The following is a 72,089-nucleotide window of genomic DNA, read 5'->3' on the forward strand; positions in this document are numbered from 1 at the left end:
CCCATGTTGTGCTCCATGGACAGGAGTGCTCCAGCAGCTCTGACTCACGTGTTTGAAACTTGGTATGCGCCTGCCCACGGAACGCCTTTGTTTGTCTCTCTCAGTTGATCGTGCGGTCAGTAACACGAGGAAAATCCTCGAGTATAATTATTAAGGTACAGACATCTAACTTGTAGCAAAGCGGCTTCTGACTGACTCCTGTTATTGAAAAGTTCGTGGAGGGGCAGGGGGTGGTTTGCTGGAGGTTGTGCTGTGAGCTGCCTCAGACATTAAGGGAGACCTGAGGATTTGTGACCCAACTCTGGATGGAGCATGGGGACCGTAGTTTCAGCATCTGGGTCTGTAACATGAACAGCAAATGGGGCAGATGCCGCAGCGAGGTGAAGCTCTGAAACCATGGAATGAGTGTGTGTGGGGAAAGGGATGTGCTGTATCTGTCCGTGTTTTAGCCTGGACAAGGACATACTCTCACTCTCCCCGTTACATACACTGATGGACACTCTCCCTATCCGCTCCACACACACTCTCCCTTATTCTCTCTCACATGCGCACACGCACATTCCACTCTGTCACACACACGCATGCACGCACAGCCTCTGTCTCTAACTCCCGCACTCACACACACAATATCCCTCACTCTCTCTCACGTACACACAGAGTCTCTCTCTCTCTCTCCCCTTCACACAGACACGCCCCTCTCTCCCACGTACGCACACAAACACGTATGCATATATAAGCTTGAGGGGATAATTTGCATTTGACCATTTGTATTTGCAGATGCATTGTATTTTGTTCCAAAAACATGCCATTTGTATTCAGTCAGTCAATGTGATATTTTATGAACTCCTACTTTGTAAATAAAACCAGTCTGACTCCAGGTGAAGACAGACAGCGTCCAAACAAGTTCTCACGCTTAGAATACATTGTTTGACCGCAAGTGTTACTTCATTTACTTGAAGGTATCTCCAGGCAGTGACTTGAAATAAATTCTGCAATTTGCATCTTAATCAATCAAACTTGAACTTCCATTCTAACTGATTAAGTATTTAAGAACCATCTTAGGTGTGTACAATTTATGTGGATAAGTTGTATAACCCTTTTATCTTTTCCTTAAACCTTCTGTGTTTCAGGTTTTCCTCTCTCTCTAACACCTGATGAAGGATCAGCACAGTGAAACCTTGTGTTTCCAAATAAACCCATTGGGATCTAACCTGGTGTCGGTTTGATTTTTGACCTTGTCCAACATAGTCCAAAACCAGCGACTCCATATCATGGTTTTTACCGGTTAGCTAATCCTCTCCCCCAACAAGTAAATTGTTCCTAACCTCATGTGCTCTTGTCGTGCAAAATAATCTTTTGCAAGGCACGTTATGCACTGATGTCTGGAATTCCAGGTATAATACATCTATAGGATCCCCATTATCCACCTTCCTTGTTACGTTTATGTTTTAAAGAAAGTTAGTCAGATCATTCAAACATGATTTATCCTTCATAAAACTATGTTGACTGTGCTGGATTGTGGCTTGACTTTGGAAATTTTCTGTTATTAATTCCTTCTGAACGGAGTCTAAAAATTTGTCTTCAATCCCAATAGTTTTCTCGTTACTTTTCATTCCCGAGTGAAGCTGATTAATCTGTAAAAGATCTGCTCCAATTGCTGTGTAAGAGGCATGAGTAGCTGATTGGACTCATTATGTTCCTACTTTACACACTCTCTGGGCTCAATGTCCTCCTGGCGTTCCTACATTATAGTCTCAGTGGACTTGCATGTTCTGCTCCTGTCTCTGACGAAGCGCTCAAGATCTTAATGTCCACCTCCTGTTGCTCAATGATATATCTGGGGTCTTATGGAATCTCCCTGTTCAAATGTCACTTTTCATGGGCTAAAATATGCAGACAAGTTGTGTTGCCCACACTGGGTAGCTCAGTGGTTAGCACTGCTGCCTCACTGCACCAGTGATCCCAGTTCAATTTCCGTCTCCAGTGTCCTCCCACAATCCCAAGATGTGCAGGTAAGGTGGATTGGCCACGCTAAACTATCCAAAATGTCCGGGGATGTGGAGGCTAGGTGTATCAGCCATGGAAAATGCCAGGTTATAAAGATTGGGTGGGGTAGGTGGTGGGGATTGAATGGGATGATCTTTGGATGATCAGTGTGGAGTCGATGGGTCAAATGGCCTGCTTCCACACTGCAGGGATTCTATAATTAACACCTTTGTTGCAGAAATCAGTTCTGGGAACAATCTTTGCGTTCATTCCAACATCCTTTCCTCAGTGTGGAGATTAAATCTGTGTGCACTACTCCAGATGTGATCTCACTAAGACCCTGTACAGCAGCAGGAACACTTTATCAGCCTGCTGTAAGGTTTCCACCCAGGTTAGAGCACTCTCAGCTGTTTGGGGGAATACACAGCATAGCTGAATGTTCATTGTCCTTCTTTCCTCCACCAGCATAACGCGACATCTGGTGATAATGTCACAACGACACGTGAGAAGAACAGGTACGGTGTGGCGAGATGATATCAATGTTGAGATATGCCTCTCCAAACATTTCGCCTGAATCTACCATTAACCTCGCCAGACCACATGCCACTCAGAATCTGGTAAGGTGGAGCTTAGAAACAGCAAGGAGAAGCAAACATTGATGAGAGTTACATATCAAAGTCAAAATTGTGATAGAAATGTTTATGGTCCAAAACAGGAAATTAGACATACAAGTTTGTGGATACTGCAGTAATAATGGACAGCTTCGAGTTAAATCTTAAAAGTTGTTAATCTAAGTGAATGTTAATGCTGGGAAAATGGATTACGTAAGCGTCTATGAGATGTGTTGCTTTAATGATATGTTGCGCACCAAGTAGAGATCAGGCTGTTCTGGAATTGGTGATGTGTGATCAGAAGATCTAATTGAAGACTTTGTTGTAAAGAAGCTGTTGGGAATAGTGATCTTTATATTTTGAATTTAAATGACATCTGAACACAAAGCAGTTGTTTCCTTATATTACTGATACATACCTGGGTCATGCAAGCCATTAAGATACAAGGATAAAGTTGGCTTCAGTGAATTTGAAAAGTACATTAAAATGATTTAATGAAAGGCAGGCAATGTCTGTTATTTATACAAACACTGTAAGGTCTGCAAGGACATTCTCGAGATTAATCCCTCAGATGTTAAGATTGTCTGATGAGGGTACTCCGTCTGTGTTCCAGAGAGTTTCAAAGAATGAGAGGTGATCGAAATGAAACTTTAAAAAAATCACACAGAGAGGAGTGACGAACATGGGCATTGATAAGTGAGAGCAATATTAGCGAGAATCCCAAGATGTTCCACAAGAACATCAAGCAGAACAGAATAGCCAGGGTATAATTAGGGCCCATTAGACATCAAGGGGGAAATCTGTGTGTGAAGCTGGAGAAGATTGACAGATTGTGACATGAGAGCTTCGCATCCGATTTACCTGGGAGAAAAAAGAGGCAGGTGCATATTTCAAGAAGACCGGACTGGAAAGCTCTTGAGCAGTTTGATATAAGATGCGAGCAGGAAATAATGGTTTTGGTTGGAGTAAAATTGGACTAGTCTCCAGGTCTGGAAGAGATGTATCACAAGTTGCAGTAGGAGACAAGGGAGGAAATGCCTTGACTCAATCGTTTAAGTTGAATCTGGTCACAGAGGAGTTGCCAGAGTAATGGAGAGCACCCTTTACAGAAAGGATTGATGCAGGTAGACCAATAAACAATAGATCAGTGAGTATCAGATATGTTCCAGGGAAACTATTGGGGAAAACAGGGAAAGAGACAATTGATCTTCATTGAGAGAGACAATGTTTGATCAAGGATCATCAGCATGAAGTTATTAGAGGGTAGTCAAGCCGAATGAATTTAATTGATTTTTTTCGAGGAGGTCGCTTGTATGTTTTCGTTTTCAGCAACACCTTTGACAAAGCCTCACATGATAAAGAAAGTGCAATCTCATGGTATCAACGGTAACTTGGTAAATTACATTCAAATGGTCTTAGAGGCAGGAGAAAGAGGATGGTGGGAGAAGGATGTTTGTGTGTCTGGCGACCAGTGTCCCTGGTGTACCCCAGGGATCAGTGCTGTGTCCCTTATTCTTTGTGGTATTCATAAATGATGTAGATGTGAATGTGGAGAGGGCGGCGAGTGTTTGATTAGTACGTGTATCTTTGACACAACAATTGGCCAGTTGTTTGACAGTGAGGGGGAAGGCCTTATGTTACAGGAAGATACAGATGGAATGGTCAGATTTACAGATCAAAGGCAGATGGAATGTAACCCTGATAAATATGAGGTGATGCACTTTGGTTGAAGGAAGAAGACAGGAGAGTAATCAATGAATGACAGCACACTAAGTAGCTCAGAGGGTGTGCTTCTCCACACATCCCTGAATGTGACTGAACATAGTAATAAGTCAGTTCAGAAGGCATTGAGAGTAGTAAATAACCTTTACTCATCGGGACATAGATTATAAGAGCTACACAGGACTTTGGTTCGGCCAAGATAGAACACTGTGTGGAGTTCTGGGAGCCAACTTACAGGAAGGATGTGCTTGTACTGGAGGGCGTGCAGAGGAGATTCACCAGGATGTTCCCTGGATGGAGCATATCAGCTATGGAGAGACCCTGGATAAGCTCGGGTTGTTTAGTTTGGGGCAGAGAAGGCTGAGGGGGACGTGATTCAGAAGGATAAGATTATGAGGAGCATGGACAGGGTGGATAGATTGCAGCTGTTCCTTTTAGTCAATGGGGAAAAAAACAGGGGAACACACTTCTAAAGAGAAAAGCTTGAGGACTAGCGAGGATTTGCAGATTGTTTTTCACCCAGAGGGGGTTGGGGTCTGGAATGTACTTCCTGCGAGGGGAGTTGTTATGGTAATCACAAAACAGCTAAATAGGACTTGGACGAGCTCTTGACGTGTTATAACATGCCATGCTACAGGTTTCATGTAGGAGAGTGGGACTACTGTAGACTGTGCTGTATTTCTAAAGGTACAAAGACTATGTGCCTATGCTTGTATGGTGTGGACATGAATTGATGTGTTTCTGCAAAGAATATTAACAATATTTATTAAGGTGAGCTGTCAATGGAAAAGGTAAGAGAAAACAAGTGCAGCTTCGTTGCAGTCTGAACCCAGAGGAAGGAGAATAGAGAACAGAGCAATAGCAGAACTATGAAGCAATTACTTCAGTTATGTCTTCACAGAAGAAAACAAATCAAATCTTCCCAGCAAGACTGTAAAGCCTAAGTCTCGAGAGAAAATGAATGAAATTAATAAATAAATTCTTTGGGAGAAATTATTGGGACTAAAAGTTTTGTTGAATTTAAAATAGAGATGGAAGGTGAGAAGGTAAAGTCCAATAACAGGGCCCTGTGCTTAAATAAAGTAGACAACAATAGGATGAGGGAACAGTTGGCTAATGTTAACTGGAAGCAAATACTTTACGGTGGAACTGTATATGAACAGTGGATGGCTTTCAAAGCAATTTCTCCAAGTGCTCCGCCGCAGCATATAACAGTGAAATAGAAAGGACTGTAGGAGAAAGGGCAAGCTGCCAAGGATATCTCAGTAAATAAGGGAGGCTATCAAATTTAAATAAATGGCATGAATAATGGCAAAGACTAGTGCGAAACTAGAAGATTGGGAAAACGTTAGAGGTCAAAAGAGCAACAAAAAAACTATCAAGAAATATAAGATAGATTATGACAGTAAACTACCACAGAATATAAAGACAGATAGCAAAAGATTCTATAATATATAAAACGAAAAGAGTGGCTCAGGTGAGCATTGATCTTTTAGAGGGTGAGAAAAGGGTTTCAGTTATGGGATATGATGAAATGGCCGAGGAATGGAACAGATATTTATTCTGCCTCCACAGTGAATGACACGAATAACATGCCAGTAATTGTCAAAGAAGGAAGGTAGGTGAGGACCTGGAAATAACCATTCCCACGAGAGAGATAGTGTTGGGAAAGGTAATGGATCTAAAGTAAGTCTCTTGGACCTGATGCAATGCATGCCAGGGTACGAACAGAATCGTGAGAGAAATAGCAACTGCATTTGTGGAAACATTTCTAAATTCACTGGACTCTGATGCAGTTCCAGCATATTGGGAAACAGGAAATCAGACACCACTGTTTAAAAACGGAAGTAGGAAAAAAGTGGCGAATTATAGACTGGTTAGCCTAACATGTACAGTGGGGAAAATACGTCAATCTGTAATCAAGGAATAAATAGCATGCATCTAGATAGAAATTGTCCCGTTGGACAGACACAACATTAGTTCATGAAAGACAGTTTATGCTTAACTAATTTACTAGAAATCTATGAAGACATTATGACCAGGGAGACACAGTAGATGTGGTGTACCACGATTTACAAAAGACATTCGACACAGTGCCGCCAAAAAAGTTGCTGCATCAGGTAAAGATGCATGGCATTATGGTTAATGCATTAGCGTGGATAGAGGATTGGTTAACTAACACGAAGCAATGAGTGGGAATAAATGAGTGATTTTCTGGTTACTGATCAGTGACTAGTGGTGTGCCTCTGGGAACAGTGCTGGGACCGCAATTATTCACAGCTTACATTGACGTTTTGGAGTTGGGGACCACGTGTAGTGGCTCAACGGTAGCAGATTATAAAATAAGTGGCAGAGCAAAGTGTGCAGGGGACTGATAAACCTTACAACGGGACATAAATATTATAAGTGAGTGGGCAAAGATCTGGAAGATGGAGTCATCCATTTTGGTAGGAATACCAGATAAAAAAGACTATTAATTTTATGGTTACAAAAAATGCAGCATGCCTCTGTGGAGAGGGACCAGGATGTTCTTGTGCATGAATCACAGAGGTTGGCCTGCAGGTGCAACAAATAATTAACAAGGCAAATGGAATTGTGTCTTTCATTGCGAAAAGGATTGAGTTTAAACACAGGGAGGTTGTGTTGCAGCTATACAGGGTGCTGGGGAGGTCACACCTGCAATACTGTGTGCAGTTTTGGTCTCCCTACTTGCGAAAGGATGTCTTGGCTACAATGGATGCATTGGTTCGCTAGTTTGGTTCTGGAGGTGAGGGGGTTGGCTTATGAGAAGAGACGGAGTGGACTGGAATTATATATTGATTGGAATTTGAAACAACGAGGGAGGACCTGGTAGAAACATATATGATTATGATTGGAATAGATACGATAGAAATAGAGAGGATGTTTCCAGTAGCAGATGAAACTTGGACAAGAGGACAAAATCTCAAATTTTGGTGGAACAGATTTAGGACTGAATTGAGAAGGAACTTCTTGACCAAGAAGGTTGTGAATCTGTGGAATTCCGGCCCACTGAAATAGTTGAGGCTTTATCTTTGAATGTTTTTGAAGCTCAGATAGATAATTCTTTGACCATTAAAGGAACAATGGGTTATGGAGAACGGATGGGTAAGTGGAGCTGAGGCCATGAAAGGATCAGCCTTGATCATATTGATGCTCATAGATTTTATGTAATGGGTCAACATGAAATGGGAATCATTTGAGAAAATGACTTGTTGATACAAACAGAGAAGCAATGGATGCAATGCATTCAGATTTTCAGAAAGATCTTAGTACAGACTCTGGCCTAGTATGCAAAATCAAATGTTACAGGATTGGGGCTAAAATATCAACATGGTTTTAGAATAGGAGAGCTGACAGGAAGCAGTGAACATGAATAAAGCAATATGTTTTGAAGTAGAAGGAACATGGTGTGTCGCAAGGATCAGTGCTTGGGCCTCAGCTGTTCCAAATGCATGTCAAACATTTAGTTGAGGGAACCAAATGCAATATTCCAAAACTGCTGCAAAAACTAAATGAAGTCGGATTGTGCGTGGGTGAGGAGGATGCAGAAAAGCTACAAGGTGATTGAAACAAGTGGAGTGAATGGACAAATACGTGGCAGATGGAGAGCAGTGGGGGTCGATGTGACGGTGTGTATTTTGGTGGGAACAATAGAACAGCAACCTATCATTTGAAAAGGGATTCGTTGAAACATGTTGATCTTTAAAGGGATGTATGTTCTGTCTTTGTTTCTTCTGTGCAGCTCTCCAAGGTCCATGCAGCGCAATGAGTTCTGAACCCAGAAGGCAATACTGGGAATGGTATTAGCACACTGACCAGTGAACACAGACCCAAGAGGAGAGCTGTACCATTGAAAAGGACCTGGATCTCCTTGTACACCAGTCACTGACAGCAATATTGCAGGAGGGAAAGCAGTTAGGAAGATAAATGTTGTGTTGACCTTCATTTCAGGGAGATTTAAGTCCAGGAGTAAGGGTGTCTTACTGCAGCTGTACAGGGCCTTGGTGAGACCCCATCTCGAACATTGTGCAGTATTCTGTGCAGTTTTGGTCTCCGTACCTCATAAAGAACAAACCTAACATTGATGGAGAGCAGTGAAGGATGACCAGACTGATCTCTAGGATCACTGGCTTGTGGTGCGGCAGATCTTGCATTGACTGGATTGGGCCTGTCATCCATGTGCTTTAGGAAAACGAATGGAGATTTCAATGAAATATATAAAACCCAGATAGGGCGAGACAAGTTGGAAGCAGGGATGGTAATTCCCCTGGCTGGGACGTCTAAAACAAGTAGCCACAGTATTAGGTGCAGGCAGGTCAATCTGCATTGAGATGACAATAAATGTCTGCACTCACAGACTGATGAACCTGGGGACTTCTCTCTCACATAAGGCTGTGGAAGCCAGGACACTGAATATAAATAAGGATTTCTGGACACTAAAGGGATCAGGAGACAGCTGGATTACAGCTGTCAGAGAATCTCAGATGTTAGGAAGGAGATCTCTGCAGTGTCAACAGGACTGTGTTTCCCATTCCCCTTTCCAATACCGAGCTTTCTGTCGGTTTTATCCTTCCAAGCCTCAGAGCAGTTTGATACATTTGAATGTTTTGCTTGTCTGTTTTAGAGACCATTGAAGAGTTTATCACATGTCAGGTGTCTGGAGTCACCTGTCGGCCAGACCAGGAAAGCATGGGAGATTCACTTCCTGAAATTACATTGGGGAAGTAAATTGATGTTTACAATTGACATTGGCTTCAAGGTCACTGTTACTGACACCAAATTTTAAATCTTGATATTTTATTAATTGTTTTAACTTTCACCAGCTGCCAGAGCATCAGCCTGGTCTGGATTAGTAATCTAGTGACATTTCCCCAACAGCACCATGTCCATATGGGGACCTATCAGATACCACACTGAGCAGTTTATTTATGTGCTGCTTGACAGCTCTGTCAGAAAAAAAACTCACTAATTTGACTTTTGTGAAGACACTGAGGGTTTGATAATTAGTCAGATTATAACTATTTCTTTCTTTGAGAACTGGACATAGAAGAGTAATTTTCCGCTTTGCCAGGGAGATGTCAGAGTTGTCAGCTTGGTGGAAATGGTCGAATGAGGGATTATCCCAGTCAAAAAGTTACAGATTGTGTTTGAATATAATGCTGCTTCAGCTGCTGCTAGTGCTGTGGCGTACAGCACTACATCAATGTAAGGAATTCTGTATTTAAGAAAGTTCAGCGAGTTATATCATTGAAAGTATTAACAGAGGAGCTTTGACTTGGAAATGAATTGAGTGCAATGAAGAATTAATGATGAAAGAGTAGTTCTCGAGCCATAGACTCTTAGAGTCATACAACATGCAAACAGACCCTTTGACCCAACTCGTCCATGCTCACCAGGTTTCCTAAACTTCCAAACCTTTCCTGTTTATGTACACATCAGATTGTCTTTCAATTGTTGTAATTGCACTCTCCAATACCTCTTCCTCTGACAGCTTAATACATACACACACCAATCTCAGTGAGAAACAGCTGCCCTTAGCTCTCTTTTAAATCTCTTCCCTCTCAACTTAAACTTATCCTCTCTGATTTTGGACACTCCCACCCTGGGCAAAAGATCTTGTCTATTTGTCCTATCCATGCCACTCTTGATTTTATAAACCTCTGTAAGGTCACCCCTCAGCCTCCGACACAAAAGGAACAAAATCCCTGCCTCTCCATATATCTCAAAACCTCCCGTCTCCGTCACATCATTTTAAATACTTTGTCCCTTTTCCAGGTTCTAACATCCTTCGTACAGCAGGGCGACAATAATTGTACTGAGTACTCCAAATGTGCCCTTGTACAGCCACAACATGATGTCCCAATTTCTGTACTCAATGCTCTGACTGACGGAGGTAAGTGTGCTTAACGCCTTCTTCACAGCACTGTCTACCTGCGACTCCAGTTTCAATGAACTATGTACCTGCAGCCTGGGTGTCTCTTTTCGAATACACTCACCAATGCCCTACCGTTAACTGTATAAATGCTGCCGTAGTTTGTCCAATAAAATGTAACACCTCACATTTATGAAGCTCTACCTGCCAATCATCAGCCTACTTTCCCAGTTGATCACAATCTCATTGTTCTCTAAGATAACCTTCTTCACTGTCCACTATTCGCACCAATTCTGGGGGGTCTCTCTACGAACTTACTATCCACGGTTCCTATATTCCCATCTAAATCATTTACAAAAACAATGAACAGCAGCAGGCTGTTCCTTGTGGTACACCACTGGTCACGGGCCTCCAATTTGGACAACACATCTTTCCCAGCATCATCTACCTCGTACTGTCAAGCCAATGTTGTTTCTATTTGGCTAGCTCCCACTGATCCCGTGATTGTAAACTTATGAACCAGGCTACCATGAGGAACCTTGTTGGGCCTCACTGAGGTCCACATAGACAACGCATGCTGCTTTAACTTCATCTATCTTCCTGATCACCTCTTCGAAAACTGCAATCTAGTTTGTGAGAGGTGGATTTCCAGACACAAAGCCGTGCTGAATATCCCTAATCAGTCCTTGCCTTTCCAAATGCATGTAAATCCTGCCTCTCAGAATCTCCTACAAACACTCACCCATCCTTGACATCAAACTCACTGGTCTGTAGTTCCCTGGGTTTTCCTTGCAGCCGTATTACAAATAATGTAAAAACATTAGCCGCCTTCGTGTCCTCCAGCACTTCAGTCATGTCTGTCAATGATACACATAAGAAAGTCAAGAGCTAAGACAGAAATGTGCTGGAAAAGCTCAGCAGGTCTGACAGCATCTGTGCAGAAAAATCAGAGTTAATATGTTACAACACGGGGTAACAACACCGCCCCCCCCCCTCCCATCCCGCACGCTAATTTAAACTCGCAAGACAGAAAAGTTTTAGCTCGTGCTGTAATCTGTAAAAATTCTGAAGTCCAAGAACCATCGTAAAGGTCAACATTTAAAGTAAAAATTAACAACTGTTTTTTTTTAAAGTCTAACAGGGAATAATTGCCTTACAACTATTTGCAACTCCATTCTCTGACCTAGCTTTTACTTTCTCTTCTACAATACTGAACGTATAAAACCCTTAATTCAGATTTACCAAAGTAGACAAATTTTAGAACCTGCCAGCTGTCGAATCTTCTCTTTGTATCTTCCTCTGTCTTCTTTTCTTCTCCGTAGTGTTTCTGTTTCACAGGTAATTGATACATATAGGTGAATTTAAGAGAGCTGTTCTCTGGGCAGTCTGCAGATGTTGGTTGCGTGGCAGTTCTCCCCGAACTGGTCAATTTTTTTTCAGCCTTATCCCCCAAAGCATCGGGTCACTTCATTTTTTTATAATATTGCCAACTGCCAAATTTAAACTCGATTGTAGTTTAATTTCTTCGTACATAATTTAAACAGATTGACCAAATTTGATTTTATTTTTTGTCTCATAGCATCCCAGATACTGCCAGCTGCTGGACCAAATGTTACATTGTAAATTTTCCAAAACTCACTGTGCTTGTAAATTCGTCAACTCTCTTAAAGGTACAGTACCCTTTACACGTTCATAGCACGTTCTCTCTCAAAAAAAGAACGATCATAATGAAAATACGGTCTCATTTGTTTTTTCTATTCTTTAAACACATTACCATAACATACAGATAACTGAAATCTAAGTTCACCTTAACCTTTCCCAATATACCAATATTTTACATTGAAAAATTACAAAGCTCGTCTAAACTTTATTAGTTAAATCTGTGAGAACGCATCTGTGATTACATTCTTACGACATGCTACATGTCCAATTTTTAAACTAAAAGTGTGTAACTTAAGGCTGCAATGAAATAATCTTTAAAGCGTTCAAAGAATGTAAGCAGATTGGGCTCCGTGTACACAACCGTCTCCAACACGCTGCTTGTGAGTACACATTAAAATGTCATAAGTCGAGCACCAAACTCAATAGTTCTTTTCCAATCATGGAATATTTTCTTTGGTGGATCTTGAGTTTCTTTGAAAAGTACAATCCCATGTCTTCCTGTAGCAGTATAGCTCCAACTCCTATGCCACTAGCGTCGATGGCAACATTGAAAGGTTTAGAAAGTTTGGTGTATCTAAAACTGGTTTGGTGGTCAATATTTCTTTTTAATGGTCGAGTGCCTCCTGGCGTTGTTCTGTCCATCAAAACTTTGTGTTCTTCTTCAGCAAGTCGGTTAATGGTGCCACTACACTGCTGACGTTTGGAACAAACTTCCGATAGATTCTGTTGACTCCTAAGAAGCAAAGCACCTTTTACTTCGAGGTTGGTCATGGAAACTCCTGGGTAGCTTTTATCTTTGTGTTCCATGAGATCAACCTTCCATGACCGATATTTTGTCCCAAGAACATCACGTCTGCTTTCGTGAATTCAGTTTTGTTTCGCGTATTCATTCAAAGAGCTCTGCCAACTGTACCAAGTAATCTTTCCAGGACTTACTAAAGATCACTACATCGTCCAAACGGATTGCACAGTTTATTAATCAGGCCACAACTCTGTTCATGAGTCTTTGGAATGTGTTGGGTGTGTTCTTCATTCCAAAGGGCATCACTTTGAATTGATACAGTCCATTTGGCGTAACAATTCAGACATTTATTTTATCGTCTCTGATAAAGGTACCTACAAGAAACCACGCATTAAGCCCAACTTCGTGATGTAACTGACTTGTCCAACTTTCTCGATACAGTCTTCCAATGTCGGTATTGGATATAAGTCTGATTTTATAGCAGTGTTGACCTCCCAATAATCTAACCAAAATCATTGATTCCTATCCGGTTTGGGAATGCAGATAATCGGCGAGCTCCACTCGCTCTGGCTAGGTTCGATAATGACTTCTTTGAGCATAGCCTCCACTTCTTCTAGACCTGTCTGGCTTTGAAAGAATTAAGCCGATAGGGGTGTTGATTTATCGGAATAGTACTCCATACCTCTACTTCAGGTACAATGGCATTAGTTCTCCCCATATGATTCTTACATCTGTCCACATATTGCAATAACAAACTTTTCAACTGCGTTCTATGCTCCTGAGGCAGATTGTTTACGTACCTATCCCACTGCTCAAGGATTTCTACATTTTTAACATATTTTGAGGCACATCAAATTTGGAATTGATTCCTCACTCTGTGGGGCAGAAACTAGCACCTGTTTCTCCAATTCTTTCTCTCCTTTACGTTTCCGGAGGGTCACTAATTTATAAGCCACATGAATGGGTTTCTGAATGTGGGAATTGGCGACAGAAGTGCTAGTTTCATTACTGCCTGTGGTCTGCCTACTATTTGGCACGTATGACATGTATGCCAGAAGTTAACCATATCTTTGTGCATTCCAGGTCAATAAAAATATTTTTGTCCCTTAGCCTGAGTCTTTTGTACCCCTCGGTGACCTCCCACAGGTAGTTCACGTGCTACCCGTAACACCTCCTGTCTCTATGCTACCAGCAAAACAATCTGGTGCACTTCAGCACACTACTCCTCTGCACTAACTTGCCGTAGTCTCCATTTCCGTTTTAGTTTCCTATTTCTGATAATAATCCTCAGGAATATCTCTGCCTCACTTTCAGAGTACGCATCCACATATATATATATATATTATCACCTTGCCTCTCTGTTGCAAATCTCTTAGTCTTTCAGGACTAAACACCTTTGTATGACCCTCTGTTTGTTCATGTTTTCCCTGCACCATTACGTCAAACAGGATGTCAGCTAACTGAACATTAACTCCTTCATCTTGTCTTTAGTTTATACTTCCTGCCGTGACTTATGATAGTGGGATCTGGTTACTGTACAGTCTGGGAAAATACCAGTATATTTCTGTTTTGACTCCTCAGTTTCTTGGCCTTCTTGGGCTTCTCCACAACAAGAGGTATCGCTCCCAACCTGGACCCTGCTAAATCATTCTCGAGAACAAACTGGATTCCTGGAACTCACACTCTGTCAGTCACTCCCACGGTTACTTCCCCAGACTTGAGAAGGCACTCCAACCTGATCTTATGGAGAGGAACGCTAAATGTCTGTCCATCTATCGCCCAAATTATGACACTCTCAGGTTACAGGTCAGAAATACTGCAAATTTGCTCATCTCTTACTATTAGAAACTGGTTAGATCATGTATCTCTCAAAATTATAACTTATTCTCCTTCTCCCCCTGTTGTTTCTAAGTAAAGTTTACTCACAGAGGCGAATTTTTAAAGAGATCAGGTATTAACTCCATATCCATTCTCTGCCTAGGCTGTGCAATTTGCTGCAGGCTGTTCGGTTCCTGTTGGGGTTTCCTTTAAGACTTCCACTAATGCCACTGGCTTACCTTCTTTTGCCACATCTTTCCTCACAATCTCTTTCTTAATGATCAGCACTGTGACCAGACAAATCCCTTCTTATGGCAGCAAAAACATCTCTTCCCAATGCCCTTCTGAAACCACCGGCACTGTAGATTTCAATGCCCCACTCTATTAAGTGAAAGCACCTGAGGCCTCTTTGGCATCTTCTTTAACCTGTGGTAAACTCTTATTCTCTACTGTTTCTTTTGCAGTGTAGTATCTCCACATCTCCCAAATGCGATCCTTCACAGGACGAAATTCTGGTTGGAAGCTTGTCTTATGCAGCAACATGTATTCATCTGCTAATTCTACTACCCTTCTCAATTTCTGAACTTTCTGTTCCTCCACGTGAATTCGTATCATCTCTGGAACTGAGGTTTTCAATTCCTTCAGCAGAATAATTTCCATTAGAGCCTCATAGGTCATATCTATTTGTAAAGTAAGCATCAATCTATCAAAATGCCTATGTTTAATGATTTCAAACTCAACATAAGTCTGACCTGATTACATCTTTATGTTTCTGTACTGCTATCTATATGATACTGGTAGCAATTCGTGAGCACTTAAAAGAGCTTGTTTGATGTCTTGAGAATCTCCTGACCCCTCATCTGACAGGGGAGAAAATACCTCAGTCGCCCTGCCTACCACTTTAGTCCGAACTAGCATTACCCATAAATCCTTGGACCACTCCAAATGCCTAGCCAATTTTTCAAATGCGATAAAGAAGGCATGTAGCATCTTTCTCATTAAAATGTTGCAGAGTATTGACATAGTTGCATATAACACGATCGTCTCTTTTAATCTCCATCTTTTTAATGTGACTTTGCTGACTGAATCGCAACTTCTCAAGTTCAAATTCTCTCTCTTTATGGTCAGGTAAGAACCTTCTCCTTCTCTCTTTTTTTCTCCCTCTCTGTTCTGTCTTGCTTTCTGTTTCTTCTCTCTCTCTCTCTTTCTCTCCCTTTGTTTATTTTTAAACTGCATTTTCCTCAATTATAGTTTCAGTTTTTTTTCTCACTCTACTGCACTTTTCTGTGTTTTGGCACACCTTAGTATGTCAGAAATTCCCAGACAATTTCAGCTTTACTTTTGTCCTTGGGTAAATCTAAATCTAACTTCCTTGCTAATTCTAAAAGTTTGGTCTTTATCTTTCCTTCTAAGATTTCGTGATAAATTTGAGAATCATCTTCAAAACCCTCTTAACTTTTTAAAAAGCCATTTCTCTCACTTTTAATTTAAACAAACATAAGCCATCGGAATTAAACAAGTTGTCTCACTGACGTTTTATTTAAAGATCTCAGACACGAACGTGCAAATGTTTAAATATACTTTGTTTTCTTTTCATCCCTCAAATCTATTCAAATCTGCTCAAACCTCAGTCTGGATCTGTCTAAACCTGTTCATATTGTGGACGAAAGCCCCCAAGCTCTTACGACACAGGGTGAACCCCTCTCCTAATTTAAACCAGCCACACAGAAAAAGTTCACCTCATGTCATAATCTGTTAAATTTTGAAACACAAAGATCCATTTACAGAGTTCACAATTTAAAGTAAAATTAACAATTTTGTTACTTAAGTCCAACAGAGAATAATAAAACAAACAACTATTTAGAACTCCCTTCGGTTGAACGTATCTTTGACCTCCCACTCTATAATACTGGTCCGATCAAACAAAAAAAACCCATTAAGGTTTACAAAAAATTATCACGTTTCAAAACCAATCAGCTTTGTCGAGTCTCCTTTGTATACTTTCCTCTGTAGAGTTTTCTCTCGGTTGTCATCGATGTTCTGCTGTGTAAACCTCTTATAGATAGGTACCTTTCAGAAAGACCTTCAACTTGCAGTCTATCTTTTTGGATGTCCTTGGTAGTTCTCCCCATAAATGTTCAAAATGTCCAGTTTTATACCTATAAACATCGGACCATTTCATTGATTTTGAAGTCACCAAGTATTTCAAACTCATATTGATTTCAGTGTGTTGGGGCAAAATTTAAACTGGCGGAAGTTGAATTGGTTTTCGTTTCGTAGCAACTCAGCTATTGATTTCACAGTAAAATGTTACATTTAACTTCTTTCAGAACACTTTGTGCCAACTTCCCGTCTCTCTGAAATGTAACATATATCTCTACACCTTCATAACAATAACTTTTATCCGCCTTGCATATCTTTCCATAAATTTGATCAACTTAGTAAGTTCATATAATATTCTTTTCTGTTCCAAAAAAGCCCCATTTTCTCTCATCCTTCCTTTACCTAAATCCTTCTTTCCAGTTATCATTCCAATTACTTACATTGTTAATGGTATTTTTAGACAAAGAATTACATTGTGTGTATGTGTGTGTATATGTGTGTGTGTGTGTGTCTATGTGTGTATGCATATGCGTTTATATGTGTGCATGTGTGTGTGCATTTTTTGAATAATTCTTTGTTCTTGGACTGAGATGAAAGAATGAGATGTTATCACATTCCCATATGAAAGAGTAAATGTGCAACGTTTCCAAGCTTTCTGATATCAAAAAAGATGTAAAAACCTCCTTTATTCATGGACTGGGAAAGTGAACAAATGATGTTCATGGACCGAACAGCAGTAATGTAATGAGCCTTTACAGGGATGATTGAACGACCAAATAATTAGTTTTCTCTTGAGAGTTTAAATTCAGCTTTTTTTTTTCAATTCTGTTTTGCACACGTTTTTATCAATATGCAATCAACATCGGTGACAAAACCAGAAGTTGTTGGAAATGCTCAGTAGTTCTGTCGTTATCTCTTGTGAGAAAGCAGATTCAACATAATATAGAGGAATGGGTCTGGGTTGTTTGTGTTTCGCCAATCGTGGTCAGCGATGTGCCGCTTAGGTGCATTAGTCAGGGGTAAATGCAGAGTAACAGAGTAGGGGAAAGGGTCAGAAAGGGGTAATCTTCAAAATGTCAGCGTGGACGTGCTGTTTGAAATGGCCTGTTTTCCCACCGTAGGGATTCTAGGATTCTATGATTTCTTCATAAAAAGGCAGGTCGGTGCCAGGATCAAGAATGTCTCTGAGCATGCTCAGTGCATGTTGAAGTGGGAGGGTAAACAGCCAGCGGTCGTGGTTCACATTGACTCCAATGACAAAGGTAAGAAGAGTTAAAGTTTGAAATATCCTGAAAAGGAAGTTAAGGGAGTTAGGAGTGAGTTTAAAAGCAGGATCTCCAGGATTATATTCTTGGGATTACTCTCCGGGCATCTGGAAGGAAGACAAGGAAGAGAAAGATAGTCGAGTTGAATATGTGGCAAAGAACTAGTTTGGGAGGAGGGTTTCTGATTTTTGGATTATTCGGATCGCGTTCAGGGCAAGTGGCAACTGTACGAAAAGGAAAGTGTGCACTTCAACTGGATGGTCCCGAACATCCTGGAAGGGAGGTGTGATCGTGCACATTTCAGCTAATGATACAGGAGGATGGGAACGAAAGCAGCAGGTCAGAAAATGAACAGAAAGTAAAGGTTTGTCAAATAAACATGCAGAGCCATTTTAATGACCATGCTGATCGAACTAATCACAACAATTTAAAAAACTTGAGTTGAAAGTTGGAGAAAATGATAGGCTCACTATTATCAGGGATCAATAAATAAGGATGGAGCGCCTGTGTACACAAGTATTAAAAGAGCAAGCTAAATCGGTAGAACTTATGTTAAAACATTTTCGAACTAAATGTGTGCAGTATTTGGAATAAAATGAATGAGCTGATGGCGCAAACAGGTATAAATAGGTATGGCATGGTGGGCATGACTGAAATGTAGTTACATGAAGGTCACGACTAGGGTATTAAATTTCCAAGGCTACTCAGTATTCAGACAAGAAGGTACAGCATGTGGAGTGTCTGTATTCGTTAAGGATTATGTCCAAGTTGTATTAAGAAATGATATTAAAACGTGGGACAAAACTAATGAATCATTCTGGTTTGAAATAAAACACATTGAAAGAAACCTATTGTTAGGAGCATTTCCAGCCCACAAACTACCCCCCTCCCCCCCCCGCCGGCCACGACAAATTACTTTCATGGTAGGGAATAGCATGAACCAGGAAATAACGATGGTTTGAAACAAGAGCACAAGAGTGATTATGGGAAAGTGAGCATGCAAATTGACTGGATTAATCAATTTGGCAAGCGGAGCCATCAAATAACGATTCGTCGAATATATGATGGATTATTTCTTTGACTAACATGTAATGGAACCAACCAGAGAACTGGCTTTGGTATTACGTAATGAGGAAGGATTGATTAATCATATTGCAGTACAGGATCATCTTAGAAAGAGTGACCACAACATGTTGGAGTTTCACATTCAGACTAACAGCGAAGACAGAGTCACATGGGAGATAGTTAGTGTTGGACAATGATAGTTTTACTGGCCTGAGGAAGGGCTTGGCCTGAATGGACATGTCAAAACAATTAAAGTGCAAGACATTTGAAGAACAATGGCAACTACTGTGGGAGATAGTCAAAACTCCTCAAATAAAGTGTAATCCTGAGTGGAAGAGGAATTGTAAAAAGGTGAAAAGCAATCAATGTCTTAACAAGGACGTCAACAACAACATGAAGGTTCTTGTCTGGTGGTATTATCGCTGACTGCTAATCCAGATAATGTTCTGGGGACATGGCTTCAAATGCCGCCACGGCAGATGGTGGAAATTAAATCCAATATGAACCTGGAATTAAGAGTCTATTGATGATAATGAATCCATTGCTCATTGGTGGAAACACCCATATGCTTCATGAATGTCCTTTAGGATCGGAAACCACCATCCTCACCTGGTCTGACCGACATGTAACTTCAAACTCACACAAATCTGGTTGACGCTTAACTGCCTTCTGGGCAATTAGAGACAGACAATGGCTGCTGTCTAACCAGCGACACGCTCATCCTTTAATGAATTAAAGAAAAATAATTTACTTGTCAGCAAATGGTTACTTAAAACATAATCAAAACGGCCATGAAGGAAATGAGATGAAAACATAAGAAATGATAAAGAACACTTTTCTGAGAAGTCAAAAAGTTTAAAAATGCTGAAAGCAAAGGTTGGCCTTTTAGAGGATGAAAAAAGCGAGGTACTAATGGGAAACCCAGAAATGGCAGAGGTAAATCAACAGTTCTGTTTTCACAGTGCAAGATAATTTCTTCCCAAAATTTAAAACAACTGCAAAGGATCATGATGGAAGTACTATGACGAGGAAGAAGCTATTAAATGCATTGATGGGTTCATAGGCAGGTCAGACCCTCGGCCTGCAGTCGATCATATTAAAGGATGTAACAGCAGAGATAGTGGATGTGTTAATTAGGATATTCAAAAAAATCCTTGAATTCTGGAACGGTACCGATGTATTGGAAAATTAATAATGTAGTACTCGTTCCCAAAACAGGAGATAGGCAAAAATTCACAAACTGTCGACCAGTGAGTTTAACCTCTGTAGTGGGGAAGTTTCTTCAGTCAACCGTAAAGTATGAAATAACTAAACACTTGGAAAACAAAGATCAATTCACCAGGGTCAGCACAGTTTCATGATGGGCAGGTTGTGCTTGATAAACTTGCTGGAGCTCTTTGAGAATGTAACCAGCAAGGTGGATAATGGTGATACAGCAACTGCTGTACATCTGAACTTCAGAAGGCATTTGACAAGGTGCTGCATAAGGGACTGATCTAGCCGGTTAGATCCAAGGAGTTAAGGGTAGAGTATTGAATTGGATAGAGGATTGACTGACTAACAGAAAGCAGAGCATCATGATAAATGGTCTTTCCCTGGCGAACTGAAACTATTGAGGTGCTTCAGACCTGCCTATGCTCCCAAGCATTACCATGGATTGACTTGGATGTGTTTTGTGGGATAGGGATTGTGTGTTCCGGGCATGAATGGGTGTATAGCAGGGTAGGGTTTGTCAATGTGAGTGGAAATTTAGGTCTAGGCAGAGTAAGTGCAGTGGTTAGTCTGAAAGAGGAGGTTTGGTGGTGAACTGCGTATCAGTTTGATAGTTATTAAAGTTAAAGATTACTTGTTCATTTCTCAAATCACATTTACGTAAATACTCTGCTGTAACTCTCCAAAGTCTCTGAACCTTAATGGTCCTCCATTTTTCAGAGACCTCCAGAATTCAGATAATTGTAAATTAGATGTTTCAACTTCCAGCCAATTGGCATGAGTTCAGCCATGACAGCCATCCTCCCCGTCCCAGTGCTCAGCTCCTGCCTGTGCTGCTGCTGCAGTGACCTTCCTCCCAGAGAGAACATTCTGCCTTGCATTGATAAGTGAGGAAGGCTCACTGGACCTGATTTCCAAGTATGGGGACGGCAAACACGAGGGGACACAACTTTATAGTGAGGGGAGATAGGTATAAGACAGATGTCAGAGGTAGTTTCTTTACTCATTGAGTAATAAGGGTATGGAATACTTTGCCTGTAACGGTAGTAGATTCGCCAAGTTTAAGTACATTTAAGTCGTCATTGGACAAACATATGGACGTACATGGGATAGTGTAGGTGGGATGGGCTTCAGATTAGTATGACAGGGCAGCGTAACATCGAGGGCCGAAGGGCCTGTACTGCGCTGTAATATTCTATGTTCTGTGATTCACTCTGATTTCTCTCCGGGAGTACTGCCATCTGTTGGATATTCCCAGCAGAACGGTACCTAGTGGGGCAGCACGCTGGTTCCGTGGTTAGCGCTGCTGCCTCACAGTGCTAGGGACTCGGGTTCCATTCCAGCCTGGGGTGACTGTCTGTGTGGAGTTGGCACTTTCTCCCCATGTCTGTGTGCGTTTCCCCCCACAGTCCAAAGATGTGCAAGGTGGTGGAATTGCAAATGTTGTGTTCAGTGATTGGGAGTTTAGGTGCATTAGTCAGGGTTAACTGTAGCATAATAGGGTAGGAGAATGGGTCTGGATGCGTTACTTTTCAGAGGGTGGGTGTGGACCTGTTGGGACAAATGGCCTGTTTGCACACACTGTAGAATTTCGATGAATCTGCATTTCCTTGGTTTGTATTTTGTGAAACCTCACTGCTCTTCACAGCAATCCAATGAAAGTTTCCGTTGGTGAGATCTTCAAACAGTTACTGGGGTGGCATCAGGATGTTCTTCTTCGTAAATTATATGGCAATGGTCAAGGTCGAGGGCATGTTTCTAAAGAGGGAACCAATGATCATGATCAGCAACTGTTAGGAATCAGAAATAAACCCCAGTTATGCTGTAGACTTCAGCGGGAGCATATTGGCAAACGTTTACAGCTGAGGATACATTTGAGTAACTAATAAGGTCAAATTAACAGAAACTAACATGCTCAGTTGGTCATTCTATTGTAGACACACCATCTCCCCCCACGCTTTATGGCCTGGTCTCCTCCTGTCAGGAGCACAACACCAGTTCTGCAATCTGTGGTTGTTTGGCGATGGACTATTCCCCTGACGTCACCAAGGTAACCTTGAAGAAAGGAGGGGAGCTGATCACGACTGGATTGAAGACTTACCCATCAGTGAGAAACAAGAAGGGAACCTACACCTTGAGCAGCCAGTTAACCCTGCCCGGGTCAGCGGCACATTGCCCCAGCAAAATCTACTGTGAGGTTCAACACAGCGGGTCACACAAGAGCAAAGAAATGCCATGTCCAGGTACGTGTTGTGGGAGCTGAGATAAACAGAGCATCTGGGATTAATATGAATAAGGCATTATTTATAACCGTTCTCACAGAATCACCTTGTACAGCACAGGAAAAAAGGCCCTTTGATCCATCCAGTTCATGCCTATCAATAACAGCCACCTAACTGTTCCAGTCTCATGTGCCAGCACATGATCCATTGCCTTGCGTGACTTGCCCTTGCAAGGATGCATCTCAATACTTCATACTTATTATGAGGGGCTCAGTCTCTACATGACTTATAGGTGCTTATTTCCAGGCTAACACCACCCTCTGTTTGATTTTGCTTTCCCCTGAGATCCACTTGGAAGCCTCAGGCCTTACCTTCACCCTGTGCCCCTGAGGCATTGATCTGTCCATTAAGGGGAAAGGTTTCATCCAGTTTACCCTGTCCAAGCCTAAAATAATTCTAGACATCATGATAATCTTCTCCCTAATTCTCCTCTGCTCCAAGGAAAGCCCCTGTCTATCTAATCTAGTTTAATAACTAAAACCCTCCAACCCAGGCAAGATCCTGACAAATCTCATCAATACTGCCTTCAGTGTAATCACATTCCTTTGATAACATGCACACAACGCTTCAGTGTGGCCTAACCAGTGTTCTATTAAGTTCCAGTATCATCTCCCTACTCTTCATTGTCAATGTCTAGGCTAATAGAAGCAAATATCCTCCCACTTTCTTAGCCTCTTTATCCAGACGACACAGTACTATAGGGGATCGGTGGGTACATGCACCAAAGATCCTCAGTCCTTTCCAGGGTTCCACCATTCAAAACATCATACCTCACAGATTCTTCTGCCGAATTACATCACCTTACATTTATCTGGAATAATTTCCATTTGCAACTTCTCTTCACACACAATCCTCCTGCAATCTCAAGCCATTAAGCTCATGAATTACCAACATAACAGTTTTCATTTCATCTGTGAATTCACTGGTTAATCCTCCTAAATTTGAGTCTCAATCATTGGTATGTAAGAGAAATAGCACGGAAATCAACATTAATCCCTACAGAACACCAGGAGACATAGATTTCCAGTCACGCAGACTCCCGATGACTATTATCCCCTGCTCCCATCACTCAGCCATTTCTAGATCCAATCTGTCAAATTAACTCGGATCCCATTGGCTCTGATTATTGCTATCATCTGGACATCGAGTTATCTCTCTGAAAACTACTATCAAATTGTTACACATGACTTCCTCTCAATAGAACCATGCTGAAAATTGTTGATTTATCTTCCAAATGAAGACTAATTTCACTTCTCAATAGTTTCCTTACCTCTGAGGCTAGCTTGACAGATCAATGTTTTCATTGTTTATCCCTTCCTTCGTCCTGCATAACAGTGCAAAGTTGGATAATCTACACTCACTTGGCACAACTGCTGTGTCCAGACAGGAATTCGAAATTATTGTCAGCAACCCAACTATTTCATCCTTTGCAACGCTCAACAGCTTGGTATACGTTTTATCTGCCCTAGAAATATAACCACTTTTCATTCAGCAAGACAACACAGAACATCACGTCATGTGTCCTAATTTCTGAAAGTACATCACAACACCCCTCCATGATTTCGGACCCCACACTGTCCCTCTAACTAGTGAACACTGACACAACACATTCGTTTTGACCACAACCTAATCCTCCGGCTCCACTCCAATAATAACACTTAATGGGCATTACTGTATCCCGAATAATTCTTTTATTATGAATGAGCCTGTAACTTTTAAAAATTTTTCCTTTATTTTGACTGCTATTATTTTCTCATGGTCCCTTTTGCTCTTCCAATTCCTTTGACTTTCAAACTCCCCCTTGCACGTTCTGTACTCCATATTAGTTTCTATTGTTTTGAGATTTCAGTATAGACCGGAAGCCTTCCTTGTTTCTCTTTATCTCCCCCTCCATGCCCTTTGGTGTCCAGAGCCCACTGCATTCTTGGTACCACGCAGTGGCTTCCTGGGAAATGTCCTCCCTGTGATTTTCCTATCTCTTTCTTAAATGTGTCACACTGCTCTAACTCAGATTTACCAATAAGTGTCAGCTTCCAGTCCACTCTGGTCAAGTCATTACCTGACCTTACTAAAACTGTCCTTCCCCTTTTCAGAACTTTGGGCCAATTTCTATTCCTTTGCAGTACAATCTGAAATCCAACTGATTTACGATCACTGTCTGCAAAGTGCTCCACCATTGATGTTTTACCCAAACGGTCGACTTCATTCCCTAAAGTTAAGTTTAGGTTCACCCCTCTCTTGCAAGGTCTGGATTAAAATTCTCTGTATTAAACACATACATTGTTCAAATATTCTCCTGGGGGCATTTTCAGAATTGTGTTCCCTCTACATTTTTGACAAAATGAATATCCAAGCCTATGCTGAGGAAGTGAAAAACCTATTTTCTCATTCCCCTATTTAATTTACATGTCTCTGAAATTTGCCCATGTATTTGCACTTGGTATTTTGGACCAACAGTAAGGTCTATCGTGCTCTCCCAGTAGTTATGTTTGCTGTGTTTTGGTTTTGAAGTACTGTCCATTTGCCTTTGTTCAAGGAGGTATCCATGATTTCATTTCTCTTTACAGCCTAAAATACTCTTGTCAGAATTGCAACAGAAACAACACTCTGTTCCGCACACCCCTGCCCCCATCATTTTCTATCTTTCCCTGTCTCGCCGAAGGCACTAAATCCTGGAATATTGAATAGCCACTCCTGCCCGGCTCTCAATATGTCTCCGTGATAGCAACGGCATCATATCTTCATTTATGCCAGTAATTCGTCTGCCTTGTTCATCAGACTCTGTCATTAAAACGAATACCATCCAACGTTGCTATCTCCCTTCTGGTGTTACCAGCCTCTCGTTTCTCTGCCTCCTTGACTCCCTTGCTGTGTCCTCTAAGTTTAGCCTTTCACATTGTCCTGCTGGGCTTTCTGTGTGGATCCCAGCTTCTCCAGCACTCTGCACAATTATGATTCTTGTATCCATTAACCATAAGAAACCTTGATATATGAGAACTGATTGTATTTGTTATGAAATTCATCGGATAATGTATGCGATGTGTTTCCTAAAGGTACAGATCCTCTCCAACCAACTCTTCTCCTAACTGTGAGCTCCAGTGAAGAAATCGCAAGCAGCAAGTTTGCAACCGTCGTCTGTTCAATCATCGAGTTCCGTCGAAGTCAATCTCCGTGAGTTGGTTGAAAAATGGCCGACCCTTGGATTCTGGCTTCTTCAAGTCTCCCGTGTGTGAGGCGAACGGGAACTTCTCGGTGACGAGTCGGCTGATGGTCCCTTATGGTGAATGGTTCAACAGTGCGGTCTATACCTGCCAGGTCACTCATGGAGAGAACACTCAAAGTAAAAACATCACCGCACTCCAGGGTAAGAGACACAGACTGAGAGAGCTACAAATCAATCTGAACTCTGATGTGAATCAAACACACGAATTTATCAGACATAGTAAACAGCACGGTACAGCTTCTCGTTTCCCAACATGCCACGTATCTCATTTCAGTTTGAGTGTTACATTAGCATTGCTCATAATTCAACATTTTGGCAAGTCAGAAAAGCATGTTTCCTCTCTGTTGAAGACAGATATATAGACAGTGAGCTTTGTTAAATAGTTTGTTGCCTGACCATGCTGGGAGAGGCATTCAGAGTGCTGAATGCTTGCCTGGTAGCTGCTTCAAGGATACGTTTGGGGTGGAGGGGGATATTGGAGAGATATATGATTGAAACATAGAAAATACTGAGAGACTGAGGTCGAGTGAATGTGGAATAGATGCTTTGACTGGTAGGCGAGACTAGGACCCAAGGGCACAGTCTCAGGGTCAAAGGGGCACCGTTTAGAACTGAGATGGGGAGGGTTTCTTCAGCCAGAGGGTGATGAGTCTGTGGAACATGTTGCTGCAGAGGGCTATGGGGGCCAGGCCATTGTGTGTACTCAAGCCAGAGATAGATCGGCTCTTATTTAGTACAGGGAGAAGGCAGGAGAATGGCTTTAGCCTGAAATGTCGATTTTCCTGCTCGTCGGATGCTGCCTGACCTGCTGTGCTTTTCCAGCATCATTCTGATCTAAACTCTGGATTGGCCTAACAGCCTTATTCTGATCCTCTATCAAATTGACGTGGTTAACATATGCAGTGACCCTTACTTGAAAATAAATCAAAATGCGTTCAATGCTTCATTCCCTGCTCAGGAATGACCTGTTGGTTGGACATTGTACGACATCGATTTTTATCTGGTACTGAGCTCTTTAACTTCATTTATGGGATCAGACCACAGACCAAGTGGCTATCACATTTGATGAACGGGGATAAATGTGATCTCACTGAGCTTCTTTAAGATGCTCTCTGTAATTAGTGGATGAGGCAGGAGAATAAATTCTGGTGGGAATGCTACAATAGGGATGAATGAACTAGGAACTCGAGGCAGGCTGATTTAGCCTGTTTGGGGTGGCGATGTTTACACAGTGAGTAGTGGATGTCTATAAAATTAGTGACATTTCCATCGCGTTTGTAGATTAATTTAAGACGCTTTTGTTTGTGTTTTTTTTTCTCTCCTGCTCTATGAAGAATTTAAAAAATGCAGCTTGGTAAATAAAGTGAAAGTACAGACCAGTTCTGAACTAACTGAATGGAGGGAAAGACTTAAGGAGATAGGTGTCTTTCTCGATATCCAATGCTGTACTCAATGTCTTGTTTTCAGATCTATTCCAAACACAGCCCACGAGGAACAATGACATAAATTAGAGAATGACATCACACCAATAACGCAAAGTATTTTTAATCATGTTAAATATAATGAACAGAATTTCCATGGCTGTTCACCGGTCCTGTAACACTTTAGAACTCTGCAAAGAGAATAATTATTATTTATTATAATTTGTCCAAAATTTGGGATGTGATTTGGCAGTCAGTGTGACCAGCAGCACTTGCACCTAAAGGTTATGAACATGGAAATGAACTCATTATTTCAGATTACTCTTGTCACAAGTATCAATAGATGGTCTTAAGTGAGAGACAAACTCTGAAAGAAAGGTCATTCCATGGGTTACATGATGGTATCTTCGATGATTTTACTTTTTTCACAGGTTTCACTTGTTACAAAGCCAGTGGTCTTTCGGAATAATTACACAGGGTATGTTATAAGTAATCACAAATACTTTCACAGATCAAAATACATCAACAATAGTAAGCATCGTTTCAGCAATAGTTGGAGTTGCCATTTTGAAGGTGGTTTCTTCACCCTGTGAAGGAGTAATCTGAAGATTGGCTGTTTGTATCAGAAATGGGCATTTTTCATTGACTTTGATTTTTGTTTCATAGAAGATACCGAGTGCCACCCTAACACCGTTAAAATCCTCCCATCGCCAGTAGAACAAGTCTTACTGGAGGCGACGGTGACGTTAACCTGCGTTGTGTCCAATCTTCCTTCTGGAGTCAATGTGACCTGGAAACAAGAAAAGAAGCCTCTGAAATCAGAGATTGCTGAGCAGCCTGGACAGAATCCCGACAGCGTGATCAGCAAATTAGACATTTCTACTGAAGCCTGGCTGAGTGGCGTTACTTTTGAATGTGTGGTGTACCATCAGAATCTACCGACTCCGCTGAGAGACTCCATCCACAAGGAGAAAGGTGAGCGGTAAGATTAAAGCACAAAGGAGCCCATGTGTAATCCAGATCCAGTTACATCAATGGAAGGCTTTGATTGAAATGAACAAACACCTTTGGGAGCATTAATGATGCATCTGATGGCAGGATAGCTAAGTACCTGATTAAGAAAAAGACTGACCAAAGGATATTTTATTCTGATTAAGTCAGATAAGGTGGGAAGAAGCCTGGGTTGTGATGTCACCATCAGCAATGACAAATGGACAGAATGTCCTCGTTGTGGGCTGGAAACATGGAGGCGACTTTTAAACTAAACTCTTTACTTCTTTTACTGAACATCATGGATACCATTCTGCTCCTTTAGAAAATGAAAGTGAATAAATCCCAAATTAAAAATGGTGTATTTTAATATTTAGTGAAATTGCGATGTTGATTCTGGATTTTTATAGTTGATTAATATTTATCTCAAATATTCTGCAGTGATTAATCCGCTGGAGCCATCAGTGTCGGTCCTCCTGCCACCAACAGAAGAAATCTCCGCTCAGAGGTTTCTCTCCCTCACCTGTTTAGTGAGAGGTTTCTCCCCCCGATAGATCTTCGTCAAGTGGACAAACAATGACAAGCCGGTGAATCCCAGTAACTACAAGAACACCGAGGTGATGGCGGAGAGTGACAACATCTCCTTCTTCATCTACAGCCTGTTATCCATTACAGCGGAGGAGTGGGCCAGCGGTGCTTCTTACTCCTGTGTGGTGGGACATGAAGCGATTCCATTGAAGATCATCAACAGAACAGTCGATAAATCCAGCGGTAAACCGAGTTTCGTAAACATTTCACTTGCACTGATGGACACTGTTAATTCATGTCAATAAAAATCTCAAAGTTACATTTAATAATTCAACAAAAGTAATAAAGTTTTTTTTTCCTCCAGTTGTGAGTTAAATACTGAATTAGTCGTTTCTCACTCTGACTTACATTGCATATGTGTAGTTAAAGTGGATTATTATCAGGTCTAGGACAAGTGTCTTGTGCAGTTAATGTTCCCTGCTCAGATACACCCTGGGTCAGAGACAGAGTAAAGCTCACTCATTGCAGGATTCCGCCAAGTACCTTATCCATCCAAAATCCCTCTGTGATGAAATCTAACAATGTCCATTTTATGTCAAGAGTAGAGCACGAGTTTTGAACTTGGTGTTCTTGATTCCCCCAATTGGGCATTCTTACAAAATTCACGTCAGTTTTAAACTGCCACATTGTGCCAATTGGAAATGTAAATTTAAGAGACCTTTAAAATTAGTTTTGATTGGAACATACCAATCGTGAAGAGTGCAGAGCAGTTTGAATGTAACCTTTGTTTCTGGGGAACTGCCAGAGATCTTGCACCAATGCATGAGTTGACAGAATGTATCTTCACTTTCACACCAAAGAGAGTCGACAGATAAGCTATTGTGGAGAAAAGGGAAGAGGGGAACGATGAATGGTCTGTCCTCTTGCTCCCTGCGCAGAGTTTTCATGGTAGATGTCCTCTGTAATGTAACCCAGTTACTAACAGGAACAGTCAGCTTCTTGCTTGCTGTCTAAGATTTAAAATTTCCATGCAAAATAATACCTTTGAAGCATGTTAACAAATGATTAACATTGATTCCCATAATCCAAAACTGGTGTTTGCATTGTCCCGGTTTGAATTCCATTGTTTTGTCTCAGTTTCCTGGAGCACATGGGATCAATTCTTTATTCGAACACCTGATATTATTTTGTTTCACATACAGAACACAAGTAGACATTTTCTGATAAACATATTCAGAAATGTTATCTCTGGGACAGTGGGGATTTGAACTCAGGCCTTTTGTCTCAGAAACAGAAATTCTATCACTGCAACAGAAGAGTCGCTCATAAAACGCTTATTTCTCCACGATGATGGAAAATGTTTCCTACAACACCAAGGTCAGATCTAATTGTGGGCAATCCATTAAAATTAGAACAATAAAATTAGAATAATAAAAATTACAGTCTGGTATAAGAGCAGAAACGCACACAGATACAGAGATGCTCACAAATGACACACGTGAAGACACATATACAGGCTCTCACCTAAAGACACATATTTTTGTGCACACTCAAATGTGCATATAGATAGGACGTCACACACGTATACTTGCACAGAGCTACACATGCAAATGGTACTTGAACACTCACCTAAGCTCCTACAAAAACTCACATACACCAAAAGAAAAGCATTTGCACAACTGAGCAGGGGTACTCACACATAACCATGAGAAACACGGTAACACACAAATGGACACGAATACATATACATTCATACAGCACAATGCGTACAGACATAACACACACATAAACACACAGATACAAAATCCGAAAAATGTCCTCCCACATGTTGACTCACACAGGCACATAAGTGCACAGAGATAAACATTAATATCATTATTTTCCCATTTTCATAATCACAAACATACGATGACAGAGGCAGCTTAGTTATTTATTTTTAAACCACATTGATCAGCACGGTCACACATACACACAAATTTAGAGTCTCACATGCAGACAAGTGCATAAATTAACAAACAGTGGGGCATATTAAACAAGGATAATGGACACAACCATCAGCAAGCATCCACACACAATAACACAAACAAGCTTATTAGGATATTGTTTAGGAAAGATTGCCACACAAGCAGACATCATCACATAAATATAATCATCCATCAAAACGTGACGTTGCATGCTAACATTTGTTAAGCACAAACATGAAAATAATCTAGTTCAGGTAGGATGTGAAATAGACACATAAACACACATTTTAGATAGCACTAATAAAAAGTGAACACTCACAAAGACATTACAAGATAAACATAGGCAGCAACAAAGTGGCATATTTGCATGATGATGCTTACACAATGTGAAAAGGCCAAAATTTACATACACAAAGATGAGCACACGAATAGGTTTGTTCATGCACAGACTCCAACATGGGCAAGAGTGAACTAAGAAACACTCATAACCACATGCACAAACATTAAAGAAAAACCATAAACACCAAGCAGTAGATCAAATAAATTAAGGGACACATGCACAAAAATGTATTCCTAAATATTCACATCCTACAACAAAAATATGAAGCAATGCTTTGATTGTGATGTAACTTATTCGTGATTTGCCAAGCAAATTGGTCACCAATACATAAAGATGAGAATCACATTTGAACTTTTAGTCAGTGATGGCCACAATTTTCAATTAAACTGTCACAGCCTATATTTAAAATATAATGATATAATTAAAATAATCATTTGTTATAAGCATTCGCCAAATAATAATATCCTTCAATAAATAAAGAAATAAACTAATTTAAAATGTTCTGACATGGACAATGAAGAAAGAACATGTGCAGTTAGTATTTGTAATTTCTTGCTGAGAATCAATTATGCACTAATAGATACAGATAAGAGAGTCACATTTGAGAAATACCTGACTGTTTTATGAAGATGTAACGTCTCTATTTACATGACTTGGGTGCAGATAGATCGATCTGGATCAATAAACAATCTAAATGCGATCTCTCGGCTTTATATTCATAGATTCAATAGATCGCACCTGGATTGAAGACTATGAGGATGATAACAGCAACATCTGGACAACTGCTTCCACATTCATCACCTTGTTCTTCCTGAGTATTTTCTATAGCCCTGCCGTCACTCTAGTGAAGGTGAGAATAATCACATCTTTCTCACGCCAAGCAGCCCAATATGTTTTGTGAAATCTCTAAGTGTGCCATTGAATAAAAATTAAATCTGAATGCCCCCGATCATAAACAAATGAGTCATTGTTTTATCTCTCTTTTCCAGGTTAAGTGAATGAGTTGTGGACCCCTTTGATTTTCCTGATCTGCTTATCAAGGCCTCTGACTTCCCAATCTACAGTCTGTCCTGTTGCTGACTCTAACAGTGAGATGACTTCAGTTTATCAGCGTATAACTGAGACAATTATTGATGGATTTTCCTTTTTTACTATGATATCTTTGAGATGGTTGTGGTTGGAAGAATGTGGAGCTTCCCAGTTGTTTGAAGCCCATTTGTTTTGTTTTAATTTGTTCCTGACTCAGAATGGTTGCCTACCCTTTCTGATGAGCCGTTGTATTCCCTTTCTTGTGATTGTAACTGATGGACAGAAAATTCCCACCTGACAGCGCATGTGTTCTTGTCTCAATGTGGCATCCAGCCATTATATTCACTTCTGTTAGCTTTTACATCAACTTTTTGGATAAAAATGCTTTCTGAAATGGTTAATAAATTTGAATGAATATGCACTAACCTTGAGTTTGCTTAATTCTTTCTTCTAGGCCAGTCAGTAATAATACATTTTCCCACATTCTACTCCTTTCCCAGCCAAATAACTCACTTGTTCTGTTTGGTTGTGTTTCATCCAGTCATTTAGTATAATGCTGCGCTACCATGCAGCCCACTAATGTAAATGCACCTTTCACACGATGTGCCTGATGGAACACTCCAGAGGCAGAATGATTAGAGAACATTTCCTCTTATTCACCAAGGATCACGACCTCGGGTCACCTAATGATACAAATTAGGAGCTTTGCTCCACCAGAAGCTGAAAAAAGGCAGACAACGGAGTTTGAATGTTTACTCTACACCGTCTAAACTAAAAGTACTCCCAATTTCAGTACAGCCTGAGTCCCTAATGCATAACTCGCCACCTAAAGCGCCCAACGAAACATTCATCAGCCAAAAATGTCAACGTTCAGTCAGGTATTCAGACACAACACGTGCACAATCCAAGAGCGGATTCTCAGAACTGGAGTTTTTCTCACACATAAATCTCATGGAGTACAATTCCTGGGATCTACTTGACACACCACACCTGTCAAATCCCAGGGAATGAGACTGAGATCTATCTGATACAAGGATATTACTGAACAGCAACCCTCAAAAATAATAAATTAGAGGTCGATGTTGATCGGGTAAGGCAGAGCTCATGAGTACTTGAAATATTCAGCCATGGGGATCTATATGACGCAAGATGGAATTGAGAACCAATCCCAGCAACTGTTCACAGAGTCAGGAAACTATCAGCAGAGGAGAACAGTCCCAATTTCTCAGAGTTGGTGAGGTGTATCATCCCGGGAATAGTGTTGTGAATCAGTCACGCACCCAATCTCTTAATTTCGCATTTTTTTTCAAAAACGTGGCACCTGAAACTAGATGCAACATTCCAGGTGAGACAAGAGACTGTTTTATTTCAGTTTAACATAATTGCTTTGTGTTTGTTCTCTACAGCGTTATTGATGAAGTTGGGATTATTTGCTCTTATGTCCATGTATCATTCCCTGATTTGTGCACATACACACGGGGGATCCTCTGCTCCTGCACCGCTTTGGCTTCACACCCTTACTGTTGTTAGTTTCCCCTGAGTTCATCACTAAACAAAGAAGCACGTCACACCTCCCTGAGACTGAGCTCTATCTGACACACCGATATTAATGAATAACAATCCTCAAAAATGATAAATCACAGATTGATTTCGATCAGGGAAGCCAGAGATCAGAAGTTCTGGAAACCCTGCTGCTTTCCATGTCCTTTCCCACAATCCCTCTGTCAAACTTTGAAGCTCTTTGCTGTTCCTCCGATATCCTAACATTTTATTTTAAATTGCTATTAATATTTTTCTGTAATTTTGCATTATAGACCAAAGCACAGGTTGAACCAACAAGGACTCCAAACACTGAACTCTGAGAACGTACACAATAAGGCAACCTACATTCTGAAACGGCAAATACCCGTTAACAAATGGTTAACAAGTACAAAACAGTGGGTGGGATTAACTTGAACTCATCAAAATAAAAGGAAAGTACTCTGGAGGTCCAGCGGTGTAGGCAAGACCTGGGCAGACAGAATGGAGTTCGTTTTTTAAAATTCTTGTTTATTTCCAGAATTTTCCTTCCACACAATGTAACCTTTTATTTCCAATCACCCATGTCACCCATAGTATCTTTATTTTCAGTTACTAACCATCACCTGTAAATTGAATAATTTATGTTCAAAGCCCTTCCCGTCATCAAAGGTACGGCAGAAGTAGGAAGAGCTAGAAGGAGATTGGAGTCAACTTTTCTTGTGGTGAAACATTACTGCTGTTCTAAAACAAGGGATTTCTGAGGGATGGTCTAGTGAAGCTATGTGGATGGAACTCAGAAATAAGAAAAGCATGATTACTTTGATGCGATTGTAATAGTACCCCCAGTAGTCAGAGTGAAATTGAGTAGCAAATATGTCGAAAGATCTTATTTATACGTAAGAATAATAGGATTGTAATAATAGCAAATTTTACCCTTCCAAACATAAAGTGGGACAGCCATCGTCTTAAGAGCTTGGATGGTGAGGAATTTGGTAAGTGCTAAAGTCAATTTTCTTCATTAATATGCAGGGCAAGTGACTGAATGGTTAGTAGGGAAGCTTTTTGGGGCCGGGGTCATAATTCGATTAGTTGTAAAATATTTATGGAAAGGATTGGCATTATATTTCAGTTAACGTTCTTAATTGGACGAGGGAAAATTTTGATAGTATGAGACAAAAACTTTCATGGGTTGATTGGAGTAAACTGCGAAAGGGACGGCCGGCAAGAGTGAAGCTTTCAGAAGTGAGATAACAAGAGTTTGGAGGTGTGATGTTCCTGTTAGTGTGAAGGTAAGGCTGGTAAGAGGAGGGAACACTGGAAGAATAAAGGTATTGAGGCTCTGGTTCAGATTAAGAATGAATCGTATATTAGATATAGATATATGAGATCAACTGAATCTCGAAGAGTACAAGGGATGCAGAGACATTCTAAAGAGGAAAATGAGGAGGGCAAGAAAGGAAAATGAGATAACCTTGGGAGATAATGTTAAAGATAATCCAAAGAGATTTGACTAGTACATTAAGAGCAAAGTGGTAGATCATAGAGTCATTGAGATGTACAACTTGGAAACAGATCTTTCAGTCTCACTTGCCCATGCTGACCAGATATCCTAAACTAATCTAGTCCTATATGCCAGTACTTGGCCCATATCCCTCTAAATCCTTCCTATTCGTATACACACTCAGATGCCTTTTAAATGTTGAAATTGCACCAGCCTCCACCGCTTCCTCTGGCAGTTCATTGCATACACACCATCCTCTGCATGAAAAAGTTACTCCTTAGGTGCTTTCAACTTTATCCCCTCTCACTCTAAACCTGTACTCACGATTATAGGTTTCGATGAGACTCCACCCACCCCAGGGAAAAGACCTTGTCTATTCACCGTATCCATGCCTCTGATGATTTTATAAACCTTTATAAAGTCACTCCTCAGCCTCCAACGCTCCAGGGAAATCAGCCCAAGCTTATTCAGCCTCTCCCTATATAACTCTACATGGTTGTGAATATGTATAAGCCTAGAGGGATGGCTTCATAAATCATGTTGCATTTTATATAAATTTTTTTTTATTATCATTTGGTTTAAAATGGAGGCTGGGTGCCTTTGCAATTTCATACCAGTAGCACAGAAAGACCTGGGGAAATAAACTGCAACCAAAAAATGGACAAAAAGTTATTGCACCACGGATAATCTCACCATATCATTCGTGTAAAAAATAATCCCTGTTTTGACCTTGAAGTTAATAGAGTCGATTAATTAGTCCTGTGTGTGTAATAATTTTCATCTATCTGTCATTCTTCATTTAGTTATTATAGTTACTGTGTGGATTACTGCACCTCTCTAAAAATTCAAAACAAAATAAAGTAAAACTGCAAATTAAATATTGTATCTAATTACAACAAAAAAATTAGCAATTCAAAGACACCAAATTGGAAAGGAATGTTGAAATGTAGCCAATTCTGAGGAGTACAAGAAGTTGCAAGAGATCATTAATTAATTTACGGTATGTTCAAATAATTAGCAAATGAAGATCCACACAGATAAACGTAAGGTGTGACATCTTGGTAGGAATAATGTGTAGGTCACTTATTCAAAGATGCACATCTCAGTGAGGGAGACAAACAAAAGGATTTCAGACAATTACATCAGTCACTAACAATTTCACCACAGGTTCCAAAGGCCATAAAAATGCAAACAAAGCTCTAAGCATCATCTCTAAAGGGATAGATTTGAAAGTAGGGTCCCTATAAAAATTTGGTTGACGATAATTAAGAGTATTGCCTGCAATTCGAGTTGACATATTATAGAATGTATGAGAGAGAGAGTGAAGAGAAGATTTATAAGAATGCTACACAAGTTTCTGGCTGTGTATATCAAGGAAGAATTGTTGTGCTGTTCACTTCTCAGTTGTAAAGAAGGCTGACAGTTCTAAAATTATGAAAGGTTTTGAAAAGAGAAGGCACAGAGAAAACATTTCACTACGGGGTAGAATATAACTAGAGGCTGTCAATATAAGACAGTACCTCAAGAAATCCAAAAGGGAATTCAGAAGAAACCTCTTCACTGAAAGAATGATGAGAATGGGGAATATGTGACAAGACGGAATAGTTGCAATCAATAGTTTAGATGTATTTCAAGGAAACTAGGCGAGCACTTGGAAGGGATGGGAATAGAGAATTACAATGGGCGATTTAGATGAGGAAAGATGTGAAACACCTTGAGTGGAACATAAGCGCTGGCATGAACTGTTTGTGCCAAATGGTCTGTTTTTCCTCTGTAATCCTATGTAGAAAATCACCATTGTATGAAACAAAAAGTGTATTAAGAACATCGAGAAGAATTATAAAGTTTCTCACAAAAAAGTCTCAAGTATTCAGCACTGAATGTAAATGATTTTATCACATGGCCACACTTCACTATTTGCTTGATAGCACTGAAACAGCAGTAATCACAGTACTCTTACTAGGAGTCGGAGTAACCCAGTGTCCATGCACCAATTGGGGGATCTTAATGACTTATTAATGGTCTCAGTAGGACCTGCCAACCTAGTCCTGGGAATGTTGTGAACACTCTCGCCCTCACGGCTTCTTTCACTCACTAACTCTGATTTCCAGTTCCCGTAATGATCGCCACCATGGACAGGAGACTGTTCCAGTATGCAGATGGGATACCCTGTTATGAGCCATAAGGTACTTCATTAGGAGGGACATCCTGCAGGAGTGTCTCTAGGATGCAGGAGGAGGTCTCCCACACAATGGAGGACCCACCTACTGCGAACAAACTGCCAGCATTGGCGGGAACAGACTCTACATTGACCACCTGAGTGGTCATCCTTTCCCTAATTTGGGATCAATAAAATACTACGGAGGTGGAAATATGAGAGCCACTGAAACTCCTTCCTCCCCTTATTATTATCTACCTAATGACCTTGCAGCCTGTCCCAAGAGGGCTGATAGAACCCAGTCACATTCCAATACTCATGAACATGAAGAGCTGGCAAACTGCTCAAACCTGATAAAGCTTAACACAAACAGTCTTGTCCTGAGTGTTAAATCCTAAAGTGTAACTTGAGATGAGTTCAATAAAAATGGCAGAAGTACCGAATCAACCACTTCCATCCATCAGAAACAAATTTCTATGAATGGGAATGGGTGGTCCGCTATTTGGAATGGAGCAGTGCATTTGAAAAGTTAATGTGGAGCAGCAATGTTATATGATGGATGTGTGCACAGTTTGAAGCTGTTTGCTGATTCAGTTTTGCTAAAGGTTTGGCAGATACATTCCAATTAGAATCAATTAAATCTGCCAAAGTGAACATTAAATACTCACATTTATAAGATGCTTTAACAGAGAACATAGAAAAGTACAGCACAGTCCAGGCCCTTTGGCCCACGATGGTGTGCCGAGGTTTAATTCTAATGTAAAATATAATAACAACCTACACACCCCTCAACTCACTGCTAAACATGTGCATGCCCAGCAGTCGCTTCAAAGTCCCTAATGACTCTGCTTCCACCACCACCACTGGCAATGCATTCCATGCATTCACAACTCTCTACGTAAAGAACCTACCCCTGACGTCTCCTCTGTCCCTTTCTACTAATATCTTAAAAATATGACCCCTTGTACCAGTCAATCCTGCCCTGGGGAAAAGTATCTAGCTATTGACTTTATCTATTCCTCTCATTATTTTGTATACTTCAATCAGGTCTCCTCTTTTCCTCCTTCTCTCCAGAGAGAAACGTCTGAGCTTATTCAACCTTTCTTCATAAGACAAGCCCTCCAGTCCAGGCAGCATTCTGGTAAACCTTCTTTGAATGCTCTCCAAAGCCTCTACATCTTTCTTATAGTAGGGCGACCAGAATTGGACACAATATTCCAAGTGTGGTCTCACCAGGGACTTGTAGAGCTGTCGCAAAAACTCGCAGCTCTCAAATTCGATTAACCTGTTAATGAAAGCCAAAACACCAAATGATTTCTTAACAACCCGATCCATTTGGTTGGTAACTTTGAGGGATCTATGTACTGCACACCCAGATCCCTCTGTTCCTCCACACTGCCAAGATTACTGTCTTTAACCCTATATTTATTCGAGTCCGACCTTCCAAACTAGAAAAGGATGCACCAAATGCCAAACAGGGGAAGTTTATTGGCATGTATCGGAAGAGTTAGGACCAATACCAAAAACATGAAACCGGCTTTTAAGCAAGTTTTCAAAGAGAGAATGAGTACTAGAGGGCATCTGAGGAAGTTTATCAGTAAAGTACAGCTAATTTCGAGGGCTTGGCCATACCCATGGACAAAAAGATATAAAGCAATCAGAGAACCAAAGAACTGAGTGTGTATATAAGGGGTACAAGAGACAGCGTGGATCAAGGCTTTGAAGAATTTAGAGATAGACATAAGTTTAAACTCAATACATTAGATGATAATGAGCCAGTTAAGATCTCAGTCCTTTCTCTATAAGCACAACTTTAAGTTTACCAGTCTTGTCCAGGCCAGCAGTAAATGGGATTTTCATTTACACTGTGCACATCTCCTGATTTCACAAGATATCTTAGTTTTGTAAATGCAATAGAATGCATTTTGCACCATTTCAGCAATTCAATAAGTAGAAATTGACCAAAGTAAACAACTTTCCAAAGCTGTCTTTCAACAGCCAGACTGATACAATATTCAAAGAGGATGTTTATGAACAAAGTGGGCTTGTCAGGGGGTTAAATCATTTCAGATTCGAAAACTAGATTCCATTTTAATCATATCAGCTGGATGTTGGATACACCATTAACAAAAGTTTCCCAAATTCAAACGATTTTTGCAAATACAGAAATATTTTGACATAAACGGAAACAACATTTTATACTGAACAAGAAAAGAGTTCTGATGCTTTGGAAAGTGCACAATGATTGATCGAGATGTTCCCAATGGAAAAATGGACTGGTCAGATTGTGATGGACAGTTGACAACTGAACTTTGTTATGTTTTCAATTGGCAGGTTGCCTAAGTGGTCAAGGTATTGTCATGCCAAATGAGGCAGAGAATGGCCATCACCAATTTAGTCGAATCACAACAAGCATTGGCAGTTAACTGCCAACCATCACTTGTTCCACTTTCCATACCTTTACCAATCAGCACTCATTACCCAGACAGATTAAATGCTTTCTCCCTTTCCATTGGAATTCTTGAGAGTGTCCTGATAAGTACAGTATTAAAGACTTAAATTTAAAAAAAACTTTATTTTCATAAATACTCAAATTTTCATGTTGTACCAGCTGGCAGAGGTGAAACTTAACTATAATGTATCAGGCCTACAATCAAGTGGTAAAGTTCGGCACTGGTCTCAGAGGAAAACCAGCAACAATGTCCTTGTGGAGACATTACTTTGCCTTTGATCCTATACAACAACAATTTAAATGCCATTGAGGAACAGAAATAAATAGAAACAAACCACACGCACATACACACAGCACACTATTATTTAAAGTAATAGAGAGAAATTCTGCACTAACAGAAATCCTAATTGTCATTCTGAATACTGAATGTGGCACCAAAAGCACCTTTGGTTTGAAAGTCTAGCCCATATTGGTTTGCAGCAGTTGAAGAATTAGCCATTCTATTATGAACCCCGGTTAGATCCGACACCAGTATGTGACCATAGATTCAGATCGTTTTTAAAGGCAGATATCAATATGAAGTTGCACAGTGGCAGGAGCACGGCTATCCTATGGACAGCACTCAAGCGATCTCACACCCATTGGCCCTTTAATAAAGAAATGGGGCAAACCTCAGAGATAGGGAAATGTAAATAAAGGAATCACTATCAAGATTTCATCCAATTTGATAGTAACTGATACCTGATCACCAAATTCAGCTGCCACTTGAAAGGATGAAAGAAGCACCATAAGGAGAACTCCAAATTTCACTTGATTCTGTGTCACATTATCGCAAGAGAGCTTTGTAGTTGTCTTCTAGCAGACATCATTTTTATCCACAAACCACAGAGATCAGAACTGAATAATGCAGAACCACATCAAAATTCATCTTGAGAAACTGTGTCAATGGGTGTTTGGGTTTGCAGTGCCTCTGTATTCTGAGTTTCGGCCTCAACCTCTCACTGATCCCTAGTTTTCTTGATAATTTGCAGTTCCAGTCAGTTTCTATTTCATCATTGTCCCAGATTATAGAGATTTCAGTATCAGTGAGTTCACCACTATAGCGCATTGGTTAAATCAACAGTGGCTCCACTGAAAAGGCTTTTAAATCTTGAGGTTCATAGAACAGCACATAGTTATCCATGTTAAAAGATGTAATAACAGTTAACAACATTATATTTGATTGCTATATTTCCCATTACTGACTGCAATGAATCTAACTCATGGGATACAGAAACTCACCAATGTGAATAAAAACCTCTTAAACTTTGGCAAAGCCCGGGCACTTGACTTAAGAGAATAAACATCCATACAATAATGCAACAAAGAAAAGCAGATTGAAGTCAAATGATGCACAGGTTTGATAGAGAGCAAAATCCTCTCTACCCTAGCAGAGTAGAAAAGTTGTGCATTTATATAACATCTTAATGCCACCTCAGAGTATCCTAAACATCTCTTTCCAGATCTCTGAAACAAGTGCAGAACCCCTGGGGCCACTGTCAACTACATACTATCATACCCAGGGAATCATAGACGGAAATATCAGCATGTGCCCATGTAACAGTTTAAAATGTGTTTAATACCTCCGCTCGAGTAACTAACAAAATTGTTTCGAGGCATGAACAGTAAATGAGCCTGTTCCACCATTCAATAAGATCCTGACTGACCCGATATTAACAAGCTTATAAAACATTCCGCTGACAATATTCCACTTTAGCTTTTCTCATTCTATCATTTTAGTATATTCCACTACACATCTATTCTAAACTGAAGAATAATTTTCCTGCTGTTAGTCACTGTTCCACACTGTACTCCTTTCCTCATTCTCGAATTTAAAGAGCGTGCAATGCTTTTTCTCAGCCTATTCTTTAGACAAGATAACATAGATTGCAACAGACTCCACTGTTTGCTTGTACTTGACACAATGAGAACTATTGAGATATTTCAATACAATCCTTTGGTAAAAAATATAATTTGTTTTAATCCATTAAAACCGGTTCAGTTCGTTTTCTATTTGCATTGAATGGTATTTCAGTTTGATCCAGATGTTAGTATAAAGTGAAATATTACAGCACTGAGCTTTGTCTCATTCTCATTTGGTGGAAGTTGGAAAGGAGTGCTTTCTTACAACAGAGCGTCAAGAGAGTGAAAAATGAACAGCCAAGTTGAGTAATAATACATGCAGGTTCTGACAAAGCCAATTTTCAATCAGAGATGCTCTATACAACAACCGAAGTACTTTTGATCATGTCGTCACATGTCAGAAATGTGATATCTAATTTGTGTACCATGAGAAAAGCAGGAAGGAGATGATGACGAAGATCTTCTGCTCATCAGGATTGAGCGCTAAATATTGGCCGGGACACCAGATATAATCTCACTTTAATTCAAAGTAATAAGGGTCCCATTAGAGTGCAGAGTGGCTTTGGTTTAATGCCTCATACACGTCTGATGTGCAGGATTATCTCAGGATTGCACTGCCGTGGCAGTATCAATTAGTGTATTCTAACCCGGAGGGTAGATCTTGAACCCTCCGACTCAAAGACCAGCATTATACTCAGTGGCACCTGAGCAACACACAATGCTCTGATAATTGGCTTATTATTTACATCCCCAGGGATTAATGAAGCAATTAAGGGCAATTGCATCAATTCTGTATGAGATGCAAAACAGACCTCTGATGATAGAATGATAGTCTCCCTACCCTTGGTCAGTAGGCTTAAGTTCCTAAATTAGATTTAGTAGACTTGGATTCCTGTCCCACCTACTACAGAGGTGTGTCATACATCGCTGAACATTTTAATTTAAAAAAAAGGAAAACCTCTCAACCAATGGGCTGTTGTCATTTGGAAAGTGCAATATGTCTAATTAGGCATCAGCACTTTCCGTCACCTTTGTTGATTCCCTGTGTGTTCTACGGGAGTCAGTAATTCCTGTCAGTGTCCAGCTATCAAAAGTTCTCTAATATCTCTCCTCAGTAGGTCATTCTTCCCTTTTGAATATGGGCAGTGAGCACTCAGTCCTACCTCTTTATTAGCAACAAATGGTTACCTTGCTTCCAGCTTGCTATCAGCAAGAGGTTTACTTGCACTGTCAAAGTGTGGCAATACAGAGAACAACCCTCCCCATACATGACCCAGGCGAAGATCATAAGATGCAGCACAAGCCAGTGTTTATGCCCTGAATTAGATAACCAGGAATGATGTTCTCCACGGCTGGGGAGTCCCGAACCAGGCCTCATTGTCTAAGGAGACTGGCTCGGGCATTTTGGACTGAGATGAGGAAACTTTTCTTCACCCTGACAGTGGTGACTCTTTGGAATTCACTGTCATATAAATTGATTGAGTTCAAAAATAGATTTTTTTTCGGATTAAAGGGATCAAAGAATGATGGAACAGAGTACTGAGTTGGATAATCAGCCATCATCATTTTGAACAGCAGCACATGCTTAAGGGGCTGAATGGCTTACTGCTCCACCTATTTCTGTGACCATTCTGTGGCTTGAAGAGATGGATTTTGTTCAAAAGCTCATCAAGATGATTGTGAATTAGGCATTCCTCAAATTAAATTGAACAATGAGGAAGTTCTGGAATACTGGGATAAACTGCTGAGTGACTTCTAGATGAAAATCGAAATGACCTGAAAGAGTTGGTATAATCTCATGGAGAGATATGTGGGAATAACCGGGGAATTACTAATCTCACTACACATAATATTGATTGAGGAAATGCTGTTCCAATCAAGCAACATCCTACAAACTTAAACTTTGAAGGTTGGCACAGGTTCAGAAAGAGACTGAACACATGCTGAAGCATAACATGGTCGTACATTGGATCAAACTTACTTTTTGACTGTCACTTTCTTTTCTCTTGAACTTAAATTGTCAACTTCCTCAGAATTTGGACAGGGTTTGGACTCCATGTTTGTTTCTCAGCTTCAATTGAACGTAAGGACAAATTAAGACACTTCAAGCAAGCACTTTCAACTACAAATAAAACGGCAGCTTGATATAGCACTTGGGGCAAATGGGATCGAATGTCATGGGGAGAAAGCATGATTAGGCTATTGAGTTGGACAATCAGCCATGATCGTGATGAATGGCAGAGCAAGCTCGAAAGATTGCATGGCCTCCTCCTGCTCCTATTTTCTACGTTTCTAAACCGGCTTAAATACCCAAAAAAACTGAAGATTCAGAATTATAAGCCGTCATCAGATGCTTTAGGTAAACAGGTTACACATTAGATTTTCTAGTCAGCATATAAAGTTAGTCCATATGATTTCCCAGTATTGTTGCTTGAGGCTGAGATTACAGTTCGTTTGAAGCTTTCCCACCACTAAGATGAATCTGGTTGCTGGATTTATCCAGACAATTTTGAACAAAAATATTTTAAATGTTGTGATTCTCCAGTCTCTGATTCCAAGCCTCTATTTGGACAGGATTAGGTTGTTGTGGATATTACCGCTGCAGCTTCAATTTTACTTTTCCCTGTATCCTCAGGTGTCTCCAATTCAGTTGTTATCAGCTACCAACACTCAATGACAATCAGCCTTTCGAAATGAAGCAGAAATAGATGGAGATGCTCAAGTGTCACAGAACTCAAAAACATTAACTCTGCTTTCCCGCCACAGATGCTGCCAAACCTGCTGAGATTCTCCAGCAGTTTCATTTATGTTTCAGATTTCCAGCATCTGCAATTTTGATTTATTTTAGCCTTTGTAAAATTCTGTCAAACTTCATCTCATCCAAGTCTCAACTACTTTTTTTCACCATGAACTGGGCATTAACTTCCTCTTCATAATACCACAGCCAGGCCCCTGCACCTGTGAATTTTAAACAGGGGATTCATGATCATTGGCCCCACTCATTCTTTTGCTGCCCTTTCACTGTTTGTGACGAATGATGACTGACAGATTCCGTTTTAAAGTTAGCTGTCAGTCTCCTTTAATCTTTATTTCCCCACTGAACTGTCTATATTTAGCACGGTTCTCACTGGGGTTAACAATAATCCATATCCCTTGCAACATCATGCAGGGAATTAGAGTATTGTTTTTGCCACCATTTCCTGCTTGTGGAAATGTTAAGCTGTACTGTACAGCTGAAGCTGAACATTGCCCAGATTTGTGCTCAAATGCCCTCTTGGCCCATTGAACTCAGCCCTCCTCCAACTCAGAACGTTTCTGGATTGTTCCTTGTTCATTTTATACACAAGCTAAATTCTTTCGATACAAGTATCAATGCTTCCTTAAATGATCCCAGTCTGATATTTAATGCATTTTATACATATTGTGTGTACGCACACAAATTATGAAGTTGGCAGTGCAGATTGAAGATATCATTAGGATTCTGAACATTATAAATAGAACCATGGCATGGAAAATAAGGAAATTATGACAAATGGTTATAAACAGTCCTGCTTTTCCCTCAGGTCTAGTATTTATTCAGCACGCTTCAGGAAGGGATTTGAGATGGTGCACAAAAGGTACACAAGAATGGTACCAGAGTTGAACAACTGGACAACTATTTGGATAGTTTGAAGAAGCTCGGGCTGCTCCTTTTGGAGAACTGAAGATAAATAAGACATTTTACAAGTGTGCAAAACATGAGGGATTTGCATAGAGTAGACTAAAAGGGTAGGAGAATGCATCTTGATTGGTTACTCTTTGGGGGGTTGGTGTGGACTTATCGGGCCAAGTGGCCTGTTTCCATACTGTGCGGATTATATTTTAAAAAGGCTTGAGAAAAAAAGGACACTGCTTTAAGATGATCAGCAAAATAAATCAATGGTGACAAGGAACACTTTAAACAAAAAAACAGCATAGATCGGAAACTGGAATGTTCTGCCTAATGGTATAGTGGAGGAGGCAGCTTCAACTGAGGGCTTTAAAAGGAATCTACAATTTTCATAAGGAGAGGTTTTGCAGTATCACATAGTAAAAGGACTTGGGAGTGAACATAGGCAAGTTCCTCTTTGAGAGCTGATCAAATCATTGCGTCCGATCTGTTACCATTGATCGTTGTATAACATTGCACAAACTACCAGCTCACCAGTTATTTCCTAATGGTTTGTCATATTCTGACATAATGACTAACTTAGTCATGCGTGCAAATAAACTTACTTTGCAATTACTTCACTTGATCCAGGAGAACCTGCATTCCCATTTCCCTCACTGTTTGCACTGACAATGTTTCCAGAACTGCAATTCATCAAAGAGCACAAATGCAGTCATATAACATCAGTAACCTTATCCAGAATTAAGTCCAAAGCAATTTTACAACAAAAAATAATCGCAGACTTGAGATTCAATATTCCAAGCCTGATCGTCTAGTTTTCTTAAGTTAGTCAATGACTGTGCAATTTTAATAAATCGCATTATTTTGCCATAGTGACAATAAAAGAACAGAGATATCCAGGCAAAGTCAGAATCAGGTGTAAAGGCCTTTAGGTGATCGTTGTTCTCTTCAGAAATAGAGATTATAGACAGGAAATATCCTTTCAGTGTAAGTCTAATGAGTTGCTGTAATCCATTCCGTGGAGTGAAAGTGCTAGGTAGCCCAACATCGTAGCTCAGTGATGGTGATGGGAGTGGCAATTAGGTACGTTAATTATTTTGCCAGTCAATCAAACCGCTCTCTCTTTGATCATATTGAGCTTCTTGACTATTGTTGCAATTAAACCAATCACCAGGTGAGCAGTGAAGATTCCAATGCTCCCGATTTTACCCTTGTAATGGTGAAGTTTATGAGGGGGTAATGACAAACAGTATACCTTGAATCCCAGTCTTGTAATCTGGCTAATGTTATTAGTTATTGCTGCTATCACCACCCATCCCCCTGCAGTGTATTGGCAATGCTGTCCTATGATCTGGAAAATGTTGCTGGGACTTTATTTGTTTTCAGGATGCATCATGAACCATCTTGGTCGTGTTGGTATGTGGTTCTTTTGACTTCCACAGGATGTCTACAGTACACCACACTGAGGGAATGCTGGGGTTGGGGTGTGGAGGAGACAGTACAGGGTGAAAAGAAGAGAAAACCATTTATTTAGTATGTCACCATTGTTTACAGCCATTTCTGGCCTATGCAAGACCTTCATACTAAAAAACAAGCAAAATTCAACCAAACATTGAAAAACTTTGGATGTTTTATGCTGATTCAAGATTGGTCTCTCAAAATAAGCCAAGCATTTCTGAACCAGTCAAGCAGTTGTTTTCTGTGATTGTTCTCATCTGTGTTAGTGTTCACCACACTGCCTTTGGATGCCTTCGTGAGGCAACCCTGACATAATCTTACAACAACTGCCAGCACTTCCCTTTCACAATATTGGATCCCTAACATAGCAGATTTAAATCTGACATTATAGCAGACTTACTTGCCAATCTGTTTCCTTTTGTTTCTGACAAACTTAGGTGTGAGGTGTCAACATTTTCACAGCTGCAACTCATCATAAAGTACCAGTTAGATCATTTTAAATATGTGCATGATCACCAAGTTAATATTTGGCACTTCTTATCAACATCGAGAGTTTTGGCTGTGAGGGCAGGAGCTGGTGGTTGGGGAGAAAAGAGATCAAATAAAGACTTTCTGCACTGGGACAGAGGGAAAACATCCCAAATGCAAGGATTTAAGTTTAACTTCCTGATCTTAGTAAAAGAAACTCAAGCTCTTCACATACTATTGCTAATTTAACCCTTACACGCACAATTTGTAACTCAATGTTTGATTCAGAATCCGAATATAGTAATTTCTCATTTTGCAAATTCACTGAAGGTTCATGTCATATTAGTCAGTATTGACTGTATTGTTGAAAAAAAATATTCCTTTTCCTTTCATGGTCCTTCATCCATTCGGAGTTTACTGCAAGATCTGACCATAATAAACCCAGAATTAATTACAGGTCTCTGACCCAGAGCAGTGTAATGACCTCAGTATTGAGGCTTCGATTAATTGATGACATCAGTGAAATGGTGTGGATGTGATGCTGTCTGTATTGAATTCACCATGAAAGCACTTTATAACTTTGATTCAAGCAAATAACTATTACTACGGAATATGCCTGACTCCGTGGATACACATGGCCTCTGGTCAACTTAAATTATAAAAAATGCGAAGCATTCAATGGCGACATTGTGTGGGAGATAGACAAAGCGTGGAGACCAGGAGCTGGTCGCAATCCATAGCCATATTTCATCAAATGTCACCAAAGTCTGGAGACCATGCAATAATTTTGGAGGGAGTGTGGAATGGTGGGTGGGGGAGTGAGGATGAGCAGGAAAGAGAAAAAAAGAGAAGCGATGAGGTGGGGTGAAGGAGAGGAACCCAATTCTTCAGTATTTTGACTATAGCTCCAATGGCCAGAAACAGAACCTCAATATTGATCAGCAAATAATTTCCCGTCTCAGCATTTAGGGTGGTGGTACTACTGTTTAAGACAACTCTGTCACTAATATTAAATTCCTTGCGAGGCAGTCTAGCAGCATCGTTAATGTAGCTGCTGTTGTCTGAACTGGCATTTGTCGCATTGCACAAAATATTTTAAAGGAATCAGTGGTTCTCCAACATTCCCTTTTCACCTTGTTGTATTCCAAATGAAGCATAATTAAACCACATCAAAATCAGATTAAATCAAACTTGCTTCCTCAGGGTTGCCCTCACGTCTGGCAAACTTTGATTCCCATCCTCCTGACAATCTGGTCTGTCAAAACGTCCCCAGTCACAAGTCATCATGAAGCACAAATTAACCAACTTGCAAACATTTGGAAATAAACCCTGAAGATCAAAAGGCTCTATTGAGCTGATACAACATTTTTTTTAAAAAAAAGAGGAATCACTCTACTCACCAGAGTAATGCAAATATTGGGAGGGACTGTAGTCTGGAATGGTGGTGTTTGCTATATCACTGGGAGATGTTGTCAAGAGGAATCTTACAGAAATTCCTGCTTTCCAGAAATTCCTGTTCACATTACATTCTCTTAAAACAGGCCACTTTCAAAAGCTATGACTGCAATATATGTTGCCTTTTTTTCAACTTGCACAGAGATTTGAAGGACACCATGGTCTGTTCTTTTTGAAGAGATGGGGTGAGGGGAGGTGGCCGATGTAATAGTATTGGGAAGCAGAGAGTTAGGTAGTCAATGTGTTTTCAATATGTTTATCCTCATTGCACAGTCCAGTGCTTTGAAGTGAACAACTGAAGGCCTGAACATTGAAGGTCTGGAAAAGATTATTGAATGACTTTGTGTTAATGCATGCTCAATTATTCACTGACTTTTAACTGAGAGGTGGTATGATTTAGAAAATGGCAGGAAGGGACTCTGGCACTTCTCATTGCGAAGCCATGCTGACATAGACCAGTTCTCTTTGACATCTTGACTCTCCATGATCTCTCAAGCCTTCCTCCCTCATTTCCCTGATTGTGCCCACCTTTGCAGCCTCAGCAATGATCAGTATGAACAGTAGGGCTCAGAAATCTGTTGATCTGTCCTCCCTCTTACTGGAGTAGCAACTCTTGAAACTAAGCTGCGCTGTCAACTGATGAGTAACCCTGGCAAGAATCTCTTCATTTTAGATTAGAATGGAGGTGGAAAAGCACAGCAGTTCAGGCAGCATCTGAGGAGCAGGAAAATCGCCGTTTCGGGCAAAAGCCTTTCATCAATGAAGAATCTCATCATTGGTCACTGCTGGCAATATACCATCCTTAGCGTACGCCAAACCTCCAGGTTTCAGTCCCAGCATCAGGTCTGCAGCATTCACTGCAAGCTTCACCTAAAATGTTTTTTTACAAGACGAACAATAGAGCAACGATTATATGCCAGTCAATAATCTCTTTAATATAAAATAACAAACTGTGGAAGTTGACAAACTGAAAGAAATACTGAAATTGCTGGAGAAACTCAACATATTTTGCAGCATCTGTGGAGAGAAAGCAGAGTTCACCTTGAGTCAAGTGACCCTTCTTCAGAGACATCTGAAGTTGTGATCATGAGTCATTCAACGAAAAACATTAACTCTGCTTTCACTCCACAAATGCAGCCAGATCTGCTAGCTGTTAGTAGACAGTCACACATTGTGTTCAGCTTACTTTTCAATGACCTTCTTAGATTCTGGAGAAGCAGAAAGACCAGCTCCCTTGCACTTTCAGCAGTTGATGTTTTCAGAGCTGCAAATGGTCATCAAGTGCCATTAAGTCAATTGAATCAAACATTTACGTTCAGAATAAAAACATTTTTAGAAACTTGAATAGGAGTGTCAGGATTTCAAGCCACTGACAGTCAGGCTGGAACATGGAATGAAGGATGTGACAAACCCATTTCTTCAATACTTTCCACATGTTGCACAGTCTAGAAAAGTCTCAAAAAAAGAGCTTAGGGCAATTAGAGAAGGGCAACTAACTGTCCAATTTCTCCATTTAAGAGCTTTGGATTCTAGTTCGACATACAGGATTGACTTTTCCTCATCAAAGGGTAGTGGCTCAGCAATTGCAAACATTAATAGTGACACAGAAAAGTTTGCCATTCTGATTTTGCTCCAATTGATCCATCAGCTCTTTAGATTTTGCCGTTTCCTTCTTGGGATAGTGACCCAGCAACAGCTTCTTGATCAGTCCACATCAGCAGCATGTCAACATTCGTGGTACCATCATTCACAGCAGCGCTGGGTCCAGCTCTCAGTCCAAGCAGCAGGGCTCCACTACAATTCACAACATTATTACTGCAAATGGCTTGTTTTTAAGAAAGACCACCACAATCTAACTTCTAGAAAAAATACCCACTTGGGAGGCAGAGCCCAGCAGTTTCTGTCATGTGCTAACTATGGCCTGGAATAGCGTATTTGACATTGTTCTCGGATGTATGCAGAAGGAAACATCTACATAACTTCACAGGAATTGCTGGTTCTCCAGCAATAACCTTTATTCCAAATACAATATTAATCAGGAATTAAATTGCACTTTGGATCAAACTGACTCTTTAATTTCTTCAGTTGTTCCTGACGGACTATAGGTTTCATTTCCATTGCAGTTTGGATCGTCGCACTTACCATGTCTGCAATTGGTCATAAAAGATAAATGAAGTTATTTAAATAAGCATTTGCCTCCATCCCACAATTGTGTGCAAGCTGTTTGAGAGACTGAAGATTCTGGATTCATGACTGCAGCCTGCATTCAGCCGTTTGAGTGAAACTGGTCACACGCCAGATGGGTGACTGCATTAGATGGTGAATTTGTTCTTCAAAACCTTTGTTGCTGGTGATAACGATTAGCGACAGAAATGGGATATCAAGTTCTTGAATGTATTCATATTCAGAATTTAGAAACTTCAATAACAAAATGCAAGCAAACTTACAATGAAGTGTCTTTGATGTCCTCTCCTAATACAATATTCTTGAACCAACATTCTGGAGCCCTAATTCGAATGCAGATAACAGAGAGACAGTAATGCAAATTCTCTTGCCTGGAGGGTGTTCCCTGCGCTGCTGTGTCATGTTTCCTGAAAAGTACCTAGAAAGTAATTTTCTTTCTATTTTGTGTACTCTGAATGAAACAAAACATTAATCACATATTGTTTTCAAACTTACTTTTTTCATAATAGATTTTGGAGTGTACAGTTTTCCATCGACCTTGTACTATGGACTGTCAGGTGGTCTGCTAATAGTCAGAAAAGTGCTATTCAGTCATTTTAAGCATACATCTACATCCACAATAAAATCATCATTATTAACCTGAAACATTGAGTAAGTATTTCAAGCCATGGACAGCTAGTTTTATAAAACTAGTTCAAGGCACAATTACAGTAGATGGTGATTTATTTCCCCAAAACCCTCATTGGCTGTTTGCAAGACAAGGTAATGAGGCTGGAGTGTGGGAGCAAAGAAAGGGAGATACGATGCAACCAATTCATTTCTTCAATACTTTATACTTGTCGAAACATCTCAAAATACCTCAACCGAAGAGCTCCAGGCCCAAATGGAGACGAGGCAACCAATTTTCCAATGTCTCCAATGAGGACCTTTGGTACTGTCTCGACATACAGGGTTGAATTTTCTACGTCAACTTGATCTTGCCAAGATTCTCATGAGTCAGGCCAAGTGGAGGGGAGTTCAGGAGCAAAGCCCAATCCCTTCTGCACCATTATATTATCTTGTCAGTGGTGGGCAAATGAAGGCACCATTTGAGAGCCACTCATGTCTGTCTGTTTGGATTGTCAAATTTGCCATGCCTGTAACTGGTCAGGCAAGATAAATTAAGTCCTTATGTTAGCATTTGCCTCCAGCTACTATTGAGTGCCAGCTATTGAGTATTATTGATGTGCGGAACGTGGCACAGTGGTGAGCACTGCTGCCTCACAGCGCCAGAGACCCAGGTTCAATTCACGCCTCAGGCGACTGACAGTGTGGAGTTTGCACGTTCTCCCCGTGTCTGCGTGGGTTTCCTCCGGGTGTTCTGGTTTCCTTCCATAATCCAAAGATGTGCAGGTCAGGTGAATTGGCCATGCTAAATTGCCCGTTGTGTTAGGTTAGGGGTATGGATGGGTTGCGCTTCAGTGGGCCAGTGTGGACTTGTTGGGCCGAAGGGCCTGTTTCCACACTGGAAGTAATCTAATCTAATCTAGCTGCTTGAATGGCTGAAGACTCTGGATTCAGTCGTGCAACTTGAGTTCAGCTGCTTTTGTTAAACTTCTTACAATCCAGACGGATACTGCAATCAATACTGATTTTATTCTTCAACCCCTTTCACAGGACACTATAGCTGGTGATAAGGGTGAGTGTGCGATGGGATACATATTTCTTGAATATATTCATTTTAAGAGACTAAACTGATCAGGAATAAGTAACCCAAATTTGCAAGCAATTTTGAATTCAAGCTTCCTTGATGTCCTCTCCTAAAACTGTTTGTTTTGAAAATAACTCTCCGACCCAAAGAACAATATGGATAATGGAGAGGCAGTATGTGATTGCTATGGTCTGGAGTGGTAATCTCTGCACTGCTGTGTGGTGTTTTCATGAGGGGTCTGTACGTTATCGTACCATAACTGCCTGCCCACCAGCAACTTACTTTCACTTTCTTGTACTCTGAATGAAGCAAAATCATGGTCACATATCGTATCAAACATACTTTTTCGAGACGGCCTTAGATTTGGAAGGCATGGTTTCCCATCTCCATCGCAGTTTAGGCTGTCACATTTACCAGGCTTGCAATTGAACAGGCAAGTTTAGTCACTGAAATTAGCATTTGTCTGCATTTACAATTGTGTGCCAGCTGCTGGAATGGCTGAAGGATCTGGATTCAGTATTACAGCACTTATTCAGCTGTTTTTTTAAAAAACTGCTCACGCTGCAGAAGGATAACTGCATGAGTTGGTGATTTTTTTTGTCAAACTTACATAACTGGTTTGCAAGAAGTCAGAGCACAGGTAGGGGGAGAGGCAGAGAATGTCGGGGAGATGGAATTTTTCCTTGCAGGATAGACCAGAGAGGTCAATGGGAGGAAAAACGTTCAGGACCAGCTGGATGAAGGGGAAACGTTTCACTGAAGAGATTTGGATGTTTTAAAGCAATGGCTTTTCCAACAACTCTGTTTTTCTTTCTGATTTACAGCATTTGCAGTTCTTTCGGGTTTTATTTGGATGCTTTCTGTTGTTCTAGTTAAATAAGAGCATCAATCAGTAGGAACAAAGCAAGCATTAGGGATGCAAATTTAGTGCAATTGCTGTGGTCTGGTCTGCAAAGGTGTTTGTGGCACTGCTGTCACATGCTTTCAAGAGGCAGCCCCTGATCAATCTAAACAACAGCTCTCCAGCAATTTCCTTTCACGTCTTTGAATTATGAATCAAGGATCATTTATACACAAACTGGAGCATACTTATTTTCTGCAATTGTCCCTGGAGAAATTAGATTTCCCGGTTCTTCACAGTATACGCAGCTGAAATTAGTCATGAAAGGTAACAATTTAAGCTAGGTCTTGTATGCACAATTGGCTGATGGCTGGTATAAAATTGCTGGATGCTCAGGGATTCAGTATTATATTCATTGATCAACTGTATTTATTCAGTAGATCAACTTCCAGAGGGAGTGGGACAATGGAAAACAGTAGGTTTTTTTCTTTAAAACTTTCATAGGAGCTTTGAAAGACATCACAGGCAGAATGAGGGGAGCAGAGGATATCGGAACCCTAATTGTTCAATATACTTATTCTTTCTTCAGAGTTCAGCTGTCTAAATGTTCGAATACAAATTGAGATCTGAATATTGAATGGGCAAGCAATTTTCCACTGACCACTTTTGAAGGTTTTGTATTGATGCAACTATTTTTTAAGCAAGCAAAATCTCTAATCTCTCAGAAAAATGCAAACATTATAGACATATTAAAGCAACTTTGTTAATGTGACTGCCGTAGGTTGGTGTTTGTTGCATGACTGTGGCATTACTCAGACAGAAGCCCCTCCATAGAACTTACAGGAAGTGGCACTAATTTTCTTTCACATTGTTGTGTTCTAGATGAATCTTAATTAAGTCACACATTGGACTAAAACTTTCTTTGTGATCACTGCATTCATTACTGGAATCTCTTCTGCCTTGGAAGTGTCACAGTGTCCATATCGGCAATTAGTGTTACAGCACAATTTAAGTGATTTTAAACAAACACTTGAAAAATTCAACCATTGAAAAAGCTCTGAAGATGGAGGATTTCAGCATTATAAACTTGTTTGTTGGATCTTTACATTGAAACTCCAATTTATCAGTTTAATCAACCTGCCACATCCCATACAAACAGGGATGAGTTAGATATTCAACATGAATATGTCTCGATTGTAACTTTAAATCCACATTCAGGCCTACCCTGAAAACCTTTCGTCATCTCTCTCTCAACAATAAACTATTTATGTTTGCCTTTAAAATATTCCATAAATCTGCTTTAATAGCGTGCCAGAGTTTCCACATTTTGAGAGAAAACAAAACATCTGGATGTGTTTTAAATGGGCAACCACTGACATTTAGACAGCAATCCTTCATTCCCGTCCCTTCTGTCAGAGGAAACATCTTGTTTCAATTAATTTGCCACTTCCTCTCCTTACCACAAACTGACAAAAAGCCTAGACTATCCGAATTCCCTTTGTATGACAAGTCATTCTGTAAGTATTATTCTGGTAAGCATTCTTCGAATTGCCTCCAACGTATTTACTTCCTTCCATAAACAGGGTGACCGATAAGAATTAGAACATTCAAGATACAAGCTCAACAGTGCTCTCTACTTTTGTGTTTAAATTCCCCCATGATAAAAGAAAAACATTTATTCACTGTCCTAATTACGTACTGCTAGCACTTTGTGATTCAGGTAATGTTACACTCTGATCCCACTGCATGTCAGAGCTATGGAATCTCCCTCTAACAAAACAAAATTATTTTCTTCCAGTCAAAATGGACAACTTCACTTTTATCCACGGAAAGCTCTATTTGTCAGGCCTTTGGCTACTCACTTAACCCATATTTCTCTATAGCGCCCCAATGTCCTCTGAAGTTATTTTTTAGCCTTTCTTTGTCATGTCAGCTTTATATTAATTCCGTCGTGAGTCATGGACTGAGTCAATACTTGGAAGATTTGAGCAGATACAGATTTGTTTTTAATAGCTGCTCAAGTTATATTATCCTAACCATTCTGTCCGGTTAATTCTCAGTTCCAAACAAACACCGAAGTAATGAACATTCATGCAAAAAAGGCTGAATCCCTGAATATAATTAGAGTATGCCAAAATAACAATAGGATTCTTGTCAGCACCCCTCTCTCACTGTCACTCTCTCTCACACACGCATACACACATACACACACACACACCATGGATAAGGGAAAATCATGAAATGTAAGATGTCTGTAAGGCAAATGGATACTATAAACTTCTACTGTATTATGTCAACCTTTTAACAAAACAACAATGGTTGACTCAGACCCATGGCCTGTGCCTCTTGCTTGTTGTGGGAGCTTAGGAACATGGCTAACGCTCCAGACTCTTACACTTGCAAGAAGAGTGTCCAGCTGCAGCTCTTGTTTGACCGCATGATGACTCTGGAGCTGTGGATGGACTCACTGTGGAGCATCTGCAATGCTGAGGATGCCGTGGATAGCCCGTTCAGTGAGCTGGTCACAACACAGTTTAGAATTGCTGAGGGAGACAGTGAATGGGTGACCAAAAGAAAGAAAAAGATTAAGAAGACAGTGCAGGTGTCCCCTGCCATCATTTCGCTCCAAAACAGGTATACCGTTTTGCATGCTGTTGGGGGAGATTACTTACCAGGGGAGGGCAGCGGTTGCATGGTTCATGGCATCGTGGCAGGCACTGCTGTTCAGAAGGGCGGTAAAACGACTCGTAGGACCATTGTCACAGGGAATTAGCTTGTGAAGGGAGTAGATAGGCGGTTCTGTGTCCGGAATGGGACTTCTGGATGGTATGTTGCCTCACAGGTGCTCAGGCCAGGTATGCCATCGATCAGCTGCAGAGCGTTCTAAAAGGGGAGGGTGAACAGCCAGTTGTCTTGGTGCTTATGGACACCAAGGATATAAGTAGAAAATGAGATGAGGTCCTCAAAGAAGAATTCATGGAAGTAGGAGAGAAGTTAAAGAGGAGGACCTCAAAGGTAGTGATCTCAGGATTACTACCAGTGCCACGTGCTAGCCAGCGTAGAAATTTAAAAAAAGACAGGTTGAACACATGGCTTGAGAGATGGTGTAGAAGGGAGGGGCTCAATTTGTAGGACATTGGGACCGGTTCTGGGATAGGTGGGACTATTACAAAATGGACGGTCTACATCTGAACCAGACTGGAACCGATGTCCTTAGTGGGTTTTTTGCTACTACATTTGGGAATATTTAAACTAATGTGGCAGGAGATGGGGAACCAGAAGAGAAAACAAGTAGGCAGTGATGTGGAGACCGAAGACAGTAAGAATTATGAAGATTGCATTCATAAAGGGAAAAGTAGACCGAGAGCAGATGAGCACAAACAAATGGGAGCCTAAAATGTGACTACTTTAATTCAAGGAGTATAGTGTGAAAGGCAGATGAACTTAGGGCTTGGATTGGTGCCTGGGAGTATCATGTCATTGCAATCACAGAGCCTTGGTTGAAGGAAGAGCATGAAGATTGGCAATTAAACATCCCTGGATATAGACGCTTCAGACAGGACAGGGAGGGAAGTAAAAGGGAAGGGTGGGGTTGCATTGCTGGTCAAGGACGATATCACAGCTGTGCTAAAGGAGCACACAATGGAGGCATTATGGGTGGAGCAGAGAAATTAGAAGAGTGCAGTTACACTGTTGGGGCTGTATTACAGGCCTCCCAACAGTGAGCTTGTGGTAGAAGAACAAATAGGTAAACAGATTTTGGAAATATGTCGAGGCAACAGGGTAGTGGTGATGGGAGATTTTAATTTTCCCAACATTGACTGGGATATGTTTAGCGTCAGAGGTCTGGATGGAGTGGAATTTGTAAGAAATGTCCCGGAGAGTTTTCTACTGCAGTATGTCAATAGTCCGACGAGGGAAGGGTCATATTGGACCTGGTACTGGGGAACAAGCCAGGACAGGTGGTAGAGGTTGCGGTGGGGGATTTCTTTGGTAACAGTGACCACACTTCTGTAAGTTTTAGAATACTCATGGATAAAGAAGAGAGTGGTCCTAAGGGAAGAGTACTAAACTGCGCCAATACCAATTATATCAAAATTCGGCAGAAGCTCGGAAATGTGGAATGGACACAGCTATTTGAAGGGAAGTCCACATTTGAGACGTGGGATGCTTTGAAAGGTAGGTGAAGGATAGTGCAGGATAGGCATGTCCCGTTGAAGGCAAAGGATAGGAAGTGCAACATTCGTGAACCGTGGATGACAGGAGAAATTCTACGACGAGCCAAAAGGAAAAGGGAAGCATACATAAGGTCTCGGCAGCTAAGAACAGAACGGGCCCTGGAAGAATATCGGAAAAGTAGGACAAGTCTTAAATGAGGAATCAAGCGGGCTTAAACGGGTTCTGAAATAACTTTAGCGAGCAGAATTAAGGAGAATCACTAAGCATTTTATTCTGATACAAGAAGCAAGAGGGTAACTAGAGAAAGGATTGGTCCACTAAAGGATAACAAAGGAAGGCTGTGTGTCGAACCTGAGAGAATAGGTGAGATTCTGAATGATTACTTTGCATCAGTGTTCACTGAGGAGAGGAAAATGATGAATGCTGAGATTAGAGATAGAAGTTTGATTAGTCTTGATCATGCTGACATAAGTAGGGAAGATGTGTTGGGTAGGCTAGTGGTTATTAAGGTGGACAAATCCCCAGGACCGGATGGGATCTATCCCAAGTTGCTGAGGCAGGCGAGAGGGGAAATACCTGGGGCCCTGACAGATATCTTTTTTTGAATCCTTAAATACAGGTGAGGTTCTGGAGGATGGAAATGTTGCTTATGTTGTCCCCCTGTACAAGAAGGGTAATAGGAATATTCTGGGTAACCAAAGACGAGTGTGCATGACGTCAGTGGTAGGAAAGTTGCTGGAGAAGGTACTGAGGGATAGGATCTACTTATATTTAGAAAAGAATGGGTTTACAGTGATAGGCAAAATGGTTTTGTGCAGGGGAGATCTTAATTGAGCTCTTTGAGGAAGTGAACAATTTGCTAGATGAAAGAAGGGCTGTACATGTCATATACATGGACTTTATTAAGGCGTTTGATAAGATTTCCCATGGTAGACTAATGGAGAAATTGAAGTCATATGGTGTTCAAGGTATTCTAGCTAGGTTGAGAAACAGGAGACAGAGAGGAGTATTTGAAGGGAGTTTCTCGAAATGGTGAAAGTTGACCAGTGGTGATCCACAGGGGTCAGTGTTGGTCAAATGTTGTTTTATAAATAAATGATCTGGAAGAGGACACTGTTGGTATGATCAGCAAGATTGCAGATGACACGAAGATTGTTGGAGTAGCAGAAAGCATAAGAGACTGTCAGAGAATGCAGGAGGATATTAAGGGACTGGAGATTTGGACGGAAAGTGGCAGATGGTTTTCAATGCAGACAAATGTGAGGTAATGCATGTAGGCAAGACTAATTCTAGAGCGAATTATACAATGAAAGGAAGAACCTTGAGAAAAGTTGTTGGGCAGAGAGATCTGGGAGTGCAGGTCCATGGTACTCTGAAGGTTGCTGCACAGATGGATAGAGTAGTCAAGAAGGAATATGGTTTGCTTGCCTTCATTGGACAGCATATTGAGTATACGAGCTGGCAAATCATGTTAACATTATACAAGACATTGGTTCATCCGCACTTAGAATTCTGTATACAGTTCTGGTCGCCACATTATCAAAAGGATATGGACGCCTTTTGGAGGGTGCAGAGAAGGTTTACGAGGATGGAAGGCACTAGCTATGAAGAAAGGTTGAGTAGGTTAGGTTTGTTTTCATTAATAAAAAGGAGATTGAGGGGGGACCTGATTGAGGTTTACAAAGTCGTGAAGGGTATCGACAGGGTGGATAGAGATAAGCTTTTTCCGAGGGTGAAGGATTCAATAACGAGAGGTCACGCTTTCAAGGTGAGAGGTGGAAAGATTAAGGGGGATAAACGCGGCAAGTACTTCACACAGAGGGTGGTGGCCGTTTGGAACGCGTTGCCAGCAGAGGTGGGAGAGGTAGGCGCGGTAGATTCATTTAAGATGCGTGTGGACAGATGTAGTAGATGGAGAGCAGAGGGATACAGATGCTTAGGAATTGACCGACAGGTTTAGATAGTACATTTGGATCGGCTCAGACTTGGAGGCCGAAGGGCCTGTTCCTGGGCTGTAAATTTCCTTTGTTCTTTTTTGTTAACTTATACATTCCTTTTCATGTTGTATTTATTAGAAGGTGAGAGGTTGGGAAGTGCTTTTGCCAAAAAGGACCGGAATGTCCTTGGTCACACATCACGAACAGAATTCATGCAGGGCATCCATTAACCAGGACAGGAAATGAAATGTCAGCCTTCATTACAAAATGAATCATGTGTAGGAGTTGTGGAGTGTTATTGAGGCAGTATTTCGACTATTGTGGACAGACTTTCTGACCTTTATAAATCAATGGTCTCCTTGTCACAGAGGCAGTGCAAAGCTGTTTTATCAGAATAATCTCTGGGATGATGGTAAAATGAAGAGAGAGTGAAGGAATAGACTTCCATATGCAAAGAGTGTGTTTGTGGCTGTCCATATGACAGTGACCGGTGTTGCCCTCGCTCTAACTACCATCCTTGATAGTGTAGGGCTTGGTATCCTCACCTTGCACGCGGTAGTTGAGGGTGCAATTCTCTGCGGCAGAAAACCATAGATTTTGGAGCAGAAAGATGTGAAGCTCCGGTCCTCGGAGTTGTTGTTGGAATTTTCAGCGGAGCTGTGAAGAAGGTTTCCAGCCTTTTCCTCCCCTTTCTCGATGACATTCTCAGCGCTGCTGAAGCTCATGTGAAACGCTGCGGTCCTGTGAGTGTTATGAATTGAATTAGTTTCAATCAATAGTTTCCGCTTCCGATTGTTGGGGTTTGAGAACACAAGACCCAAGACCCATCAAGTGCAGGACAAAGTATTTGACGAGATTCCACCAAGGGACTGCAAGAAACAATAGAAAGGATAAATAGGCTGACAACGTGCGAGCTGCATTCATAAAGTTCATCTAATCCGTAAATGCCACGGACAGCTGTTCCTCATATCGATATGGAGGACACTGAGTATCTCTGATCCCGGGAGTTGGAACTGGGATTATATGACCGTCTGCAGCACTGGTTACTTCCTTGTGTGAAGTACCTCCTGATGGAACACATGTAAAAGTCTATTGCTCATTGAGAAATACATACAAAATAGTAGCCCAGAACAGTATTTCTGTTGTGTTTCTGGTGCTGCTCTTGACATGCCCTACAACACTGAACTTTTTCTGTGCTTCCTGAAGATTAGTTGAGTGCTTCTATGATCGTATTGTGGGCAGTAATCTGCGTTTTAACTTCAATAACGCGCGTCTGAAGCCCAGGTCCACCAATGTCTTTTTTGTCTTTCTCTTATCATGTGCAATTACAATACAGTAAATAATCAATTAATATTGGAAGATGACATTCAGAGGCGTGCGAAATGCCGAGATTTTAGTGATATTAATGCAATGATTAGAGATTCCCTTGATTCAGGAAATAAGGATGTGTTTTGTGTCGAGATAAGGAACTGTGAGAAAAGAAGTCAGTAGCAGGTGTAGGTGACAAGCCCACTCGCAGTCACCAGAGTGAGAAATAAGACGTACAAGAAAAAGTACTGTGTGTGAGCGCTAAAAGATGGCAGTAATCATGGGTGATCTTAATTTCCCCTTTCCCACTCCCGGTTCTATTGTAAAGAATGTTTGGAGAGCAATAATCAATAAAATATGTATGGCCCATAGAACAAGACAAGCCATACCTTAGTCATCGATTACTTTACAGGCGACTTAGTTTCCGTCTTTTCTTGGAAACAATCTGAACCACACTTTTATTGCGTTTCTTTCCATATTAATATTAGTCTGTCTTTTGATTATTCCTCACAAAGTGCATGACCTCACACTCACAACATGATACTGCAAGATTTCTCCACTCACTCATACTACCATTATCTTTTTGAGTTTTGCACGTACTCATCAAAATAAGCCCGCTCACTGATTGCGTATCGGCAGCAGAACTGGACACATTTCACTCTGCCACTTCCTTCAAGTCATTCAGACAGATAAGTCATTGAAGCCCGATGACTGACAATTCTGGATTTCATTAATTATATATTTTCAACTTGAAAACTGTTCAATACTCCCGATTCGGTGACTTCTTGTGATTAGACAGTGTACAGTTAATGCTGATTTATTACCCAACACCGTGAACTCTCTCAGTGTGCAATGATCTATTATATGGCTCCTAATTGAGTATTTGACAGAAATTCGAAAGGACTATACCGAACAGCTCCCTTGATCAGCTCCGCTGGTCATGTTAGCAAAGAAATCTGGCAAATTGGCAAGTGTGATTTTCCTTTCAATAAATAATGTTGACTCAGTTTGAGTGCAAACATCTCTTCCTAACGTTGTGTTTGACTCATTTTAAATGGTGTCTAGCATTTTCCAAATGACAGCAAAGAACATTAGAGCAGATAGCAGCAGTTTAGCCCATCAAGTCAGCGACAGCTGTCAATGATATCTCGGCTTATTTGTATAATCCTCAACTCTACTTTTCAGCCTTATCTCCGTGGCCCTTGATTGCGGGCTGACTAAATAACTGTCTGTCTCAGCCTTGAATGTACCCATTCTTGACAGACCTCTGTTGGGTGCATTTCCACAGACTTGCTATCCTCCGAAAGAGAGAATATTTTCCTCACGTCAGTCTTACATGTTTGACCCCATCCGCTGTGCTAAGGCCCACTGGCCCCACATCTTCCCAGGTGTAAATTAGAGCAGAATAAACACCCGAAGGGCGGTCTTAACTCCGCAGAGCCAGCTGTGAGTATTTGAAACAGTTTCATATCTTGACCACAGATGACACAAACAGACATGAATTGCACATTAGATTTGCCAAAAGCGAATCTTCTTCAAGATCACATAGAATAATAGAGTCATAGAGATGCACAGCATGGAAACAGACACTTCAGTCCAACCTGTCCATGGCGACCAGATATCCCAACCCAATCTCGTCACACCTGCCAGCACCCGGCGGATTTCCCTCCAAACTCTTTCCATTCATTTGCTCATCAAAATGCCTCTTAAATGTTGCAATTGTACCGGCCTCCACCTCTGCCAGCTCATTCCATACACGTACCACCCTCTGCATGAAAATATTGCTCTATAGGTCTCTTTTATATCTTTCACCTCTAACCCTAAACCTATGCCCTCTAGTTCTGGACTCCCCGACCCCAGGAAAAAGACTTTGTCTATTAATCCTATCCATGCCCCTCATAATTTTGTAAACCTCGAGAAGGTCACCCCTCAGCCTCCGACGCAGCAGGGAAAATAGCCCCAGCCTGATCAGCCTCTCCCGGCAACTCAGATCCTCCAATCCTGGTAACATCCTTGTAAATCTATTCTGAACCTTTTCAATATTCATAACATCTTTCCGATAGGAAGGTGAACAAAATTGCACGCAATATTCCAACATTGGCTTAAACAATGTCTTTTACAGCCGCAACATGACCTCCCAACTCCTGTATTCAGGACTCTGACCAATAAAGGAAAGCATACCAGACGCGTTGTTCACTATTCTACCGACCTGCGACTCCACTTTCAAGGAGCTACGAACCTGCATTCGAAGGTCTCCTTGTTCAGCAACACTCCCTGGGATCTTACCATTAATGGCATAAGTCCTGCTAAGATTTGCTTTCCCAAAATACAGCACCTCGCATTTATCTCAATTAAATTCCTGTTGCCACTTCTCAGCCCATTGATCCATCTGGTCCAGATCCTGTTGTAATCTGAGGTAACCCTCAGTAACTCAGCTGGCGATGAAAGCACTGGACCAATACAACAACGTTTTTATTTTCTCGACCATTGCTATGTTTATTAATCTCTCTGCACATGAAAATGGATCCTTCCCATCCACTTTAATGGATTAAATTCCCTCCAGTGTGGCCCCCTTCGGCTCTACCAGTCCACACTGACCCTCTGAAGATGAACACACCCAGACTCATTTCCCTGTGAGTAATGCACCAAACGCTATGGGCAATTTACCACGGCAAATTCACCTGACGAACACATGTTTGGACTGTGGAAGGAAACCCACGCAGACAGGGGGAGAATGTGCAAACATCACACAGACAGTGTCCGGACGTTGGAAGCAAACCTGGGAAGATGGTGATGTGAGGCAGCAGTGCTAACTGCTGAGCCACATTTGTCTCTCATCAACGCGTGTAATTCAACTGGATCTCCCAGCATTCTACTCCGTTCTGAACAAAGAGAGGGGGACAGCGAATACTGGGGTCAGGCTGCGGACAGGGCAAGCCAAATACTGGTGTTTCAGGTTGGAAACATTCATTTCAGAAGATGTGTTAAGCACAGGAGTTAAATGTGGGAAAGGTGATGGGTTAGAAATCCATTGGGAATCTCCACGCGGTTTCGAATTCTGCCGACTACGTTTTCAATGATTTCCAAAAGGACGATTTCGCGCTCAAACTTGAGAAAAGAACAATCTCAACAAACCATGCCAGTTGTTCGATTTGATTTTGTAACCTCGAGTTCTTAATCAGAACTGTGCCACTATCAAAACCTTGACCGTTTCTCTTCCCACGGATACTGCTGGACACATCGAGTTTCTGCAGTATCCTCTGAATGTACTGTGCAAAAGTGCAACTTTACATTGGATTCCGTTAATCACAGTCCTCCATGTCCTGACCCTGGACAGTGGCAAGTTTTCTTCCTGTTCGTCAAACGGCCCATCCCCACCGCTCCCTCCCACATCATTATAAACAGCCGCAGGAAATCTCTGGTTCACCTTCTTCGCTCCAAAGTGAAATTTACCAGCCTCTGGACTCTCTCCTCATAACGTGAATTCTCATCCCCAGACATGGTGAAAGACAGAGGATAGTGAAGAGATTTTGGGGAAATATTGACATTTGAGAGAGGAACAATGTTAAGGAGGCAAAACATGGAAACCATTCTCCAGCTTTGTGGATCTTCAGAAACTTTTTGGGAAGTGGAATCGGAGGGCAATGTGCAAGGGTGAACTGTCGGACTGAGCAGAAACAGTCAAGACAGCTTTCCCCTCTTTAAGGGGACGGGACATTAACTCTGATGTTCTCGGGACACGAACTGATCTGAGACATTGAAAGTTTTCTCGTTCTTGTATATGAGGACTCCAGGACATTGAAAATGCTCGGGCCAGACAAACACCGAGAGGCTGGAACCCAGACTGTCAGGGTGTGACATGGGTACGTCTGAGTGAGTGGGATCAGACTGTTCCTAGGTCTCCATAATGAGCGTCGCAGGCTCTAATTTGGAAAAATACATCTGATAGAGGACAGTTGTCATTCTGGGAAGGGCAGACTGAAGTTGAGATTCCGTAACCGCATACTTTGGAGGATTGTGCGATGTGCTGGATTGCACATGTCAGCGCATTAGTCTGCCGAATGAAAGATAGCTGATTCAAGAGCCCGCAGGGCGACAGCGATTGCTGCCCTTAATGCATCTGTTTACTTTGCTGCACTGTTTCGGTTTCTAATGAGGTCAACAGATATTCTCCAAATGGAAACACAATCGTGTGACTAACCACAATGACATTTCCGCATTGCTGTCAAGATTAATGTCAAGAACTGTGACTTGTGGGAATCTGAAACCAAAAGGAAACTGCTGCAGAAACGAGCCAATTTGGGAGTACCTGTGGGAGAAAACACAGCGCTGATGACGTTCTGAGACATTGCCTCTTAATGTCTCTCTAGAAATGCTGCTGGACCTTCTGAGTTTCTCTTGCAAATTCTGTTTTTATTTTAACTGAATGTCCATTCCATCCATCAGGATGATGCAGCCAGCCTCACCACGCACTGAAATTTTACACGTTTTGAAGCTGCGAAATGATTGGATTCAAACAAACCCAATAATGATTTACTCTTCCTCAGGTCCACAAGGAAAGAGAGCTGGGAAGTGAATTGCACAGTATCGTCCTGTCGTCCTGGATGAGTGGTTAAGTCAATGGAATTGAAATTCATATGGCTTTAAACATGCAGTCTCGTATCCTGCTGATGGTTATGGAGAAATGCTAATAATTGCGAAGGGAAATTGCTCCCTGACTTCGACTGGTAGAGTCAACTTAAAAACAAAAACGGGAAAATTGGGCATGGTGAGAATCTGCAACCCACTGCCTGTCAGGGTGCAGCAAGCAGAAATTTCTAGAGAAATTTGAGACGCATTGAGGTGTACACTTCTCCCACCAACTGCGTTTGAAGCTGTTAGCCAACTGTTGGAAAATGAGACTAGAACAGTCAGGGACTTGTGTTCGACTGGTGCAAACTTGTTCAGCTGAAATGCATTTTCTGTGCTGCCGAAATCTTTGACAAGCTGCGGTGAGGTGGTCGGAGAAACTGGCGGATGTGAAGCACGTTAAACTGGTCTCATCCTGACATCTCTCCTGCTCTCGGGGGATTTGTCTGTCTGTCCACCTGTGTGGATGAAAATGAGGATGATTTCCTCAGGGCGATTACCATACAGTGTGACCACGTCAAAGTTCAGTCCTATGATTTTGTCATTTAAAGCGCAGGGAGTATTTCATTGAAATTTACCCTGGAAACATCAGAACATGCAAGGTTAATTGCCTCATGCTGGAAAATGGGACTAGAGTAGATGAATATCCGGTCTCCCGCACTGCAGATAGGCGGAAAGGCCTTTTCCACGCTGCAAGGAATGGAAGAAAGAACGAAATTGATGTGCAGCTAAAATGATCACAAATGAAAAAATAAAAGGGGATTCATTAAGGAAACATGCAGCGCCATATTTCAATTTCCCTGGAAGTCTAGTGGTAAGAATTCAGTGCTCTGACTGCTGTGGCAATGGGAGATTTCCTCTGACGGGAATCTTGTTGACAGCCTTCCCAAAGCAGGGAATGTTGTATGGTGCTGGAAATTGATGGAGTTTTGTCACAAACACGATTCAGAATAGCGTAAAACAAATAAGTGCAAATCGCGGAAATCTGAATCCAGAACAGGAATTGACAAATTCAGCCGGCCTGACAGCACCCGTGGAGACAAAGAGATTTAATGTTTCATATCGCAGAATCAGGTTACTTGTGCATTTTATTGTTTTAATTCCTGGATAATTGCCATTTTCAATTCACGAATCAGCATACATATCAGAATCTCTCATTAGCTGACATATGTCATCTGTAAAATGAAAACTGTCACATTGGCTGTATTGCTGTTGTTGTTCTCCTGAGTTGGTGAAAGTCTGGCCTTACTCATTACCTTTATCTTCTCCTTTCTGTCCATGAGCAACAACGTTGAGTGGAGAGCTTCTGTTTTCAGTGTCTACCTTCGTATGCTTATCTATTTGTCTCCCGTTGTCTCTCTGTACTATCTCACTCTCTTCTACATTCTCCCACTCTCTGTCTGTCAATATCCCTCAATTTCTATTCCTATTCTTGGAAAAGTCTGAAATTCGGTGACAGTTTGAGAGTATACCTGTTTCGTGGCTTTCTCCGCCTCCCCCCCAACCCGCCCCACCCCCAACCCGCCCCGGCCAGAGTGTGTAGAACTGGGCTCACAGTCTCCAGGTAATATCTCTGTCACTTAGGTCTGAGGTCAGGTGACATTTCTTCACTCAAAATATGATCATTTACAATTGTAATTAGAATTCCTAACCGACCAGAAGAAAAGCAGTTTCTCTCCAATTATAGGATTTCAATGACGTCATTGCAGTTTGCCTAAAATTAATGAATGGTGACAGCAGACAATGAGAGCTGTCATCTCGCAATGGATGCGTTATTACCACAACATTTCCTGGCAAGTCTGCAGTGTCTCCTGCCTCACTTCATTATTTAAAAAAAGACTTGCTGTGACAGCGAGAGACTAAAAGTAGAAGAGATGGAGAGATGGAGAGATCATTGTTGAGCAGAGTACAGAATCTCGGCGTTGGATCAGCAGGAGAGAACATTGACTAATGGGTCCACAGCAGGCGGCAAGGCTTGGTATCACCAAATAACAACGGGCTGAGCTCAAACACAAGAAGCATTCTGAGCCCTCACTGTCGCGATATTGGATCAACAATACGGCTTTTACAATAAGTTTATGTAATGGACTTTCAATGTACGGAACATTTCAGAGCATTTAACACCATACTCGCCTGGTTATTACCAGATGCTTTAACTGACAAAGCCACATATGGTGTTCTTCAAATCCATATGTGCATCTAATTAACTATTTGATCACAGTAACTCGGACTTCCTTGCAGTAATAAAGCTGCTCGATGAGAATATATATCAACCTGCGCTTATGCAGGAAAGAACAGGTCACAGCTGGTCTTCCTTCACTGAAAATGCACCGAAAGGGGCAATCTCTTCTTGCTTTGCTTTCAAACTATTGCCTTCACCTCTGTAGCTGAAAATGTGTTGCTGGAAAAGCGCAGCAGGTCAGGCAGCATCCAGGGAACAGGAGAATCGACGTTTCGGGCATAAGCCCTTCTTCAGGAAAGGCTTATGCCCGAAACGTCGATTCTCCTACTCCCTGGATGCTGCCTAACCTGCTGCGCTTTTCCAGCAACACATTTTCAGCTCTGATCTCCAGCATCTGCAGACCTCACTTTCTCCTTCACCTCTGTAATCTGACAGGATAAATAGGATGCGTTCATCCTCTCGGGGCCGATAAAACGCGTGAATATGCACAGAGGGAATCTCATACCAAAAGATCAGGGTAATTGTGGTGAATTTACCAGGAGTGGTGTGTGAGTCGGTGTTAACAGTGGGTACTAAGGGCTAACCCATTAGCACTGACATTGAGCCTTGCACCAAAAGCATCTAACTCAATTCTTGCCTCACGTCTCCCAGTCATCATTGACTTTCAGTTGATCCTACTCCCCCTTCGAAACTTCTCACTTGTTCCCGAATACTTTCGGTTTTCCATTTCGAAATTGCAGCCGTTTGAAACGAATTTCTGGAGTATGAACGTCACTCTTTGGGATCAGCTTCACTGCCCATCCATAATTACTCCAGATCTTGCGATATTAAGTTACTTTACAGAATCGTGGAAGTACTCAGCACAGAGATGCATCCATGATGTCGCTCGGGAGGGAGTTCCGAGACTTAAAACAAACGACTTTGAAGGAACAGTGAGATAGTTCCAGCTGAGAAAGGCGAGATTCTTAGAGGCGATTTGCGGTAACAGGTGTCTCGTGTATCTGCCGCAATGATCCTTCTAGTTGGATGCGATCAATCACTGGATTGATTCTGGCAGATCCGCGTCTGTGCTCTGTGTGGAAGCAGGAAATAGTTTTCATTCAGATAAACCAAAAGAAGAGAAATAAATCTTTATTTCCTGAATGAGAATTGGATCCAGGTCTGTGCGATTCAAACTCAGACTCTGAAGAAGGGACTCCACTGATGCTGACAATAAACCTTGACCTAACCTGTCCAAACTTTTGTAACTATTTTCTTTCTCCCCACATTTTGAAGCACCAGTCCTTGCCGTGAGTGGTGAAGGAGCTAACTTCTCCCTCGCAGAAAAACAATTGGGGCCAGAGACCCATATATCTGTCCCGCAGCGGGTATTGCTTTGCTCCGAACAGACCGGGTTTGCTGTGTGGGACTGAAACTGTGTTCGATCACACACAGACGCGGTGAATCAGCTGCCAGCAGATGTGGAGAAGGTTGGGGCGGATTCAGACCCATTCTGGGAAATAGACTGGATCCGGAATTCAGGGGAGCTCAGTGTCACAGAAAGAAGGCTGGAGAATTGGTTTGGGAAAGATCTCAGCCATGGTCGAATGGTCGGGCAGACGAGATGGGCTGTGAGCTCTAACTGTCCACCGATGCCTTCTGGTCCCTGGCCATCCGGAATCTAAGGAAATAGAAAGAGAGTTATTTTTTCAGTTCGAAGTCCTCCGGTCATAACTGGGTGAGGTGAGAGATGGAACACGTCTGATGTAAGTTTAGAGACTGGGAAAATGTTTGGAGACGAAGTAATAAAAGAGGATCTGAGTATAAAGTTGGAAGTCAGGAGATATTCAATAAAAAGGAAGGGTGCGTAAGGCAGAGGGAGATGGACATGGAGAAAGAAGTGTCACTGGTCTTGAAGTCTTAACTCTATTTTCCTTTCCAAGATTCTACCAGACCTGCTGAGATTTTCCCGCAATTTATTTTGTTGGTACTGAAACAGAAGACACGAGGGAGTTCCTGGATCAACCAGCTCTCTGTTCTGTGGGCGTTTGAATTCCCCGTTCGACCAGATCACATCTCAGCCACACGAAAACCTCACTATCCTGCCCCACCCCACCCCTGTTACTGATAATAAACTGTTCATTACGTCAAAGCACGCAACACCATCATTTTCCGAGTGAACTGGGAAAAGTTTCGGGAGAGTTCCATTCGGTTTCATTCAGAGCATTCTAAATCAGTTACTTTTGTTACTGCACTATTTGACATGGAGCCGTCACTCTCAATCCCCCGAGCATGTGGCCATTCGCATTCCACGACTCTGTATATTTTGGTTGGTACATGGTTGGAATGGAACCTCACGTTTTGAAAGGGACATTGTTTATCGTATATTCGGCTGAACTGATAAACGTGTCTCTGGTACCTCCGGTACAGTGGAAACAATTTTCACTCAGAAACCAACACATGATCAAAAACAGTGGTAAAAATGTGTCAACAAAATCTGCAACAGCGAGCGAATGCGCTCTTGTGTGGGGTTGCAACATTGCAAATTGAATGGAGAGCTGTGAACCTATTAACAGATAGAAATGCCCCTACATGAAACTGCATCTGCCAAGACTTCTCCACTCACTCATTCTATCGATACCTGTTTGCAAAATTCCACATCCTTATCCCAATATGTTCACCCACCTATTGTGTATCGGCAGCATTTCACTCTGCCACTTCCTCCAAGTCATTCAGTCAGATAAAACATTAAATCCGATGACTGAACAATTTGGATTTCACTAAATATATCTTTCCAAGTTGAAAACTGCTCATTAATCTCGATTCGGTGATTTCTGTTAAATAGACAAAGGACGGACAATGCTGCTTTATTATCCAACACCGAGAAATCCTTTCTTGTGCAACGGACTTTTATATAGCCCCTTATTGATCGCTTGCTAAAATTCAAATGAACTTTACTGAGCATCGTCCTTCACCAAGTCTGCAGGTCATGCTACCAAAGAAATCTGTCAGATTGTCATCGTGTGATTTTCTTTTCAAAAATGATGTTGATTCAGTTTGACTGTAATCATCTCTTCTAAACTTTCTGCTTTTCTTAATTTGCAATGGTGGTTCACATTTTCGAAATGACAACAAAGACATTTGAGCAGATGAAAGCAATTTAACCCATCAATTCAGCGACAAGTTTCAATGAGATCACGGCTGATTTGGTTCATCCTCAAATCCCCTTTCGGCCTCATCTCTGTGACCAAATGCCTGTCTTTCTCAGCCTTGCATGTATGCAGCCTTGACAACCCTCTGTTGAAAACACCTTCACAGATTTGCTACCCTCTGAAAGAGAAAATATCCCCGACACCTAAGTCTTACGTAATTGGCCCCTTCCGCTGTGAGGTGGCCTTCTGGTGCCACATTATCCCAGATGTATATCAGAGCAGAAAAAACCCTCAAGGTCGGTCTGCTCTGTCCAGTGCCAGCTCTGAGTGTTTGCAGCATTGTCTTTTTTGACTTTTGAATGAACAATAGACCTGAATCTTCTTCAAAAATTCTTCATTGGCTGTAATTTCGCTGGCAGTGTAGTGCGCTAGAAAGTCGAGTGCTTGATCACAAGTATATCACTCTCAAAATGTCATCTCTGTTTCTCTTTCCACAGTTACCGCTAGATCGGTCGGTTTTCTGCAGTATTCTGCGAATTTACTGTCCACAAGTGCTGCATTTCATTAACTTCCTTCAATCACAGTCCTCTGGACAATGACCCTGTTCAGTGACAATACATCCTCCTGCTCGTCAATGTGCCAAGCCCCACCGCTCCCTCCCCCATCAAGATAAACAGCTGCAGAACAGGACCTCTCCATCTCCATTAATGACGACCGACTTGCCACTGACATTTTTTACAAACCCACCGACTCCCACAGCTACCTGGATTACACCTCTTCCCACCCTACCTCTTGCAAAAATGCCATCCTGTATTCCCAATTCCTCCGCCTCCGGCGGATCTGCTCCCAGGAGGGCCAGTTCCACCACAGAACACACCAGATGGCCTCCTTCTTTAGAGACCGCAATTTCCCTTCCCACGTGTTTAAAGATGCCCTCCAACGCATCTCGTCCACATCCCGCACCTCCGCCCTCAGACCCCACTCCTCCAACCATAACAAGGACAGAATGCCCCTGGTGCTCACCTTCCACTCTACCAACCTTCGCATAAACCAAATCATTCGCCGACATTTCCGCCACCTCCAAACAGACCCCTCCACCAGGGATATATTTCCCTCCCCACACCTTTCCACCTTCCGCAAAGACTGTTCCCTCCGTGACTACCTGGTCAGGTCCACATCCCCCTACAACCCACCCTCCCATCCTGGCACTTTCCTCTGCCACCACAGGAACTGTAAAATCTGCGCCCACACCTCCTCCCTCACCTCTATCCAAGGCCCTAAATGAGCCTTCTACATCCATCAAAGTTTTACTTGCACATCCACTAATATCATTTATTGTATCCGTTGCTCCCGATGTGGTCTCCTCTACATTGGGGATACTGGGCGCCTCCTTGCAGAGCGCTTAAAGGAACATCTCTGGGACACCCGCACCAATCAAACACACCGCTCCGTGGCCCAACATTTCAACTCCCCCTCCCACTCTGCCGAGGACATGGAGGTCCTGGGCCTCCTTCACCGCCGCTCCCTCACCACCAGACGCCTGGAGGAAAAACGCCTCATCTTCCGCCTTGGAACACTACAACCCCAG

General features: G+C 41.4%; 1 gene segment (V, D, J or C); it reads left to right on the top strand.

Annotated features, from left to right (window-relative positions):
• The first annotated feature begins 25,542 nt into the window (after nucleotides 1–25,542).
• Nucleotides 25,543–28,886, top strand: LOC148139841 (Ig heavy chain C region-like). The segment is given in 3 exon segments: nucleotides 25,543–25,725; nucleotides 27,672–27,980; nucleotides 28,437–28,886. Coding segments are annotated over 3 exon segments (519 nt in total).
• Nucleotides 28,887–72,089: the final 43,203 nt, after the last annotated feature.

The sequence above is a fragment of the Chiloscyllium plagiosum genome, unplaced genomic scaffold, assembly GCF_037043375.1.
Source record: "Chiloscyllium plagiosum isolate Xiang-an unplaced genomic scaffold, Cpla_swu_hap1 HiC_scaffold_37, whole genome shotgun sequence".
Lineage (NCBI taxonomy): Eukaryota > Metazoa > Chordata > Chondrichthyes > Orectolobiformes > Hemiscylliidae > Chiloscyllium > Chiloscyllium plagiosum.